This window comes from Empidonax traillii, unplaced genomic scaffold (genome assembly GCF_003031625.1).
Source record: "Empidonax traillii isolate 1590-97213 ecotype Southwest subspecies unplaced genomic scaffold, ASM303162v1 scaffold10:size5872457, whole genome shotgun sequence".
Lineage (NCBI taxonomy): Eukaryota > Metazoa > Chordata > Aves > Passeriformes > Tyrannidae > Empidonax > Empidonax traillii.
Window position 1 is genome coordinate 5,092,455 of NW_020955203.1, and position 60,975 is coordinate 5,153,429.

At 42.9% G+C, this 60,975-nt stretch overlaps 2 protein-coding genes across 5 annotated transcripts in view; both read left to right on the plus strand.

Annotated features, from left to right (window-relative positions):
• Positions 1–8,465, plus strand: part of HAUS1 (HAUS augmin like complex subunit 1) — a 9,229-nt gene extending 764 nt beyond the window's left edge. Inside the window, exons 2-9 of the mRNA XM_027885816.1 lie at positions 401–575; positions 1,554–1,686; positions 2,687–2,821; positions 3,798–3,921; positions 4,691–4,756; positions 6,052–6,123; positions 7,183–7,230; positions 8,199–8,465. Coding sequence (XP_027741617.1) covers positions 401–575; positions 1,554–1,686; positions 2,687–2,821; positions 3,798–3,921; positions 4,691–4,756; positions 6,052–6,123; positions 7,183–7,230; positions 8,199–8,258 — 813 coding nt within the window. The 3' untranslated portion in view covers positions 8,259–8,465. The remainder of the gene's footprint in view (positions 1–400; positions 576–1,553; positions 1,687–2,686; positions 2,822–3,797; positions 3,922–4,690; positions 4,757–6,051; positions 6,124–7,182; positions 7,231–8,198) is intronic.
• A 7,301-nt stretch (positions 8,466–15,766) lies between these two features.
• CUNH18orf25 (chromosome unknown C18orf25 homolog) lies at positions 15,767–59,826 on the plus strand. 4 transcript variants are annotated; one of them, XM_027885545.1, is made up of 6 exons: positions 15,767–15,880; positions 17,411–17,552; positions 31,445–32,261; positions 50,672–50,857; positions 55,111–55,234; positions 58,861–59,826. In XM_027885545.1, exons 3-6 carry the CDS (start codon positions 31,538–31,540, stop codon positions 59,042–59,044), a joined length of 1,218 nt encoding a protein of 405 aa, XP_027741346.1. In that variant the 5' UTR covers positions 15,767–15,880; positions 17,411–17,552; positions 31,445–31,537; the 3' UTR covers positions 59,045–59,826. The 4 variants fall into 4 exon arrangements, with proteins under 4 accessions (XP_027741346.1, XP_027741337.1, XP_027741322.1 ...); XM_027885536.1 differs by lacking the exon at positions 55,111–55,234 and having other exon boundaries at positions 50,672–50,854; positions 58,861–59,000; XM_027885521.1 differs by lacking the exons at positions 50,672–50,857; positions 55,111–55,234; positions 58,861–59,826 and adding an exon at positions 38,588–40,739.
• Positions 59,827–60,975: the final 1,149 nt, after the last annotated feature.

Genomic DNA, 60,975 nt, shown 5'->3' on the forward strand with positions numbered 1-60,975 from the left:
TCCTAGTGATCATGGGTTGGGCAGTTTTATTCCCCATGCTTTAACGCGGTTTTCACCAGCTTCCCAAACATACATTTAACACCTCTTGGATCATTAGTGTGTCCATAGCCAAGAGGTCATGTGAATAAAAAGGTAAGATTTTATCATGTGGAGATAACCAAGTGCCCAGAGAACTGAGGCAGATTAAAAGGGAATTTGTTTTCTAAACCACACAGGTTTAAAGAAGAGACAAAGGAATTTTTCTCCCCTTTTCTCCCCTTTTTCCATGCCTGGACTGATGAAGTAGGAGTTATTCTTCAGGAATGCATAGTTCACACAGCAGTTCACACTTCTCACATATATCAGCTATTTTCTGTCATTTCACATGATTGCTTGCTTTTTTGTTTCTCTTCTCTGGCAGGTATCTTCAGGGCTAAAGAAAATACTTGGGGAACAGCATATTCCATTCTACGAGGTGATTGAATGGACAGTGGATATCTTTCACAATCTTATGGAACGCTATGAAGACAGAGAAAGGGATGTTTCTTTGCTGCTAGAGGACATGAAGCATCAGGAAGCAGGGTATGAAGCAGCAAGTGAGTTTGAAGCTCCATTTTTCTGTTCCATCCAGGTTAGGATTTTCTTAGGGATCTTGAAGATTGTACTGTATTTACTAGAATCTGAGAAATATATATATATATGTAGGTGAAGCAAACTCAGCTTTTGTTCTGTTTCTTGTTTTTACTGCAGTGAACCCTTTCAGCAAAATTTACGTAGTGACATCAGGTTGGTCAAGACCTGATGTAGTTGCTAAAACCTCTTAACCTACTGGGCTGGATAGCACAGCATGGAAATACTGGCTGGATAGACAGGGAAACAACTCTGCAGCCGGTGCTAAGCCACTGTTAAGGAAAGCACTGGAGGAATCTGAAAGAATAGTGAGGTGATTAAGTTGTACTCAAGCAGTTTAGACTATTTGGTAGCGTCTTGGTTTTTTGGAGAAAGGGAGTGGTTCAGGGAACCGTAATACACTTTTAACTCCATTACTAAAGGGTTGTCCCTTCACTGGCTTTTTTCAGCAAGGAGTTTTAATTTTTTTGCGAGAAGATTGTACACACCAAGACGTTTTTGTTGGGGAAAAAAAAAAAGAAGAAAGAGTTTGTTTTTGTTACTTCGGCTCCTCTAGTGCCTTGCCATCAGACAAACAATGATGGAAACAGACCTTGACAAGCATGTGGATGTTTAGGAACAGGGTTAGGCCGAACTCTGCGGGGAGAAGACCCCTGTGTGGTCATTGCCGTAACATGAGGGTGAACTCCTGTTTGTCTGAGTTCAGACAGATTGGTCAGGGAGGGAGTGGAGCAGTGCTTTCTCCCTCAATACACTGAACTTATTTAACAAACGGGGCCGTGGCAGAAGTTTGGCGTGTTTAAGCCTTCTTTTAGTGTCTGTCTCACTGGCAGCAGAAAGGTAGGCAAGTTCCTGGTGTGGGGCTGGGTTCTAGCTTTGGAGAGTTCTTTAAAAGAACACAAGTATTAAAAAATTACTGGGTTTGGGTTGTATGTGTTTTCCAGCTAAGGAAATACAGGACATTTTCAAAGACTTGGGTCTTTCCCCAACCAGACTGTCCAGAAAAGCCTATACATGCCTCTCTAGTCTGGCAAGAAGTGCAATGATACTCGAAACAAAGGACTCGTCTCTTACCAGGTAATTCTTCACATTCTGCATCTGGGCTGATGGTCTGTGCTCTTTTCCTCTGCTTTTTCACAGCAGCAGCTTAAAACTTTACTTTGACCCCAGGAGTCTTATTTTCCAGCTTATTTTGCACCACTAGGCAGCTTTGGAGCACACAGGAACTGAGCACAAAGTGCTGACTCTAGGTTATCCCAGCAAAGGAAGGCTCTGAAGCCTGAGAAGGGTCTCAGACAGAGTTAAATCCCTCTTTTATGCTCTTTTTTTTGTGGCCGGTGGCTTCAGGGTGCTGCCACTTGGACTATTGTGCCAGGCTGCACAAGGTAGGACAGTGTTCACACTGCTTAGGCAAGGACTGGGGAACTGTGACTGGTCTTCCATTCTCAGCTCCTCATTCTTCTCTCTCATCTGGCCTTGGTTCACGTGAGGAGATTCCCTCAGCCACAGAGAAATGGCATCTGTTAGTCTGGTCTTCCTGGGCCCCTCTCCCTACCCTGGCTTTGGCCCCTGACACAGCACCACTGCAATAAGGAAAGGCCCCAAAATCTGCCTTGGAATCCAATTCTTCTGTGATGTTCAGGATCTTGGTTCTTGGAGCTCTTCCCCTGAGCTGGAGGGCAAAGCAGCTTTGAAGCATTTAGGGAGAGACTCAGATGCTGCTGGGCACGTCTCGGGGCCACGCATTGTCAGGCACCGAATACAGTTTCTCTCAAAGGCAATTTGGCAAAGCCTGGGGGTGGTTTCAAACCCAGTGGTTTTATTCACCAGGGTGCCAGGTGTTTTTCACTTGCTCCTACTCAGATTGCTGTGCCATTTTCCCTTCCATTTGGAATCTGTGTTAGTTAAGGAAAGCAAATTCCCCCAGTGACTTACTTTAATTTCCTCCTGTCATAATATCAGGAGAAAACTAAGTCATTTGTGTAAAGCGTGGAGAAAATAATAATAATAATAATGATAATTCTGACTTTTAGAAGAGCTGACTCTTGAGCGTTCCCTCTGATTCTCTCTTCACCAGCCTCCTCTGTGCCATCAATAATATGACTTTGGAGAAGTTTGAAACAAAGCGAAGAAACAGAGAACTGCAGCGGAAGTTGAACGTCACCAAGAAAAAACTGGCTTCAGCTCTGATGTTGAAAAATCAGTTACTGGAGTGAGTAGTGGATGAGGAAGAGGGAAAGGTGCAAGCAGTACTGCTGATCTCTGCCGTGGGCAACACTGGTTGTGGTAACTGACAAGGAAAACTAAATTTTCAGGGGTTTGACACATGTCCGATTCAAAATATTTGGAGGTATCTATCAAAAGCCATGAACCATGGGCATATTCAGTGATCGGAAGAGATTTAGGATACCATCAAACCCATTGTTTTAAAGCAAAAATGGTCTGCAGGCAGTTTTCAGCTATAAGCTTGCATCTTCCACCAGTTGCCTTTGTCTGAGGCAGAGGGCAAACCTGATTCTCCCGGCACATTTAGCATGGGCTCTGTAGTACGAGCGAAGGAGAAAGGCAAAACAAAAAACCGTTCCCAGGTAAGAATTTCCCTTAACCAGTGTGTAGGGATAACTTAATAATTATATACACATAAAAAAATCAGTATCAAGTCAATTCCCCTGTAGGATGTAATCTGAAATGCTTTGCCAAGCACAGCAGGATCAACCCCAGCCATGAGTGGGCTTTGGCCTGGATGGTCTCCACAGCTCCCTTCCAGTTTCATTATTTTGGAGGGGGGTTTTTGTCTTTTAAAGTGGTAGCTGTGCTGCTGCCTGTGGCAGAGATACCAAACCTGTGTGCGTTTTGCAGGTTTGCTGTGGTCCCTCTCTGTGATCTGAAGTTTATCTTGTGTAACAGGTCTCTACCTGAGTGAGGGAATTATGCACAAGACTATTGCCCTTTGCTTTTAGGCAGATGGCTTTCCCCTTAGCCATTATTTTCCCTGGGCCTTGAAATTCTGAAGGTAACAGCTGTACATGTTTCCGCTGGGAAATCACACAGGAAAGTGCAAGTTTTTTCTCTGTTTTCTCCCTTCTTGAGTTGGTTGTATTATGGGGTTTAGCTTGAGCATAGATAAGTAACAGTGCTGGTATCTCTTTGAATGTAAAAGTTTCTTTTCTTTTTGTATTATTTTTAAGTGATATTGAGAGAGTAGAGGATAGTCAGGCGAAAGAATGTTTCAGAAGAGACCATCGAGTAAACACCCTGAAGTACATAAGAGATAAAAGCTTGGAATTAAGAATCAGGATCAGGAATGCTGAGGTAGGTGGAAAGGATTTTGTGACAAGGTACTGTGATGGGATGACACAGCCGTGGTTGGTCAGGCCCAAATTTGTAGTTACAGAGATATTCCAGGAGCCTCCTAGACTCGGACCGAGAACTCCTGGGCTGACAGAACAGTATGTTCCTACAGTTCAGTTGTTCCTGCTGGTCTCTCAGAACATCCTATAATCAGTGCAACCCCTTCTCCTCTTTCCCTGACAACTGTGTTAGCTGTGATGACCTTGTGGTTATTGTGAGGTACTGTCATATGAGAGAATACAGGCAGCCACCAGTAGAACAGCTGATTCTGTGAGCTTAAGCTGTGTCTCAGAATACTGAATACAGCCATTTTTTGAAATTGATGGATGATTAAATGCATAAAGCAGTTGCTGCACTGCCTGCTCCTTCAGCTTTCCTAAATGATGAAGGACATGTGAATGGTCTGTTTAACACTTAGATGCTGTCTGACAGCTTGACAAATATGAGATGGAAAACATTGCCTTACAGTTGGTGACATTTTACTAAGAAGCCTCTTTCCAGCCTGGCCAAGTACTCCTCTCCCTCTGGTTTTCTGGAAAGGCTTGTTATTCTTGACACAAATTGTAGCAGCAACTGCTTTCGTACAGCAGCTCCAGCTGTGGCTCAAATTGCACATTTCTGTTGCTTTCTTCATTGCCTGTTTAGATAAAAACACAAGGAAATGGTGACATCTTTCTCCTCCTTGTTACGCTTTGTGTTCAGTTGCGAATGCACTCTCTCCTGTTTGCAGAGCGAGCTTATTGGCCGTGGGTTGGACAGATCCCTGACACACGATGCACTTGTGAAATCCTCTGAGGTAGGTCTTTGGGTTCAGGATGGGTGTTTCTGCAAGGGTACGCACTGGGCTTGTTTGTTGTGCCCTTTCAGGAAATGCAGTTTGCTTTTTGGTCACCCGAACAAAAAACGTGGTCAGAAAAAGCACAAATAAAAATCCCCACGGGTGGACAGATGGATGGATACCCATGAACTGGGGTCTCTTGGGTGGGTTTGTCTCTCCTAGGAAATGAGAAGCATCTACTGGAGAATTTCCACGGGATAAATTTCCTGCCACTGAAAGCAAATTGGCAACCTGTGCTCTGCCTCCTTGATCCATGTTATAAACAGAGTGGATACTCTGTGGACTGTATCCCGTTGCGTGGCTACCTGTGCATTGCAGTTTCTGGGTAGAATGACCCGAATGGTTCCTTCTACTGCATGTGAAATAAACCTGCTTTCGGGCACTTTAAAGCAAGGGGACAAGGTCAAGTGAAACCCAGATTCCCAAGAACTGTGTGCTATTTTTTTTTCTTGTGTCCTTAAGTGTAACATTTTTCAGCTGTACTGAAAGCCCAGTGAGATATACATGAAAGAAAAAACGTGTTTCTTGAGTTAGTACCTAAAGATTCTCCAGCTTTGGGCTGAAACGTTTGTACATGCGACATTTGTGTTGGTCTGTCTGCGCTCACCACATCTTAATATTTTTTGCTGTCACTGTAGTAAGAACTTAGTCTTTCTCCAGATTTCTTTTGCTGTCTTTTCCTGCACGTTTCTGAGCGGAACAATGGAAGCAGGTTTCCCGATTTCCCTGCTGTCGTTCTCCTGAGCCAGCACTGGGTGGCAATGCTTACATTGCACAGGGTTTAGGAGAGTGCTGACCAGAACTAAATGTTGCTGAAATTTTACAACCAAAAAGCTACAGGAAATTTTCTGGTCTTTTTGTCTTCTAGAAACCAAGCATAAGGTAAGGTTTGACTCCTTGACATTCCTAGATCTGCTTTGTCAAGAGGTCTGTGAAACAGGCAGCACAAATGACTTTGTCTTTTTTTTTACCTTGGTTATTTGAAAAGAGTTGAGGACTGTGGAAGGTTCTCAGTTTGCAGGCCCAAAGAGAAATTATTTCCCCTTTTTAACAAAATAAGCAACGCAGTGCAAGTGTAAGGGAGGGTCTTTTTGCTGCCGCAAAACTTTAGTTTTTCATGTGTGTTAAGGAGGATGAAAGCTCTTGACAATGTCTGTGAATTCTGAAATGCTCTAGGTGATTGTGGATCTATTTCACTGATTTAATCACTTCTTCAAGACTCTGGAATATAATCTGCCTCGCTCTCTTCACAGGAACTGGCTGAACTGCAGGAAAAAGTTACATCTCTGAAGAAGGAACTGCAGATCTACTTAGATTTACCTCTTGTAATTATTCATTCTACTATTCTATTGTATTTGCAATCAGATTAATTTTAATGACCTTCAGAATTTGAAGGATATTGTGATGGCTTTGGTGGACAGGTGGATGACCTACAGGTCTGTAAATGATACTAACCAAAGACTTGACTTAAACAAAAGAGTATTTATTAATAAAACCCAGGAAATTAAGTATGCTTGCCAGGTAAACTTTACTCTAACAAAGTGGACAGATTTGCCAGGTGAATTAGCTAGAAATTAGACAAAGAAATATGTGAAGAAAATGTAATATATATACCAGTATTTTAGCTAAATGTGTCATCAGGTGGTCAGTATGGTGGACATAGCACATGGTGCAGAGGTTGGAGCTCTGAACAAGATTTTAAGAGTGATGAAGAAACAGCCTAATGTAGGCCTTGTCCCCTAAAATGGCTGCTCCATCATTTTCTTTGATTTCTCTTGAGGGTGCTGGGTACTCAGCTCTCTCAAAACACAGTTTTTCCATCTCCCTCACACAACCACTGCTGTCTTGCTCCTACAAAAAAAGGCTGAAGGATGGGACTGTTCCCCTGTTTAATCCATCTTCCTCCCAAGCCGGCTGCCTCGTTTCCTCAGGTGGAACAGGAAATTCAAACTGAATTAGGTTCTCCATGTCTGGCTCCTCATGTCTGGCTGTCAGTGGGGACAGGGAGAGCCCAACACCTCATTTCTGGTGCAGGCAGCAGTAGCCAGGGAAGTTTATCCTTGCAAGCTTATTGTGTTTTGGAAAATTCATGCACAAATACATTTAAAATCAGGTCCCTTGATGGGTAGGTTTGGAAAATTGCATAAATTTAGGGGTTGTTTCTTAGACTTCAGTCCATGTCAGACTTTTGTAAAACAGATGGTTGCCCAAACCAAAGCAATACTAGGCTTTTAATGTCAGTACCTTCTACATGTGAAGGGTGTACACAAAACTAGTTTTACTATCATTGAATTCACCTGTGGCTAGAATCACTAGACCTTTGCAAAAGGGCAGGGACTCTTTCCTGCTGAAATACTGATTTTTATGCCATCTTCTCTCATTAGAGTATTCCCCTGGCAAAAGTGAAGGTTGAAGAAGCAAAACGAGAACTGGTAAGGGTTTTTTTTTTTTTTTTTTTTTTTATCTTTCAGAAGCTACATGTATTCATTGATTACAGATTTACCCACCTCGGACTTTAGTCTTAATGATCTCAAGGGGAAGTTTACTCTGGTAGGGTAAAAACCGTGCATATTGCTCAGGGGAACTGGTGGAGGAATGGTGTCCGAGCTGCAAAGGCATTTGGGCATAGTGGTGTCAGTGGGGATTAGGTAGCTGTATCCCTGTGGAGTTTGCCTGCTTCACCTGTCGGAGTGTTTATTCTCTCAGCTGTGTTGGTCTCACAGCCTTCCCGGCTGCTGCTGAACTCTAGGGGATCTCTGGGGCCCGTGTTTTATTCAACAAGTTGCCTCGTAGACTGCAGCGGGGACCTTCCCCTGCAAAACATAGCGCCCGTTTCCACCGTGCTTGTGTCGTCTGCAGGTGTGGCTGTTGGGAAACATTCCATAAAGCTGCTTAGGAAGCTCATACATGGCTTTACTGGGTGAGCTGGGCCCTGTGTGAACCCCATAAAACCTGTTGTTGTTTCTTCGGGCTGCTGCCTCACAAAGCACAGGTTACTCAGTGGCAGGCCTTAAAGCTAACTGAGAGCATTTTGTACATTTTCAGGTGAGCCTGCCCATGTTGGTGAGCCACTTGTTCTTGGTTCAGGAATACAAGCTCCCCTTAACCAGCCTGAGGCTGTTCTCAGGTCAGAATACCCACCCCCTGGGAGCTGGATGGTGTCCAATATCACACTGGGGCACAGAATAAAGGCAACTGAGCTCATTTAGCCCTTCATTTGGAGATTTCTCTGTAGCTGCCTGCAATTTGCAGTAGGGAGTCCTTCCAACTCAACACCGGGGTTAATCAGTCAGTGCTAATAACCTCCCAGGGTCTGATCATTGTAGATATGTTTGTTTGCCAGCAATGTATGAAAACTCTTCCATGGTCACTGATTCCACTTGGTTTTCCCTCCCTCTAGAAGGCCTTGGAGGACGAACTCTCAAAGGAGCTCGAGAAAGTGGCTTTTGAGGTGATGTAGCCCAGCAGACTGCAGTTCACCTGAAGTGGCCTGTGTGGAAGATTATTTTCCTTCCATTGCCTACTTATTTACACTAGTAATAAATTTCAGAATTGTTACTGTACTTCCGCAGCTTCCTGCCTTGTTCTTCTTGTCTGTTGGCTGGTACACTTGGGAGCTTCTAGCAAGTACAGCCATTTTTAGGGGCTCATGTAGCCTTGTATTTGTTTTGTCACAGTGCCTTCCCCATACGTCCCTGCTGACAGGATTTGGGTAACCATTTACTGCTTAGAATTGAACTGATCAGGGAATCTGGTTTTCTTCATTTTCCATATTCAGTCTCTGGGTTATGCTTTTTCCTGGGGTTCTCTCTTTGGTGGTCTGTCTGAGGACAGACTCTACATCTACTGATCACTGGCGTTTACTCCCTTGTTTTGTTTTTTTTCTTGCCATTCCAGGGCTGGGGACATACAGTTTTCTTTTCTGAGTTACTCACAGTGTGTCTGGTGTTTGCCAAGTTTGTGAACAGGAGCTGCATGCTCATACCTGGAGCGCTTCTCATTTTAAGCATTTTCTTTAAACAGAAGTGAGCAGTCAACATTTCTCCTTAATGTCTTCAGCAGGGATTTGACGTGTTAATCAAAGTGAACAGAGCCATTAAGAAATCATTCAGGCCACTTCCTACTTAGTCTCCTAAATAATGGTGAATTTCTCCACAGAAAGGGTTGTCCTGCCCTGGAGAAGAGCTGAGACCTAGCAGCATCAACCTCTTCATTTTCTATGGTTTTATTGCCATCGGAGAAAATGGAAGCTCATGGCACTGAACTGTAAGGTTTGCCCGTTTTCAGGGCTTTGAGAGGTACCAGTCTACTGCTGACAACTTGCTGTTTCTCTTTCCATTATAAATAGGACTTGGCAAAAGAAAGCAAATGAAAGTATCCACAGATAAATAGCTGTGGATACTGCAGGCACAGCTTTGAAACAAACAGAAAAAAAAAATCTTCATAGTAAGACATTTCTAGGCCTGAAAGTGCGTTGGTATTTTTGCAGAACCACTGCAGGATGTGATGAGTTTTCAGATAGATTTCTTCGCCAGTTCTACCTCAGATGCCATCTTCCAAAAGGGTCTCCTGAGCCCTCCTCTTATTTCCATGCTGTCACCGCAGCAGCCGTCAAACACTTTTAGAAGTGTTTTGTACATTTCAGCTTTTGGAAGCTGTTTGGTACTAAAGCCAAAAACCTGAAGATCTCCTGTGGATGGGGAAAAAGCAAAATCTAGAAAGGGTGGCCTGAGGACATCAGGCATGGACCTTTCTGCGCTGGGCAATGTCCAGACAAATAGTGGTGCTCTCAGTAACGAGTTGTAGCTCCATCTGTTTGCAATTAAGAGTTGCAGAAAATCGTGGCCACGGCTTAGCACGGTGTGCATGTCTCCAGGACTTGTTCCTTCACTGCAGAAATCGATGTCACTGATCTGCAGGAAGGGAGATTCTGTTGCTTCATGTCCTCCCTAAAGGCAACAGCATCGTGACCTCTGAGTCTGATCATGTTTAGGGTGTAGCTCTCACTTCTGAAAAGCTGCAAGCTTGAAATTACACTGGTGTCAATAAAATACAAGTGTGACCTTCGTCACCTCCTTTTTTTTGCCATGAGGGGGAGGAATTGAAGGATGTTCGGAGAGCCGCTGCCTGTGGGAATCTCCAGCCTCATCTACCATACGCTGGAGGGAGTTGCTGTTTAGTTTCAGGTTTTTAAACTGAGCTGTTAGGAAAGGGCTAGTTGCCTTAGGTTTGTGGCTGATTATCTTTGGCTTCTTCTGGCCTAGAAAACAAGAGGGTAAAAGCAACTGGAAAATTCATGTCCTGAACTGGCTGAAGTGAAATTACCTCAGAGGTAACTGGTGTGAAATCTGGTGTGGTAGTGCAGGGATGGCTACAGGTACAGCTAATGCTTACAAGCAAAAAACCACCCTAAAGCCTTGGGAGCGATTTCTGAACATGGAAGGAGCAAGAGCATAATCTGATTTTCCTGTTGTGGAAGGGGAAAGAAGTCTTGGAAGACATCAGAACATGGCTGGGTAGACACCAGAAACAAAAAAGCCAGTGTAAAGCACTGGAGGTCATGGCCTGACAATTAAGGAATCTTAATCACTGGAGGCTTTTAAGAGCAGATTAGAAATGCTTTACTTAAGTGTTTAAGATGTGAGGGAGTGTTGATCACATTGTGGGATACAAAGACGCATTAAATGAGGGCTTGAGGGTGCTACCAGCCCTGCTTTTTAATGAGAGCCTCAAGACTTCCTCGGCTAACACCAGAGGCAGGCTTTTTATATCACACATGTAACCATGACTCCAGGCCTGGGAGGATTTCCCAGGACCGTGGCACTTCCTTAGCACCAGTTGTGAAGCCTGGGGGGAGGTGTTTATTCTCCCCCTCCCCGTGCCCACAGAGCAGCTGCACCACTCCCTGGCTGCTGCTGTTTCACAGCACGTGAAGAGCCTAAACATAGAGAGCAGCAGGGCCAGACCGGCTGGAGAGCTGCCCGAAGACAGACATGTGTTGCTTCCCTAGCAGTGGAAACTCCAGGAGGAAAGAAATCCCCAGCAGCTGCATTCGGGCCGTGTGTCACAGCTGAGCGTAAAACCTCAGCGCAGTCTGGGGAGCTGTCACGTCCGACGGTCCAGCCTCTGATGGAAACGGGAAAAGTCAAGTAAATGAGATTCACGGAGCGTGCCGGGAAGGTCTCTCAGCTCTTCGGTTTGGCGTGGGCAGGGCGCCTTGCAGGGCAAAGCAGAAATCCTTCCTCGCTGCTGGCGTTTTGGGATGGACCAGCTTTTCCAGCGTGGGAGTGGGATGCCGGCAAAGGGACGCCTCACAGAGGTCCTGCTGAGGCAGGAGCGCGGCAGCCTGAGTGCTTGGCTGAGAAAGCATTTGATTCTGGGCTCCCCCCTCTGCCCAGGCAGCTGTTGAGTGTTTCCATGGAGGTCACAGCGGGCGTCTGCCAGCTGGACCCTTGGCTGTTGGACATTATGGAATAATCGCCCAAGTGAGAGTGACAGGAACGCCTGGAGAGGCCTCCGCTGCTCCAGCCTCCCTTCAGATTACAGCAGCTGCTCCTCTCCGAGCTCCCAGATGGAGTTCTGAAGGCATCTGTCTGTTAACACCTGCAAGATGACAGCTGGTGTGGGGCCTGAGCCGGCTGCAGAGCCCTCAGTTTCCCCAACAAAGTGCAAAAGGTGTTTGTGTTTTATTGCCGTGCAACTCAATTCCTCCTCCTGGAAAATGCGAGGATGCGAATTCCACCCAAAAAAAACCTCCCAAAACAAACAATGAAAGGGAGGAATTAAAATGATGCACCAGATATGAGGTGGTCAACCTCAAGAAAAAAAACTCATACACATTTTACCATGAAGTGACATACTGTTCTCGCCAGGCCAATATGCAAAATAATGACTGCTTTCAGAAAAAAAAAAAAAAAAAAGTTGAAATTCATCTGCAAACTAGCAAAGCAATAGGGATTTATTTAAAAGAAAACATTTAGGTACCAAAACTAGACTAACAAAAATAAAAGTGCTAGAGAAATGCAAAATACACCATGCAAAGTTAAGGCTTCTGAGCTGAAATATGTATCTATTTACCACAAATGCACTGCATCAAAAGATGTGGATGGAATCTCTTTTGGCTGTATCTTTTGCTTAGTACTATAAAAACACCCTCTTTGTTGCAAACATTTCATTGTGGCTGCTTTTCAGGCTTCCTTTGACTGAAGGTATTCACTTCCCCCACCCCAGCCCCCCCAATTCATATAAATCCTTTAGTGGATATATTGCATTAATATGGGACTTTATTATAATTTTAAAAACCATTAAATGTTTCAAAATGTATTTTAAAAGTGAGTTGGTTGCATTTTGTGCTGCCTCTGTTGGAACTCTCCAAATATCTTGATACTCAATGCTGTTTTGGGTACTAACAGGCAAAAAAATTTGATGTGTCAAATGCTAATCGTACTTAAGATTTCTTTAAATTACACTTTCTATTGAATAGGTCTTAGAAGTCTGGCAAAGGTTTTGTATTTCTAAGCTGTTCTTTGACTTTTTAAATGACAAGGTCTGGAGTGAAACAATAATAGTCCTGGTCGGTGTGACCTTACAGGAAATCCTTTACTTTGTATCCGAGAACACAGTCACTGTTGGTAACTTCAAGCAGCTTTAGAAACATTTCTAATTTTCTTACACACTTACATCACTTGAAAAAAACTTCAGTACTAGGCTGGAAGTATTTCTTCTTCTCAAATTCAGAAATATTTCTCCTAAAAAAAACCAACAAAACCAACCAACCAAACAAAACCAAACAACAACAACAAACAACCCACAAGAGAGTAAGCAGAGGCTTTACCAAAGAGAATGTGTTTAAATAAGTCTCATGGCTCCTTCTCTCTTCCCCAGGTACCACCTGCGTGGGAGGACACAGCACTGCCTCCATCTGCCTTGAAGTCCTTCAGCACTGAGCTGTGTAAGCCCCAGTAAAAAAAAAAAAACCAAAAAAACCAACAACTACAAAATTAATCTAATAAATGCTTCCTCTAGTCCCTTGATAAATAGGCCTCTAATGCTAATTAAGCAGCTGTGCTGATTAATTAGATGATGTTGGCTGATAAAGCACAGCAGCAAGGAAAGGTTTTATTTCTTTTCTTTCCCCAGGAGGGTTGGGCTGTAGCTCAGGGGTGAGTGAACCCCTCAGTATCCCGGACACCTAGGTCTCTGTTTTGCAGAAGAGCCTGGGTGACCTCACGAAGGAGCAGGGAGGTGACTTGGCCAGGTTTCAGCAGCACATCTGGGATTTCAGATGCTTGGCAGCCCACAGCCCAGCTTGGGAAATGGGTGTTGTTTACATGTTACATGTTGTTAGGGTGAAGTTTCTCTTTATTCCTTCACAGACGATGCTTAGCAATGTCCCTATGGATGCTGCCATCAGATGCATGGAGAAGGAGCATCGTTCTCCAGTCTGGAGCTGGAGGAAAACATATATCCTGGTGCTGGGGGAGAGATGGCAGCAGGGATGGAGGAGCTCCACTCCCCTGCCAAGAGCCCGGTGATGGAAGCCAGCCTGGAAGCCCCTGTGAGCCAAAGTGCTCTCACAACCAGCTTTTGGTTTGGCAGGGGAGTGTGGCTCGGGGTTGTGCTGCAGTGCTGAGTGAATTTCCTCCCATTGTCCTTGGGGAAGTGCAAATGCCACAGAGGGAGGTCATTATGACCATCCCCTGGAAGTTCAGGCTGGGGCTGCACCTCCAGGCCCTCCACAGCTGCTCCCATCCCCCATGATCCTTTCTAGGGGTGTCCCACTGAGATTCCCTCTGCTCTTTTCTTTGTGGCAGAGGAGTTCTTATCCCTTCCTCATAGGGTAACTAATGCTGAGATCATTTCAGTCTTGGCAGAGGCGGCCAAAGAATGATAAAACGGAGTCAAACGACTCTAGAAGAAGCACTGGGCTGTGTTCCCAGAATTCCATGAGCCAGTACCACCTCGGGCCTTTCCCCTTCCCTTTCTAATCTTTCAGCCCTGTCTCCCTGAAAATTCAGAATGAGTCCCTTGGTATCCCTCTTAATCTGGTGTTTAAAATCTCAGGCAATAAAGCTTTCACCACTTCCCTTACGGAGACAGTTTTCCAGCCCGTGGTTCTCCATTCAAAAGCTTCCCACACGGATTCTCGGCTTAGACATGCCCTTCTGTAATTTCACCCCGTTAAAACCATCCATGTATCACCAGTCTTCTCCCTCCGTGCCACTTGCTTCATTCAAACATTTACAGATCACTAGTGTGTCCCTGCTTAGTTTACTAATTCCACAGTACCTATGACAGTTGGAATTTTTTAATTTTTTTTTCCCCCTTTTGTAAAGCCTCCAGCCTGCTGATTCCTTCAGCTGGGTCTCTTGGAGCTGCTTCCCTCTTGCAAATCCGAGGCAGATGCTCACTGCTCTTGCCTGTGTCCTTCTGCTCCTCTGTACTCCACCCAAACCCGTGCTGCCTGTTCCTGACTGCCGTGTCCTAACGCCTGTGAGCAGCGTGATGTCCTGCGGGTGATGCGTCCTGAGCACATCCTCCCCTGGAAATACAGATTCTGGATTTTTTTTTTTTTTTTCCTCCCCCAGAAGCAGGCAGCTGGGTTGTGGAGGTTGGTGTTAGCTCATGGCACCGCATGGGAAATGGGAGCAGGCTCTGGATCCGAGCTTCCAGCAGCCCAACGCAGAGAAGGTTTTATTTTTCCTTAGGTATGGATCTTACTAGTGTGTCCCCTCACGCTGACACCCCAAATAGTGCATTCACCTTCCTTGCAAAGAAAGTCTTTTACATAATTGGTGAGGAGTATCTTTAAAATACTGTTATAAAAAAGAACTACGAATTCCCAAACGCGCGGCTCTAGTTCTACCTGAACCCGTCTCTATTTCTCCCAACACAATGAATCCTTGTGAGGTAGCACGTGCTGTCTGTGTTTCCCAGCATGGTTCGGGTGGTGGTGTGGGTAGTAGATGCATACATGTTTCTCTGCTATCTGTGACTGGTTCTGTGCCACGAGCAGCTGCACGGTGAATGTTCAGCTCCCGAAACTTCCCAGGTGTTTGCAGCCCTGCTCAGGACTCGGGGAGTGTGCCGAAACGATTGCTGCGCCGTTTCCCAACCGCAGGGCGCTACCTGCAATGCACCGTGGGGTTGTGCAGCACACACGCCCCGGGGGTGCGAACCCATATGCTCCGATTAGGAAACACCAGGACGATGTTTAACGAGGGCGTTACAAACGCGGCACCGACTGCACACCCACGGCTCCCCCACCCAGCCCCCGGGGCTCGGATCTGAGTCCGGTCTCAGGCTCAGGCTGGAAGATCTCCGGAGGTCCCTTCCAACCCTGACGATCCTGTGATTCTGCGATATCGGGGAGCGCAGAAGCAGGATCGCCGGGGTCAGGGTTGGAGGCGATCAGTGGGAGATCAGAGTCAGAGAGTGCCTCTCCCGGGAGCGTGTGAGGGGCGCTGGGGCGTGCGGGTGACAGGGATAGTGACAGGGATAACGACCGGGACAGGGATAGAGACAGTGACAGTGATAGAGATAGTGACAGTGATAGTGATAGTGACACAGGGTCAGGGAGACGGTCACGGACAGTGACTGCCACAGTGACAGTGACACGGTGACAAGGACAGTGACAGTGTGAGTGACACGGTGACACAGTGGCAGTGATAGAGGGACGGGGACGCTGACACAGGGAGGGGGACACGGGGGCAGGGACAGTGACTGTCACAGTAACAGTGACTTACAGTGACCCAGGGACAGTGGCAAATGACACAGCGATGATGGCGCGGGCGCGGAGACACAGAGGCAGAGACACAGTGACAATGACACAGACATTCCCGTCCCCATTCCCGTCCCCATTCCCATTCCCGCTCCCGTTCCCGCTCCGGCCGCGCGGGGTCGCTGTGTCCCGGCCCGGCCCCGCGCGGCGCTCCGGGCCCGGCGGGCGGAAGTGACGGCGCGGCGGCCCCGGTGACATTCCCGGCGCTTCCCGGCGCTTCCCGCAGCTCCCGCCGCTCCGCCTGCCCATGCCCCGGCCGCTGCCCCCGCCAGGGAGCCCTGGGGGGGCCCTGCCTCCAGCGGGTGAGTGCGGCCGGGGGGGCGGGGGGGCGGCCGGAGCCCGCGGGGATGGGGTGGGATGGGATGGAATGGGATGGGATGGGCGGTACCGGCGGGAGTGGCCCCGCATCCCCCGGGACGAGGGTGGGTGCCCGGGGGGTGATGGGTGTTGCGGGGATGCTCCTGCTTCTCCTCCTAGTCCCGCCCCTTGTCCCGGCCCCATCCCTGGTCCTGGTGCCGCCGTGACCCGGCGGGTGGAGATTCCCGGTGGAAGGAAAGCTCCCGGACCGCTTTGTCTTTCACCGGGACTTTTATCAAAAAGTGCCCTTTTTAAATATATATTTTTAATATTTTTTTAAATTTTTTTTTTTTTTTTTTTTTTTGTGGTAACGGCTTTTCAAGTCGTGTGGGCTGTTGGGGGAGAGAAGCCCCCTTGGAATAACGGCGGGTGTAACTGCTCCGGGGCTGGCCTCTCTAAGGTCTTTTTGTTTGTTTGTTTGTTTGCTTGGGGTTTTTTTTGTTTTGTTTTGTTTTGTTTTGTTTTGTTTTGTTTTGTTTTGTTTTTGGTGGTGTATTCCATTGGTGGGAACCCCGGTTTTTATACGGAAAGAAAGTTCAAGTTGCTCGCCGTGCATCTGTCCCGGGTTCCCCTTGAGCTCCTGACGTCTAATGGGTTGCAGATGTGGCTCTGAGCCACACAGCATCCGAGGGGAATATAAAACTTAACTGTGCTACTTGTTCCTTTTTAAAAACGGGAAAAAAGGCAGCCTGGGCAGACTTGTAATATTTTAACTATTTCCTCAGTTCCACTACTGTAACTTTCTTTGCCTTGAGGTTATTGGGCAGCCACTTAAAAGGCTGCTTTTTAAAGACTTGGGGCTTTTTTTTTTTTTTTTAAGTTTACCTTGCTTCCACCTTTGTTAAGCAGCATCCAGTTGTCCTTGTTAACAGTGGGACAGGGCAACTTGCCTTAAAGTTTGTAGATACCTTGGTGAAACCATACTTTAAGTAACTTAAGTCAAACAGGGTCTTGGTTACGACTGGTTGTGCCCTTTAAACCAGCCCAAAGTACTGAACACCACTTCAAAGGCTGAAAAAAAACTTGTGTGTCAGGATGCTGTGGCATAAGACAGTCCTGTTTGGTTTATTTATTTTTTTCTTTTTGCACTGTCAGGTAATTCTAGCTTTTAAAAATGAATAAGTAAATCTTTGAACGCATGAACATCGCTTTAAAAAGGTAAAGTTTCTTTTAATTCCTCCCTCCTGGAGATGCTGTTTGGTTTTACATCTCCTCTGGTACTTGTCAAGCATCAGACAAAGTAATAGCTTTCCTTTTGGGCAAGGACTACCCCATTTCCACTTTTCAAGCTAAAAGTTTGAGTGCAAACAGTAATAGCTCTCCCCTTGGAACAGCAAACAAATGCTAAATTTAAAATCTCTCTCTTAAAAGTGTCTTAATGTTGCATAAGCCTATTGAAAACATGTTTGACCTTGAGATGAAAACTGAGTATGGTGCTCTTCTGAGGTCTCCATGGTGTGGTTCTCCTGCCCTAGTTAACACCTGTAATTGCTGTTCCTGTGGTACCAGAGCTGGAAGTCAGGCAGTCACAACAGCACAGCTTTCCCTGCTGCCCTGGAGGAGGGAAACGTGGCCTTTGAGGAGGGAAAAGGTTCTTAACAAGCTCTGAGGAGAACAGTAAGTTGCTTGTTGTGTGTTTGCTGAACCCAGACATCCCCTCCTGTGTATGTGGTACAGTACCAAAGCAGTGAGGTGAAGTGTGGAGAGCTCATCTGTCTGGCAGCAGTGACTTTTGAGCATTCTGAGTGCTTCTCACCTCTGCTGACTTAGGGCAGGCCTGGTGCTGGCAAAAGAAGCTCCAGAAGGTTGGGGCGGGGGGGGGGGGATGGTTATGTGGCCACTGAAAGCCAATAAAACACAGCTTTCTGTAGTTCTGGTGACACTGATGTTTTGTCTGGGGAAACAGCGGGGAGGGACCCTGTGGGTGATGGAAGGCAGTACGTGAGCCTGAGCAGCTGCTTTTCACCCTCCAGTGCGGGGATAGCAGTTCTGACTCATTTTCGAGCACTTGAATTTGTAATTACACCGTGTCGACTGTTTCTGTTTGCTCTTCAGCCTAATTGCTGGTCGGCATCGTGAAGAGGTGGGATGAGAAATTCCTGAGAAATCAGGAGGAGGAGAGGGCTGTGGCCTTAACACACTCAGGTGTGTGGTGTGTGCGGTGGGGCAGCAGCCCTCGGTGGGAATCACGGCGCACAAACCAGTCGGGGAGGGCGTGGATGCTTTAAACCCGGTCCTGCAGAGGGAGGGGAAAAGGGAAGGAACCTGAAGCCAACCACAAGGCAGTTGAGAATGGCCTTGACACACACGGAGGGCAAGCCCTGCTCTGACTGATAAAGGAGAGGTAGGAAGGATGTGTGGGTGCCTTGGACAAACGGGCGCTGTGGAGGAGGTGGGAATTGATGAGGTAAGGTGAGACTGAACCAACAAAAAGTAGATACAGATTGTCTTGAGGGGCTTTGAACACTAAACATCAAGGACATAAGTTGGTGCAAGCTGATCAGAGCAACAAGAAATAATTGCCTTGGCTGTCCTGACACTCCCCTCTGCTTCCCTCCTCTCCTTGATGTGTATTTTCCTTTGAAATGCAGGCTTCTTTGCGTGGATTCTGTTCACTTTTCTTCACTTTCTCTTGTATGTTCTCACATCAATTGCCTCCTGCACCAAGGATGTATGTGCCACCCATGACCCACCTGAATATCAGCATCTCACTTAAACAGCTGTTAATGAGATGGGAGTCTCTACGTACCACACAGTGAAGGTGGCTGCAGAGCAAGTAATCCACCTGGCTGGTTACCCTCTGACCAGAATACCACCATTACCTGGTGATATTGAAAGCTTTGCAGACTTCTTTAAATAAGTTGTTTCAAGCAACCTTCATGTTATTGTCTGTGACATTTCAGAGTTAGTGTGCTGATGGTACGCTTCGACAGAATTGGATTTGTGATCAATCTCAGCTTCTCGTTTTTTATCTGCAGTTGACTGACTTAAAAAACTCTAAACACTGGCAGAGGCTGAGCAGCAGAGTTAAAACACATTTACTAGACCGCAGTGAAAGATTTAAACACCCTAGCTAGCAGTGTGTAACTTGCACCTCAGAGCGAGCACTCTGGAAAAGAAGTGCTAAAACTTGAAATCCGTCTTTGCCCGCTTGAACCTTGCTAGTGGCAACGGGCAGCTGAAAATGAAACAGCACTGGGAGAGGGGAACAGGCACAGTGCTGGGAAAGAGCTCTGGGTTAAAGCACACTGGTTACAGTGTGTGCTGATGCTCTGAGGTGACCTGAGGCTTATGTGGAAAGGAAGCAGCTTTTGGTTTTCCAGAACCAAAATAAGTGTTCAGCACGTAAGTGGGAGTTAAGCCTTTAACTTTAGCACAGAACTGTTACCGATCTGTGGCAGTAGATATTATTGCAGGGAACTTGAACAACACAAATCAGCACAAAAGTCATAACTTTCTTCCACATCTTTGTTCCACGTTTTTAATGCATACTGCAGTCCTGAGCCTGTAAATCCAGTGTGTACAAATGTGGAATTCTAAGCAGAAAGAGAACTGGATGAAAGGGATTGTATGTGAAAATGTGCACACAGTGTAAATGATAGCCTCTGCAGTTGCTTTCTCTGAGCATGTCTGAGCTAAGCTGAGGGACTGATACCTTGTCACTTGCACGGCGTTACTGCTTAAGGGTTAGAATCTAAATGTGTGGTTGTCTGTTCCCACTCGTTAGCGTTGCCTCTTCCCGTGTCTGATCGGCCTGAATGGAGCCTGCAGCAGTTTCTCCGTGGCTGTGAGTGGCTCCCTGCAGTTGGGGCACACGTGGATTACTCATTCAGGACTGGAAATGAGATGTGGCTCCGTGGCGCAGGTGTTGCTGTTACACCGTGTACTGTAACAGCATTACTGAACTGCTCAGGGAGGTCAAGTAACTTGGCAGTGGTCACGAGGTGAGTCAGCTTTAGGTTCAGAGTGATCCATCCTAATATTCCTTTTTATTTAACAAGGTATTTAGGGGTTTTGTGTCGCTTTGACCATGTGGTCTGTCTGTCCAGCGCTCAGGAATGGATTGAAGTAGCACAATAGAGTACAGGCTTCAGTCTTATCACACCTTACGCTCTCTAAGACAGCTTAAAAGCTGTTAGTACTCAATCTGACAACTTTTGAATCATAAACAGAACATGTGGTCACTTCTTAATTAAACTCCAGTGTTTAGAGACAGACTCTTTCAAGCCAGCATTTTTGTTGCAATGTATGTGATTCATGGATTCGACATTATAGTGAGGCTTCTGTAGTGTCCTGCACAATGCTCTTCTGCTTTGATGCTTCAGAATTTCCTGGAAATGAGCAGGAAGAGCCAGACCTCGACTGGATAAGTGTTCCTCTTGCTGCCTTTCTGCTCTAATGTCTTGTTCTGTGGTGCTTGATCATTAGCATTTCACGACTTATTTTGAGAAGGCAGATCCAACATGGGTAGAGGCCAAGTGACTCACAGTAGCAGAGCTGGGAATAAGTAAGAGCCAGGCTTTATAATACCAGTTGTCTGCATGATGAAGCAATTACCGTTTCAGTAATTTGTTTTTCATTGGGAATATTGCATTTCCATGGCAGCGATGTGAGGTCAGTGCTGTGTGCTCCGATGGTACTGTCAAAATTCCTGAGGCAAAAAGGAATGGTGTGATAGCCAGGTAAGGTTGAGACGGCGTTGTTCTCTTGCACTGAGGCTTTCCCATCAGCTGGTAATTCTCCTGAATCCTCAGCTAGCTCCCCTGGTTCATGCTCTCTTGGAATGCCATCTCTTGCCAGAAGGGCAGTTCTAAATAATCAGGCAGTTTAGGGAAAAATGTTCCTGAAAAGTAGCTCAGGGAGGCTGTCTGCTAATTCGCAATTTGTGGTTGGAAATACAATGGTTTGGAGGCTGTCTCAACTAATTAAGCAAGTTGGATGAAGTGCTGGTAGTCTGGAGCCTCATTGTGTTTGATTAGAGGTCTTTTGGAAATTAAGTTGTCGTTGTGGGAAAGAATGGGCTCGTGGGTAGCAGTGCCCATGAGCCCATTGCTGATAAATACAACTTGAGTTGTCAGGGGCTGGGGTTCCTCCAGGGCTGGTAACACCTATTGATGAGCACTGTGCAGAATCCGTGAGGAGTCATAAAACTCCCCCCCACACATTTCTTTGGGCATTTTCTTTCTATTTTTTAGAAAGCCTTTAAGGCAAAATTTCATTTTTCGTGGCTCCACTTACTGTTATTAAGTAAGTCATCTTAAAAGGCAATTCATGGGCTTTTGATCTGCTCACTGTAAGAAACTGCTGAATACCATGAAACTAAGCTAAGGGAAATCCACTGAATATCTTGCCAGAGTTAACTTCATAAGCCCTCAATAATTAGCTGTAGACCTCACCTCAATTTCCCTTGTTTGTTTTACAGGAGGAAAGTGGTTTTTTCTACTTTTTAACATCTGTAGTGGATTTCACTGTTTGTCTGTGTGGAACTTGCCACCTTGCAGCAACAATAAGACTATGCTGAATGAATGGAATGGGGTTGAATTAATACTCCAGACTTGATGCTCTTTTTTTTCTTCTATCTATCCCTTTTGCCGGGAAAGCTGTTTATATAGTTTATGTCTGCTGCTGCTAAGGATTAGTTTTATGCTGAAGAAAGTTCTGCCAGCTGAGCCACTTTCTCCTAAACAGGAATAATAGTGCAACAAATAATTTTGGGGTAAATGGTGCTTTATTTATGGATAAGTAAGTCATGGGGGCTTTAGAGGGGGGAAGGGAGAGGAGGCGGTTGTGTGATGTTCTTTTTGCTCCTGTCAGTACTTGCAGGGCAGTGCTGAAAACTACCTTTTAATTTTCTTGGTATCCTGTTACATACTGTTGTTTAATTTCTGTAGTCAAATACATGCAAAGTTCTTCTGTGTGTTGTGGGAAAGAAATGTCTGTTTCCTGGTCTGTCTGTTGCCCTCTTGAAGGCAAGCTCAGATTTTTCCTTCTCTACTGCCAGATGGGAGCAAATACTGTAGAAGGTGTCTGATAGTAAAACCCATGTTAGAGGCATTATTCATAACACACATTGTTGTTTTGAAATACCCCAAGCAGTTTCTGTTCGTTTGTAGAACCATCCTGTGTTTGCTTCACACTGAGACCTGTGTCACAAGTGCTTTCTTCTTTGAGGAGCCCTTTGGGCACATGAGGACTGTGGTATCAGTTATTAGCAATCAGGGGGGTGGGAAAATCAATCAGCACCTCTTGTTACTGGCCAAAAACAGGTCAAGGGGTTTGGTGCCAAGAAAAGCCCAACAGGAGTTGGTATCTTCTTGTCGAATTTCATCCTTTGAATGCCTCGTGGCTTTGCCTCTAGTGTAGTGATACCATTTATTTTTCAGTGGTATTCCTGCTGAGGATTCATTTTGCAATATTTAGATGACACTGCTAGCTTAATAATTAAAGAAATTAATAATACTAGTGGATTTGTGGATGAGAAAATTACTTGGGGTCAGGGTTTGTCGGGCTTGCAGCTCTTGCCTGTAGAATTTGGGCGCGTCACCTGATCTTCAGTTGGCCAGACCATAAAATGGGTATGTTACTGCCCTGTGCCAGGAAGATACTGCTTTAAGGCAAAGACATTCATTAGTGCTGAATTAAAGTATTTGAAGCTTTAAAATTCCCGAGGGTTGGTTTTGTTTATTTCCCGTGGCAAAGACGCGTAAAAAGGTCTGATCATAAAATATTTATAAACTGTAGAGTTACTTAGTATCTCATAACTCATCTTTGTTTAAATGGCTGTTGTAAATCCAGAGCAAGTCTAGTTCAGGGTTTTGAGCTCTTGAATGGCTCTGAGAGGTGGGGAAATGCCAGAGAGTGACTGGGAAGTGCCCAGGAGACAGACCTGAAGGTGGTAGTGTCGGTTGGGTGGGGTTGGGTGGGCACCACAACGGGTCCTGGAAAGGAACTTTACCCAGAACTTGGCAAAACAAGACAAACTTATCTCCTGAGAGCATCTCTTGTCCTGATGTCAAGGGTTGTGCAATTCTGGAGCCCTGTTTGGAAAGAGCTGGTGAATCCCCAGTGCTCTGCCTTGCTCCAGGCCCCTGGCTGCTGCCTGCTGTGTAAGATGTCTTGCTTGCCCCTCTGGGTCCTGGCTCTGATTTCAGCCCAGGTGCACAGCTTTCCTCTGGGAGGTGGAGTTACAGGAGTTGGTGGGTGCTCACAGTCTCTTTTCAGTGTCAGTGGTCTGTGGGATGGATTAAAGGCTCCCTGCAGCCCCTGTCCCGTGGCACTCATTGCTGCCTTGAGATTTCCAAACAGCACAAAAAAGCGAGGGACATTTGTGCCTGCCCATGATGGGCTGGCCTTGATTTTTTGTGGGAGACAGCACAAGCCCTTCTAGAATGAATCTCAGGGAAACGGAGAGGTGAAGATGGTGAAGTGGTGGAGTCACCACCCCTGGAAGTGTTCAAAAAATGTGTGGGTCTGGCACTGGAGGACATGGTTTAGTGGTGAATATGGTGGTGGTTTTGGGTTGAAGGTTGAACTGGATGATTTTAGAGGTATTTTCCAATCCTTGTGATCCTGGGAATACTGCACTGCTGAGATGGATTTACTGCTTTGAAGTTACAGTGCAGTTGTCCTGGCCTGCCAATTGGAGCTATTAGTGAATAACACAATGTTTATTATTTCCAGGGTATCTCAGATAAACGTTCTTAAGCTGTGCTCTGAAAATTAGGCTTGATTTGCTGCTGTTTTGCTCAGGCAATTTGAGATGCGGCTTTCCTTGTGAGCATTTTCTGTGAGCATTCTTGACCAAGGCAGAACAACAGACCAACATTTCTTGAGAAGAAGAGGTCTGTTTATACAGAATGAGGAAGCACAGAACACATTTCCTTCGAGTAACGGGAATGGAGAGGTAAAGTGGAAAGATTTGTTGAACTCAGTATCTGAGAAAAAGGGGCTCCAGCTGTGTGATGATCCTCAGTAGGGTGATCTTCTGCAAGCTAATACATCGCAGAGAGAAAAAGAAACAAAGCATGGCTGTCCTAGCATTGATTTCTGCCACTAGTTTTGTTGATAGAAGAAAATTAAAAGTGAGCCACCTTGAACAGGTAGTAGTAAAGATATGCCCCCTCTAATTCTTGGGGTAGAGAGCTTTGCAGACTTTGAATTGCTGTGCCCTTGAGAAAAACGGGTTTGCTTTGCTAAAGAAGTGAGATTTTTAGAAGGTTAAGTGCAGCTGGCTGGGGGTGCTTTTATCTGTGTGCAAGGACTGTTTTCTTTTTTTGTTGTGGGATTCCAGTGCAACTGGTGAATGTTTTGGGAAGCCAGTGTGCAGACTTGTGAAACTAAACCATAGCTGATAGTTACCTTTCCTCTGAAGGAGACGTAATATGTGCATTAAGTGTTACAATGCAAAAACCTATATTTAAATGTGAAGTCTTGCTTCTTATTTAGGATGAAAAGTGTTTCTTTTCAAGATTACAAAGGATGCTCCGCAAAGCTTTGTATTAACACACAAACTTGTAATTTGTATTCAGTCTTGGATAATTTGTATATGCAGCCTGTTGATCACCCAGTAGGTGCAGCCTATTTTTAACCTTTGTTTATTTATGCAAAACCAGTTGAAACAGAGCATTAGTTTAATCCTTTCTTCTTTTGTTTTCCACTGCAATTCTCTTACCATGTCGGTTCCTATTATTTGGGATTGCTACCAGGCCTGATTTATGAATCATCTGATAAAGAGCCAGCTCCACTCCCAGAAATGTGCCTTAGGTAGAATTGTATGCCAGTGAGTCAGCTTTAGGGCAGCATTTTCAAAGGAACGCTATATAAATTACACAGTATCCCCATGGGGGTGGCTCAGTGTTATGAAAAATCTGCTGTGGAGCATCGTGCACACACATCCACACAGAGCTGAGTCAACTGTCTTGAGCTAAATTGAGTGAGTGCTGGTCTCACTCCTCTTGTTTTAAGTGCACGGGTACGTGTGACACTTAAAAAAGAAAATAATAATAAAAAAAAAAAAAAAAAAAAAAAGAATGTGTGGTATCTAGGGGAGGAACTGAACGAGCTGGGAGGTCCAGAAAGCGTTGGTGCTTCTACATTTGTCTGGATGCAGATCACTCTTTTCTGATGGAGGCCTAATTATTTGGATTGATGCTGTTTCAGTTAATTAGAAATGTTGCTGCCTGGTGCGGGGTAATGGTTGTAAGCTGACAGAGGGCAGGTTTACATGAGATGTTAGGAAGAAATTATCGCCTGTGATAGTTGGTGGTGCCTTGTGGCACAATTTGCCCTGAGAAGTTGTGGCTGCCCCATTCCTTGGAATGTGCAAGGCCAGGTTGGACAAGGCTTGGAGCAGCCTGGTCTTGTAGCTGTCCCTGCCCAAGGCAAGGGGTGGAACAAGATATTCTTTAAGGTCCCTTCCAACCCAGACCACTCTGTGCTTCTCTGATATTTGTATGAGTTGTTTGTACTGGGATGTTGCTGGTGAGTACATTGATTATTTCAGTGTCAGCTTTTAGTGGAAAACAAGGCGATTCAGGAAGGGGGAAAAAAAGCATGACCAACAAACAGCTGCACCTACATGGTTTTTTTTTTTTGGTGAAGCTTTGCAAGTGGACAGGTTCATTAGCACTTCTCACCTTCTGGGTTATGTGTCCTTCTGTCAGAAGACGGAATAACTTTGTTTTTTGCCAGAAGTTTTTCCTGCATTAGGAAGCTGACATGAACTGTGCTTTACAGTCAGCCCGGGCTGTGTGCTGCTTCTGTCCTTTCCTAACCCACCATCCCCAGATACACAGTCTGTCAAGTTACATTCAGTGTTCTTGATGAGCTTGCCTGTGTGTTTGCATTTTTAAAAATAGTCAGTTGTTTTACATAATTTTATTAGCCTCTGTTGTATGCATTTGTCATTACCTCTTTCACATCTCTGATTTATTCCATCTGTGCTCATCTGCGTGAGGTAATGTAATCCACTGGTGATGGAAATGATTGTTTGTGTAAGAATGAGCCATTGTAGTATTTAATTTCATATAAATAGCAAACATATATTCAGATTTAGATGAAAATACTGACTTCCGTGGCATTGGAACTGTGAGCAGGAAAGATCTGGAAGGATCTCTAGTTAGCTATGGACTCTCAACAAGAAACTTGTATGCAGCAGTACAGTTTAACTTTTCATTTATGTAGTCACAAAAGCACGGAGAACATACATGATGTTATTTCCTGCAATAATATAGGTACAGGTTCTCATTTAAAAAAAAAATACAGCTGCAAATAAATGGCAAGTAGTGAGAGGAGGTGGGTTGTTCAAATTGTTTTCTTTCAGCACTAACTAAAATGGCACTAAAAGGCAGTGTTCTGCTGGATAACTTTTTCCATTTAAACAATTGCTAGAGTCTGCAGAAGAAGGTGATAAGCAGGGGTCTTTTGGACTCTGATTAAGAGGGAATGTGTTAGTAATAAACTAAAGTGATTTTAACAGCAGGCTGCTGTGAAAAAGGAAGTACCTGCAAAGTAAGAATCCATCCTGTCCACGGCTTCTGAAAAAAAAAGGAGCTGTCTCACTTTGTACAAAATGGGCATTCTTTACCATTAATCTGTTCAGTAGCACCTAAAATAGCAATGTACAACTAAGGTTAAGATGTCATGGTGTTTGTTAAGCATTTAAGACTTTTGAGAGATATTCCTTGTTCAGCTTAAATAAGCTGTAACTAGAATGAGGAGCATTCTAACTGCTAATATACAGTGCTGTATGATTCAGTTTGCTGTTTGCTTGGCCTGGGTAGCTGGATTTGATGAAACCTTCAACCTCAGAGTTCACAGCAAGCTGCGAACTTAACACCTTGAGATGTTTTCTGGAATGGAGTTTATTTCCTTGGTAATCCTCCTAGCAGTGATACAGAGCTGTGTTTTGTCTTTAGTACATTTGGAACACTGATAACACACTGATGTTTTAGTTGTTGCTCAGAGCTGATTACCTTGAGCCAAGGGCTTTTTTAGTTATATTTGCCCTGCCAGTGAGCACCAGAAGCTCAGACCAGATCAGGTCTGACCACCAGCAACAGCTGCAGCTCCACAGAGGTTAAACAGCCTGACTGCATGGACATGGACATGGACATGGATGTGGACACGATAGGAGACTCCACAGATCTGGAAGACCCCAAACCAAAGAGGAGCAGAGGCAAGGATGATGAGCCTGAGGGGCTGGTGCGTAAGTTGTGTAATTGCCTGGGGATTTCTTTGCTCAGGGTCCCTCTCCAGAGGCACCCACCTGCAGCTGATCTGCTGCTCTGCAAATCTATTTAATTATTTATTTTTATGATCTGATGCCTCTCTGCTGTGGGGAAACCTGCCATCTTCAGTATAGCTCTTTGTGCAGTGGTGTATATTATGTGGGTTTTTTTCTGCTTTTAATCATGTTTTTATCTACTTGCCCTCCCTTCCCTTCTTCCTGACTGGTCTGGCAGAAAATGTCATTTTGGTTTCTACTGTCTTAGTTAAAGGAACCTGCCCATGAAAGGGTTCTGGTGAAAAGGAGGGAATATGACTGTGCAGTCACAATTAGGTGGGAAAAGAGTAGTAAGGGACAAAACTCATCCTTGTTAGTGGCAGCCACCTATTGGAGAGGCAGGGCTGTCTCTGCTAACCTGACCTTCAAAATCCTTCTGGATTTCTTCACTGAACTGCACATTTCCTTGTGTACAAATGATGTGCTTTTAGAAATGAGTCCACCATTTCAAAATGTTTCTCAGGTGTTGGTACAGTTAGATGATTTAATAATTTTCTGCACACTGTGTGTGCCTGGAAAATAATGTATTTTCTGTTGGAGAAATTTTAGCACAGAAGTTTTTACAGAATTGGCTTTTAAAATCATCATTGCAGTATCTGTTGATTAGTGAAAGAATGACATTTCCAATCAGTGTCTAATTAGGTATCCATCTGTGTCTGCAAGTGTCACAACTTACTCTTCAGTGCTGCGTTCTCGTTGCAGTAAAAAAAATGGTCTCTCTCTAGCACCACCTTGAGACTACCTTTTCTAGTAATGCTGCTGGAAAAGTAAGTGGCAAGAAGGGAATGGGAGTTTTTAAATATAGTCTCTTCTTGCTGATCTGTACATTTCTCAAGTAGAACTAAATAAGTACATTTTTTTTTCCCTCTTTGGGATGAGGCTTTCCTTGGCACCGATATTTTCCCCTGAACTGTCTGTGTTCCTCCCTGCAGCAAAGTCTGTTTGAGTCATGCTGGATTTTCTTTTTCCAGTGAAAGAAAGACAAAGTTCTGATTTATATACATACTAATACAGGAATTGGTGATGTCTAAATAACCAGTTCAAGGGGCCTGGAGAGTACAGGCCTCACCAGCGAAGGTATTTTTTCCATGGACACGGAAACACAAGCCAGTGTTGTTGCCCTGTGCTGCAAACTCACTGAAAATATAATTCACTGATTTCTGTGTGATGGATTAAACCAGTGTGGCTGGAGTAGTTAAAGTAAGATCCGACTTAATAATTTAAAAAATCCTATAAAATCATTGTAATTAGGCTGTTAACAAGGTGGCAACGTGTGGGTGAAATGTTTGGCTTGTTTTTTTTCTGGCTCTTAGGGTGGAGACATGGAAAGGCAGGTACAGGTGTTGTACTCCCCCTTTGGGAGCTGCAAGGTGAATGATGTTCCTGAGTAGGACAATGGTGTAAAAAAGCCTGTAGTTCACTTTGGCTGCCCTTTAGCTTCCTGTCAAGCTCCCTTTGTTGTGCTCCCCGGGCTAAAAGGCTGAATAGGGCAGAAGCTGTTCTGCAGTTATTAGTGTGATTATTTAAATATATTTTCATTTGGCCAGGCTAATGCGCTTCTGGTTTCTCTCTGAGCAGCCTTTTCTTCTCCCTCTCTGTACATTTCAGAACTCTTAGAGAAGGTATTTTTCATTTCAAACTGCATGACCAGAGCAAAGCTGGGATTTGCACTACCGGGTGCAATACAAATCCCACTGCACAGAAGTCTTGGCCAGTCGTTCAGTTGTCACCTGTGTTGTAGGAGAATTATTGGATAATGTAGATTTCTGAATGGATTATGGTAGAAATCCTGATTTTGTTACAGTATTGAGATGCATTTATGCCTCAGAACGTGTGTATTCATCATTTGGGTTTGCTGATGCTTTTCTGTGGCCTTGGAAAGAAGTTGTTCCTACGTGATATTTACTGCTTATATTAAGTTGCTATCTCCAGAAATTCTTCTTTCAAGTTGCTTTTGTGAGAGTTTTACTCAGTGCAAGTATTCACAAATATATTTCTTCATATGTATGTTCCTGTATTTTGCAGTGTGCATTTTATTCTGCTTTTTGGAAGGAAAAAGCTGCGTTTACTGCTTGGGGTTTTGGGCTTTTCTTCCCCTTATATTTAGCAGACCTAGTCTTGTCATCTCCATCTTTCTTCCCTGTGTTGTCTGATATAAACCAACCCCTCTTTCCTTAACTGGTGTTCCTGTCCTTTGAGTATTTTCATGGTTCCCTTGCACCACACAGCATTCTGTTCATTAGCCTGGAGGAAGCACGAACTCTATTTTAGTATTCTTTAAAAATGGGGTTTCAAAGTGGGTTAGGGCGGGCAGGACAAAGCTGAGCTTGGCAAAGCACCTTTTAGAAGCAGGGAGGTACCTTTATATCGTACTGGAGATTGCCTACATATAATTACATATGGACAATAACAGGCATCCTGGGATGGATCAGGACACTGAAGAAGGATTGTCAAGGTGCAGAAAAAATATACCTCCAAAACATCCAAGTTTCCTCAGGATGCTCAATTACTGATTGCCCTTCTCTGCAGAAGTGCTTTTTTTTTTTTTTTTTTTTTTTAGATTAAATCTTACTGCCGTTTTTTCTTGTTCACACTTTGTTTTCTGAAGTGCCATAAATTTATTGTTTGCTATACCTTTGAACCTATAAAGGGTTTGTTCCATACCACTGATCTGCAAGCGAATGTGGTAGTTGAAAGCTCTTTATTGTGTGTTGAATTCCAAGTGAAAATTTAGGTGAAAGTGTGAATAATGAAGGTAGAATGATAACTATTGATCTCTCAAACAAAATTTCCTTGAGGCTGCTTCAGGTATTTTTTTTTGGTAGATAACATTCAAGTTATCAATCAGATAAGCAGCTTGGGCTTTGTATTTGCACTGAAGCAATGCCATTTATTAAACTATAACTTGTAGAAAAATGCAGGATACCGGTGTGGGTGGATAATGTTTCTTGCCTGCCGTCCCTACTACTTGATGCTGCATTCCTGACGGATCTGAGAGCAACTAGGTCAGCCTTCAGGTTCTCATATAACCAGGACTTGTTTGGGAGACGCTCAAGGAGCTCTCAGGTGGTGTGTTAGATACTCCTAAGACATCTTTAGGAGGCTCACCAAGGTGGTGGTTCTTGCCTGAGAGCAAATCTGTGTTCCATGTAGCTAATGCCTCCAAAGACAGGTGCCTATAGCCTTGTCTCTGATGATTTAGTAGCACTTCATGCCAGTTCTTTTTTAAATAAGTCTTTGGGTACTTAAAGGTCAACTGGCAGAGCAGTTCCACTGGAAAAGGAGGGTGTCTGAAGTCTTGCTCTGTGATGTTCAGCAGCTTCTTCAGTTTCTATGCAATGAAACTTCACCCATGTCACGCTGGTACAGTTCGAAAAATCACCAGAAAAGCTTTGTAGTTTTATGAGGTCGAGGTCCTGTTCAGCTGAAAGTAGATTTCCCATAGATATGGAAACTGAACTATATGCTGGTCTGTCTAGGGGGATGCTGCCAAGTCTGGGAATTTTCAAGCTGGTGTTGTTAGAAGGACTAAAATTCTCTGTTAAAATATGTTTAAATGTCTAGGTGAAGAAGTTCAACATATGTTGGTTATAACATACTGATTGCATTTTATAATGTAGGAGTTCAGAAATATTTTTATTATTTTCTGATCTGTTTTGATTATTCCAGTGAAGTGAACCATGTTTAATGTGTCTCCAGTACCATCTTTCATGGGTGTGTAAAAACAAAGGAAGAATTTGGTGCCAGGCTGGGAGAGCTGGGGGTGGTCAGGCTGGAGAAGACTCCAGGGAGACCTCAAAGTCCCTTCCAGTGCCTCGAGGGGCTCCAAGAGAGCTGGAGAGGAACTTGGGACAAGGGATGGAGGGACAGGACACAGGGAATGGCTTCCCACTGCCAGAGGGCAGGCTGAGACGGGATACTGGGAAGGAATTGTTTGCTGTGAGGGTGGGCAGGCCCTGGCACAGGTTGCCCAGAGAAGCTGTGGCTGTCCCTGGATCCCTGGAAGTGTTCAAGGCCAGGATGGACGGGGTTTGGAGCAACCTGGGCTAGTGGAAAGTGTCCCTGCCCATGGCAGGGGGGGTGGCACTGGATGAGCTTTAATGTCCCTTCCAACTCAAACCATTCTGGGATTCTGTGAACCAGTGGGTTGTTTAGGTAATGCTGTGAGAGCAGGGATGAGTGAGCCATTTGTTTAAATTATTCTTACTTTTCTGTCCCTTTGCAGGGTGCTGTATTCCCGGAGACCACATCTAGTTTGCCCACTCTTCCAGATCCTGTGCCCAATGCTCTGAGACCAGGAGGACCTTTTTTCTCTGCAATGAAGATGGAGGCAGTGGGAAAAGCTGAAGAACTTGCTGATTCAGAAGTTCCACCAAAGGCCTCCGAGAAGCAAGAGACTGCTCCTGATGAAGACCGACCTATAGAGCTTGAGGCGCAAACCCAGAAGGACAGCATGCCCTCTGCAGCTGACTCTGCAGTGCTCTCTTCCATGCCTTGCTTGCTGATGGAACTGCGGCGAGACTCCTCGGAGTCCCAGCTGGCATCCACGGAGAGCGACAAGCCAGCGGGCGGCCGAGTGTATGAGAGTGACTCTTCCAATCACTGCATGCTCTCCCCTTCTTCCAGCGGGCATTTGGCTGACTCGGACACGTTGTCTTCCACGGAAGAGAACGAGCCCTGTCAAACTGAAGCTATTGCAGAGGGAGACCCTTCTGCGGCGTCCGGGTCCGCGGCTGGGAGGAAATCCAGGAGATCCAGGTCCGAGAGCGAAACGTCAATGATGGCTGCCAAGAAAAACCGACAGTCCAGCGACAAGCAGAATGGTCGAGTTACCAAGGCCAAGGGCCACCGGAGCCAAAAGCACAAGGAGAGGATCCGGCTCCTGAGGCAGAAGCGGGAGGCGGCTGCTCGCAAGAAGTACAACCTGCTGCAGGACAGCAGTACCAGCGACAGCGACCTGACCTGCGACTCCAGCACCAGCTCGTCCGACGACGACGAAGAGGTTTCAGGGAGCAGCAAGACAATCACTGCAGAGATACCAGGTAGAGGATGTTTTTTAAACTGAACTGTAAAAAAAAAAAAAAAAAAAACCGCGCCTGACACCGTTTCTCAGCTGTCATGCTATAAGTTAGATGAGTGACGCTTGAGACAACAAAACAAAAAACAAAACAAAACAGGAGAACTGCAGCTCTGTGTAAATTTGAAGACTGCAGTGTGTAAACGAGACGTGGGCAAATTTTAGGATCTGTTCTGAGGTTTTGGTGCACTTTTGCACACCAGGAAAGCATAGTGATGGTAAATGGGAGGAAGGACTACCTTTGAATTCTGGAATTTTCAGATCTTTTTCCTTTGTAAGCCTATATGAACTCCTGTCAGTGCTGTCAAATCCCATTAGATGGCGATAATCTAATTCTTAAGACAAGTGGCCAGCTTTGCTTTAGTGTAAGAAGACCACAGCTTGGCAGTTGTGTTAGAAATGGCACAGCAACTCCTGCCTGTGTTACAGCAAGGCCCTGGCCATTACTGCACTTCTTCTGTGCTTTCAGCTCGACATGTCAGTGCATGACAAGCCTGCTTAGCCTTATTTTAAGTTCTTGCAGGTTGCAGCTGGTCACCTATTTTAGGATATAAACATGATTACACAGGTGCCCAAGCTACATTCACACCTGAATTTTCAGTATCCTAGACAGAGCTGCTACAGTTTTGCTATGTCCTAAGGTTCAGTAATTTCTACACTTTTAGCTTTCTGACACATATGGGTTAAGATGGGAGGTAGCAAATTATAGAGGCCTTCCTGTAATTTTATTAGCAAAAGAAAGTTGAATTCTTCAAGGTTCTTGTTTGCTGAGTCTTTGTTATTTTATTACCTCAAGTGCCGTGGACAGGATTTTATGTGAATTATTCTTGCAGCATATTATACCACAGAACCATCATCATATGGCAATCTTCATATGGCAATCAGAAATAAAATCACATAAAAATAAACCCTTTGGCTTGCCAATTTTTACTGGGTTACATGCCTTTTTGCCTCTTGTGCTAGAAGGTTTTTTTTGGTTTTTTAGTTTGTTTTTGTGTTTTTTTTTTTTTTTTTTGAGAGAAATCTTACAAAGGGCAAGAACATTTAAAGGAAAACTGCAATATTAAGTTGCTGAACTAATGTTTGCTAGATTAATTATTTAAAATATTTGCAGCAGATTTTACAAATGACTGTTTTGACTGAGTTGATTATGGTGGATGATGCTGTCCCCATGAAAACTGGCGTTTTTCCCACACCTGCTAGGAAGCAGGTTGCACAAAGGAAGTAAGTGTTTATTTTTAGAAAGTCTGGGAAAGGCATAATCTCCTCCTATAATTACTGTGTAGTAAACTTTTAATAGAGATCTAAAATTATTTTTACCAATTTAGTACTTAGGCTGCTAGCTTTCATGGTCTTGTACCTTTTTATTCATTATATTTAAACATTGGGCAATTAAAGCCTGATTGAAAGCCTTTTGAAGAAGACTGTTGCATTGAGTTTTGGGATCAGTTCCTCCCCACCTCTCAAAAAAATCCAAACCTCACAGAATAAATCCTTCAGGTCATACACGTTTTTTTAAGTCATAAAAGTACCTCGTGAACCGGAAGGCACCACATGGTATTTTCTGGTTTGCTTGGATTTCTGACTGCCTTTGCAGAGACATGAAACCATTCCAGGGCACTTTTGAGTGTCTCACTGGGCTCTTGGTCTTAACCATGAGGTGCTTGTGGTGCAAAGATCCCATCGCACGGACGGACTTAATTTAGTGGTGATGACACCAGAGCCCAGTTCAACCTGCAGTACGAGGTGTTGCAGCGCACAAACCATCCCAGGGCACACTAACATTTGCTCTCACTCCATGGCATGTGTCATCTGCTTGATGCTAAGCTCCATTTTCGACATGGAAGCCCTTGAGCTGCCCTTTTGGTGCCACCTGGCGCGACGTGAACCCGCCGCGCTGAGGTTTCTCCTTTAAGTAGGAACGGCTTTGGTTTGCGGGAAACAGTTCATGAGTCCAGGAGAAAATTGTTCTCTGTAGAGATGAGGGCAAAGCCTGGCCCTCCAAAAAATGCATTCTGTGCTGCCTGTGGGTTGTAAGAGGTGCAGTGGAGCTGCGAGCCGGAGTCGGACTCGCAGAGCTCCGTCCCAGTGGTGGGTTCACGTGCCATCTGTGACCTCTCCTCCTGGAGCTGGCAAAATACTGAAATCCTTCTTGTGACTAGAAAGCCATTTTAGTGCACTTTAAGCATAACACTGTCCTCAAAATTCAGGGAACGGACATGTAGGTAGAAGATAATTCAGGGTATTAAAAAAGCATTCCCAGAAATTCAGGCCCTGTGTGTCCTCTGCACACAGAGGAAAGCTGAGAGAGAGGTTTCAACTCCAGTGTCAGGACGTGAAGAAACTTTTGCCTTTACTTTTAAAAGAAGTCTGTACACCTTGATGCAGAAGAGTTTTCCAGGTAGCCTCCCTTCCCCTCAGTCTGCCTGCATTTGGGCAGTTCAGCCGCAGTGTTGGTTACTGACTCAACACCACTTTACAGTCGGGGCTCATTTTCGACCATCTGTTGTCTGAAAAATAGCTCTGCCAACAGAGATGCTCTTAAAATTTTTAGTGACAGTTAATGTGGCCTTCATGACAAAGGTTACGCATACTCTGGCTCTTAAATTACCGGCACAGGGAGTGGTACAGCAGCCAGTTTGGTTGTGTGTGGTCTGAGAATTAAGCTGCCACATTTGAGAATACAGTGCTCTTTCATGGCGTGTCACTAAACCTCTTCCATTTAAATAGTGCAGTTACCTTTTTTTGAACCGTCCAACATCACTGGCTCTGAAATACATTTGGCTGAATTTGTAAGGTGAGGGAAACGTGGAGTGAAAATAATGCCATGGAGATGCTAAGGAGAGCATTTGTGCGACAGAGAGTCAGTTCTCTCTGCTGAACTCAACTGTACCGCGGATTAAAATAGTGGCAGGCTTGGTTTCCTGCTCAGGAAAGATTGAGGAGTTGAGATTTTGCTGGTGGTACTTCAGTACAAGTGCTGTGAGCTGCCCAGGAGATAAGCGCAATGTAAGTTGTGTTACTCTGAATGCATCCTGTGGTGTTATTTCACACCTGAAAATACAGGCTCGGTCTAAACTTCATGTGTGCTCATGGGGATTGTTTCGCTGACCTGAGCAGTCGTAAACTTGGGCTCTTCATTTCAGGGAATGCCATGATCTTTGGATTATTGCAGATGAGAAGCAATTTTTTACCTTTTAGGGACTGAGCCTCTCTGTTGGCATTTGGGATTTTACCATTCTTAAACACCGTGCAAAGATGGCATAAAAGTCCCAAATAGGTTCTGCTAGACTTGCTGCTGCTGGAAGTTATTCCTTTAAACAGTCTCACTTTTGATGTTGCAAATTAACTCTGAATGCAGTTGGCATTAGAGCAAGTCTGGGAATTAATATTTATTTCTCTGTAAACACTTCATTCTTGGAAGAAGGAAGGGGTTTTTAAAAATGCAAAAATATTGGCATTCCACCACCATTGTGCTTTCTACAACTCGGAAAAATATGAATTGAAGTGGGGGTGACTCATGTTCCAGGCTTTCAGAAAAATCTGTTAGAAAGTTTGAGTGTTGATGTTGAAAAAATTGCAGCTCACTTTGCTAAAAAAAAACAAAACAAAACCAAACCCAAGAGTTTTTTGGTATTTAGAAACCCAAAGAGGGGGGGGCACACTGTGTCCACGTTTCCTTCCTCCCAAGAACTGTGCACAGACCCTCGAAGAAGCATCTTGCAAGGGATGAATTTGGTTCAAGCAACTCAGAATGACAATTACATTTAAAAGATAGGAAAAAAAAATAGTCTGTTAAAAGTGATTTGCAGTAAGATGTTAATTTTGGAAATCTGTAGCGTAAATGACACAGAGGAGTCAACCATTGCTGGTTAGAATGACGGGGGAAGCATGTCTTAAATTTTTAAGTTGTCGGACTTCCTAAATTAATTAACTTTGGATTTGGTTAATACTTGGTCAGTACCTAATAGATCTCATAAAGAGACAGTGTTGGGGCCTTTCTTAGGTGCTGCTTTGCAGGAGGAATTGCCTTGAAAATAGGATATGAATCTTGGATTCTGACCCCTTTGTGACTGCAAATTTCTTCACCTGTAAATGTGGCATAACGTAAAAAACATATTAGAGAGTTTTAAGTTTATAGACAGAGGAGGGACCAATTAAATAAATGCTAGCATTTTTTTAGAATATAAAAATGCTTTTTTGGCTTAATTTTTTTTTTTTTTAACCCTGAAATAAAGAAAAGATTGAATAAGGCTTGTAATAATAATTGCAACGGAAGCATTTGAAACATTGATGCTACTATAAATTATAGATGCACTATGACTGGTGCCTTTTAAAAATAGTATTGCAGGCTTATATATATTTTAATACATAGTTTCTTCAGTTTACAAAACAATTTTGTCAGTTTTGACCATTCTAGTTCATTCTTAACTTTAAAAACCCCGATAGGTTGTCTCACGTATCACCATCAATAGTTTTTACTTAAATTGTAATAAATTAAATATAAATTAAAACTTAACATTACCTATTAATAAGTCTATGGAAATAAGACTGTCATTTGTTCCTTGATTTTAGGATAAGATCCCTGACTAATGAAAAATAAACTGCATTATATTGGATGTTTGCTACTAGGAGTAATTGAACAGGAGAAAAAAACCATTGAATACACAAAAATAACCAACCCATCTTTTAGGAATAAGGTACCATATTGCATAATTATTTTTACTTAAAATGCTGTTGGAGGGATGTAAATTAGTTGCTATAAAGTAATTATTTTTGAGCAGAGGACCTGAATGCTGAATTTCCAGCCTGTTTGACAGGTAAACAGATGGGGGAGAAAGACTTGAAAATTAGGGGGTTTTGTAACTGCTCAGAAATAAGAAAATAATCCTGGTCTTTCTTTAGCTGTTACTGAAGGACCTGTGTGTACCTCATTTGAATAGCTCCTAAAAAGAATGTGGTGTTTAAGTAATACTGCAATTTCAGGTACACAGTGAAATCCCAGTAAAGATTTAGTGCCTTATGTTTTTATTAGTAAATATTTGCTTAGGCTGTGCAATAATTTCTCTCATTCTTAGGTTATTTTCTATTACTGTTAAAGCGAGAGGATGCCACAAGTTTCACATTTACATATTAAATTGTCGGGTTCTGTGGCTGCTTCGTTGTGCTTAATGTGGTGCTTGTCTTGCTTTGGAATTACCTGAGGTAACGTTTGGTGTGTTTGGACGGCACGCATTTGTTGTTTATGACTCCTCAAACAGGTACAGAGCTCTGTTTTCTTGAAGGTTTTATTTGCTTCCTGGATAATTCCCGAGTGAACTCTTAAGCTTAAAAATACAGATACCACTGCCTTTTGTTACTGATACGAAGAGTGAGGTAATGAGGGTGGCCCTTTTGCCGCTAAACTTCTTCCTGATAATCGCAAAGCGACTAATTTCCCACATCTTTTTGATGGATAGCAGGAGGGAGGACTCCGTTCCAAACATTCCCTGTTTTCTGGGAATGCCGGCGGAGGGCGTGGTCCTAGCTGGAGTGAGGCTGGAGTGAGGACAATCCAGACTGCTGCTGTGTGGATCATCCTTGTGATGGAGCTGTGTCCATCACACCGGGCAGAGGCTGCTCTCACCTCTCGTGTGTTAGCACAGCTCTCACAAATTACCCCATGTTGATGTTGTGTGTTCTCCTCATCCTCACTGGCTGTGCTTTCCGAAACCGGACCAAGAGCTTTGGGCTGCTTGGCTGCTTTGGGTGCTGCAGCCACTATCATGCCAGCCTTTATCTCTGTTATCTCGTGTACAATTTTGTCTGTGTTTAACAGTCCCGTCATAAAAGGGTTCAAGTGTGTAAGTGAAACGCACACAATTAATTATTCAGGTTTATCAGTTGAACAGTAGCACTTTGGATCGCAGCTTGACAGGACTGAACATGTATTAATTTTTTTTTTTTTTTTTTTTTGCTCCTTCACTTGAATTCAAAACAGAAATTGCAAGGGAATTGGAGTAGTTTGGTTTATTTATTGGAAAAAAAAAAAAACCCAGACCTTTGTGACAGAATTGCCTGAGACTTCTAGAATCAAAATAATTTCGAAGCCAAAATTTCTATTATAACCTCAGTGAGTGTAAAACGTTACCTTTTTCTGACCGTTGCTTAATATTTGCTAATTCCTCTCATGTTGTCGTATCCCGGGCGCAGAATTAGCAAAGCTGTTTTCCTGAGTTAACATGCCTTAATAAAACAGTGTTTTGTTCTTACTTAACGATGACTTATCAAATGGCCTCAATGTCTTTAAAGCTGGCTTCAGTCGTGCTGGGGGATCTGGAGAAGCGACCAGGGAAATTCCAGGATTGCTTGACAGGGGCACCGTGTGGGATAGGAACTGCATAGGCAATGTCCTGGAAGAGGCCATGAACTGCTTTGCCGAGATGCAGAGGCAGACAGAGGAGAAATTCCGCATGTGGATAGAAAAGCTAACCCGTCTTGACACGGACGAAGAGAGCAAGCAGCAACTGGAGCCCAGGGAACCTAAAATCCAACTAGTTGGCCAAAGAATCCCCCCTACCACACAGTCAGGGGCTTTCATACAGATGCCTGATAGCCAAGTACTTCCTCAGCAGTCGTTTAATTCTTACGTGGGCTATCAGAATGTGGATGCTACTCTGGAGTTTCCAGCGACTTTTAATAACAATTTTCCACCTGTCTTTCCAGAGAATGGGAATATTGCAGAGCCTGATGTGAATCAATCATAAACTTAAGGGGGGGGGGGGGGCGGAGGGGAAGAAAATCAGATCTTTGCAACCTTGATGTTATTTTTGGATTATGCTGAAAAAATGAGGTTTGCTTTTCTCTTTGTATATGTTTGTTTTGTTTTCTCTTTTGGGTTTTACTGCCATGGTATCGTTTGGTCACTTCTAATTTATAGAGAGTATGTGTAGTTTAAAAAAAAATAAAAAAAAAATCACAGTATGCCCACATGCATGTGCCAGCACACACATATAAACACCTTTAAAGGTGTTGGGGAGGGGAACCACCCTAAGCTTTCGTCACCAGACTTGGGAAAGTATAACTTAGGATCCTTGTTTAGATACCCCAAAAGCAGTAGAGCTATGTTTGCTACAATAGGAGCATTCAGGGTATTCACCCAGATGCCCTTTTTTTGCATGTTAAAACATTTATATAAGGAAATAAGTTTTATATTTAAGGAGGTAAAGTACCTTAGAGACCCAGACTAGATGCAGACCCGTGACATTTCCTTAACTCTGCTTGCTCACAAGTTTTGCAGCTTGAACACGTCACACATCAGTTTTTTCTTCTTCCTTTTTGGGCCGAAGCAGGAAATAAGCTTACCTTAAATATTTAGCTATATATATATATAACAACTGTACACAGTGGATTTTTACTTTTTTTTTTTCTCCCACGTAGTAGTTAATTTTCTGTCCAGAGTTTTTGTTTTTATATCAATGTCACTGCTGTGTTGCACATGGCATGCTTACAGATGCAGCTGTCTTGAACTGTGTGCACAAATAGGCACACGTGTATATATATTTATATTTATATATATATATGTGTGTGTGTGTGTGTGTGTGGTTTGGGTGGAAGTCATCTCCACTAATTCCAGGTGTCCAGTTTGCTGTTCCCTGCCTCTCCTCCTGAGTCAGTGGGAAGAGATAAGCCCCTACTGAGGATATCTCCCAGCAGGGCCTTTCTCTTCCATTAGTTGTCCAGACCTCCCCTTATCAGCAGTTTATAAGAGATAACTCCTGGCTGGACTGAGGTGAGATAAGTCCCACCCAACCTGTGCACACAAAGCACTGCTGCTTCCCTCCTGTATATAAGGACAAACCACATCCTTCATGCTGGAGTAAAAATAGTCCTGTCTGCCCCAAGATAAGCACCAGTCAAGGGGGATGGATTGATTCTTGGCACAGGAATTTGAAGGGAGGCTTGACAGCCAGATAAGTAAACACCATGGTGGTCTGAAGGGCTGCTGGTCTGGGTCAGACTGAACCATGCTTGAATGCCACTGAAATCATTATTTACTTGTGATGGGGAATGCCAGAGCATTAGTTTCATTTAAATAATGCAAGCATTTGCTGTTGTGTGGATTGTTTTTGTTTTGTTTTGTCTTAATATACTAATAGTTATCCTGAATAGGCAGGCTTAAAGCTGTGATGTTTAAAGTAGGATTAATTTAAAGTGTATATTAGAAGTCTCTGTTTAATTCTTACTGTTGTTACACACAGGGATTTTTTTTTTGGTCACCTCTGCATTAAGGCCTTTCTTCATGGGAAGTAACTTCTCTGTAGCTACCAAAAAATGTATATTTATCATCAGGTAGAACTTGATAAAAGTTTTGAATGCAAATGAAAATCGAAATTCTTACAGTGGAAATTGAAGGTGTGCGTAGACATAGTTTAAGTAAAGAGAACCCTGTAGGTCTCCTTTAGCTCTGCTTTTCCCCCCCCCCCTCCCTGAAGTCAGTGGGAGTTTTTCCATCAATTTATGTGTCGGTTTGGATCAAACCCGTAACAGGAACTCAAGAAATGCTTTTTGTTATCAGCATAGTAGTATCGCGGGTGTTTTAATGTTGTTCTTGTCATAGACTTACTTTTTTTGTTTTTAAATATGTGATGCCTTCATTAAAAGAAAATTGGGTTAGAGAGCTGTTGTTATTTTCAGAGTAACAGTTTGAAAGACTATGCAGGAGATAATTTTTAAGTACTGGGATAGAATTCTTTCGAGATCACCTTCATGCATAATTTTTTATACAAAGATTTTGATATGGACTTGTTAGGAAACTCTCTTGTCTGAAATTGTGTGCATTTCAGGTAAAAGTTAAATGAGTTGTTCTGTGCTTGATTGCAGTTTGATCAACTTGTCCTCATCTGTTTAAAATACCAGGTCTTTCAGGGAAGAGTATTTGCTGATATTAAAAAAATCACCAAAACGGATCCTTCTGGTGTTCATAGATTTCCTATCTATCTATCTATATATATTTAAATACCTTTATGATGACAGTAAGAGCAGCATATTTTAAAGCATGACAGCTTTATAAATCTTCCCCTGCATGCAGAAGCAGCTTTTTGCAGTGACTGGTTTCTTTTAATGTGTATGTCTGTAAGCATGCCCTTAACTTTTTTTTGTAAAATAATATATAGAGAGCAATTAGGTATTTCAGAGCAAACTGTGTAAGGAGTTCAGCTGAACTTATCACTTAGACTGAAACAACTTTATATATGAATCTCATAAATGGATAATAAGTTAATTAGGGACATAGCCAGTGAAATTTCTGCCAATCTTCAATGTGTTGGTCAGGTAGTCTTTAAAAAAGAAAAAAAAAAAAAGAAATAATTCAGTGTATTAATAGATAAAAATTTGGATTTGGTTACTGCAGGCAACAAATTAAAACCTTCTATTTTTATCCATCACTGTTAGTTGTTATTTTCAATGCAAGCAGCTGTGAATGAGAAAAACAAGCAGAGGATGACAGAAGTTGAGCATACAGACCTATGAGCTGTACTCTTTCCAGGATAAAATTATTTCAAGGCACCCAGAAGACTGAGAGAATAACTCATATAAGGTGTAATTTTAACTTAGTTTCCCCACAAAAGCTACCTAGTGTTAAAAACACCCGTGGTTGTAAATGGTAAATATTCTTTGGTCACTCTTTCCACTGGGCTCAAAACCGGAGCTGAATCTTCGGCTTTGTCATAAATCACCTCCTTTGAAATGGAAAGTGTTTTGTTGAACGTTCACAGAGCTGGATATCTGCTCCATGAGCCGGGTTTCCATGTGAGGAATTATGTTTTGCCTGGAAACTGAGAGGGGAGCCCCTCCTTTCTCCTGTTCAGGTGTAGCATCACCTACCTGGTGAAGGATTTGGCAGCCTGTGCCGTTAAACAGGAGCATCTCTCTCCTACCTTTGTGTTCTGGATCTGAGATTCAGAAACCAACCTTCAGATTCCAATACTAGTGATGAGTCTCTGTTTTAAGTGTGTGTGGCAGCCTTTGGCATCTCTTTGAGAAAACAGGTTACCAGTATAGAGTTTCAGATATTTCCTTTTTTTCTCCTGGGGATATTTCTACTATAGTACATGGCTGCAGTTAAGTCTGTCGTGATTTCCATTACAAGCTCTTATTTCCAAAGGGCTTCGACTAGAAACTTTCAGGGAGTTAAAATTTCTTCAGCTGAAATTTTGACAAAAAGATTTTAATCTTACCCATTCCGTGTTTCATGAGAGCTGTCTGACTTATCTAAGACTTATTTTAGGATTATCAGAAGGAAACTCTTTTGCTTTCCAACCCAGAGTTGCATTTTGAATGCGTGTTTAAGCTCACGTCTCATCAAATTACTTCAAAACCACCAAATGTGACAAGTAGAGGAAAAATCAGTAGGAGTTTTGCACAGACGTGGAGAACCACAGATGATAACTTAGAATTTCCCTAATTGCCCTGGGTTTTATACTTCAGAGTGGTGTAAAGAAACACCCTAGTTCCTTTAAGGAATTTTACTTATGGTTTGAATGCACTGAGTCAGATCAGCTGGCGTAGACTGGTGTAATTCCAGGGATGATGGGGCCAGTTTAAACCCACCTGGCCTGTTCAGAGAATCATGGAATGGTTTGGGTTGGAAAGGACCTTAAAGCTCATCCAGTTCCACCCTCCTGCCATGGGCAGGGACACCTTCCACTACCCCAGGTTGCTCCAAGCCCCGTCCAACCTGGCCTTGGACACTTCCAGGGATGGGGCAGCCACAGCTTCTCTGGTCCAAGCTCCTGTATTGTAATTTTAAACACTGAATTACGTGTTTTCAGTGTGGGGGCTGTTTCAGCAAGGGAGCAGTGTATGACCTGTATGACCCCAGAGCTGGAATTTAGCAGCAGGTAAAGGAAGTAAGTCTTTATATAGATGCTTGGTTTAAATTCTACTAAATGTCAAACTGACACTTCAGTAAATAAAAATTTAAAGGGTCTCTTCCTAGAATTGTTCCCTTTTTAGGAGTCCTTAGATGTTCAGGGGCTTCAGTGTGCAGTGGTTTTGCAGCCTTGGCTGCAATTTCTTCCCCAGGTGTTCATGCTGCTTCCCTCCCCTCCAGTGGGGTTTGGTATGGAAGGTCTTTAGGAATTTCCACCCTTCACACACTGATTTTTCGGAGGATTTGGGGTTTTGCTTCAGATAAAACATCTGAATGGTCAGGTTTTATTTAGGAAAAAAAAAAAATTAACATACAACATAAACCAAATTCAAGTTAAGGCGGTGAAACTTTTTGCAGCTTTTCTATTGCAAAAATTACTGAGCAGGGAAAAAAAAAAAAAAAAGACAAAGTGTAGAACCTTCAGCGTCGTTTTTTTTCACAGTTTTAGGACAAAATAATTCAGGCAGAAATACACATCTCTATTTTTTTAAGTTCACAGTGTCTTCCAGTGTTTGTGCAAGATTGTTAGGTTATTTTATCTGAGCTGCTAGAGTAGAGACTGGAAAACTAATCTTAACTGCAATAAAACGGGATTACATTTGACAGTTATGTTACAAATTGAAACACATTTATTATCACTGGTTTCTCATGTTAATGTATTTTATCTCTTCCTGTGTCCACATACTGTAAATCTCTTTTTAAAATAGTATTTCAAGGGCATTAAGAAATTAAATCCTAGCCCCGCTGATATTTGTAGAAATTTTCTGCTGGTTTTAATGGGGCTGGCATTTCATCTCATCATTTAAAAAACTGAATTTACTCTGCAGTTTTTTTGGCCAGAGCACCCTTCAGCTGGACCTTAAGGGGAGTCTACGCCCCATGAGGGTGTGTAAATTCAGGCCAGTTGAGTAGATGATTTCAGAGTAATCAGGGTGTGCAGCGTGGCTGCTGCGGCCGCACGCGGGACAGACGCGCTGCGTGGTCTGCCAAAAAGTTCGGGCTGGTTGATAGAGGTGGACAGTTCCCGGCAAAACAGGGAGCTGGAAACGGGTCTTTCTCAGAGATGCTGTTGGTCTCGTGGTGCTGGATCAGGAAAGCGAAGGCACATGGAAAACAGGCTTTGCCGAGCTGGGAGGGATTTCAAGCGGGGGGGTTGTTCTGGACTGCCAAAAAGCTGCGTCGGTCCTTCCAAGGGAAGATGCTCCTTGCAAAAAAATGTGGTGGTTTCAGGAGGGGGTGTGTGTTCGCTGCCCTTTCCTAATTGCAAGTTGTGTTTACACAGGGAGTTATTTATTTGTTTATTTATTTTTACCTGTCCTGGCGTTTTTAAGGGTGGGATGGTTTCCCAAACCCTCCTGAGACACTTTTGCAAGTGAAACTGGGGGGAAGGGATCTGGCTAATATATCTGTTACCATAATTAACGCATTGTTAGGCAGCATCACAGAAAATAGATCCTATATGGGGATATGAAGTGGATGCCACTTCCCAAAGTTTTCAATCCACAGCCATATTCCATGTGCCTTTGCTTGACGCACAATGAAAAATTCTTTACTATCTTTATTTATAATTTGGTAAAAAGAATCCGAGATATTTTCCATCTAGTCATCAAAAAGCCTGAAAGAATCAATGTTGTTCAGCAAGACTTTAATTTTTGAGATCCCTTTTCATGTGATACATTAAAAATTGCACAGTCTGAGAACGGATAATAATTTGATCGTGTTGTTTTGATTTTATTTTATTATCGTGGTTAAAAAAAACCCAAACACAAAAGCTTTACTGTGTGAAATGAAGGAAAATGTGAGGAAAGTGGATTCACTGATAAAGTTCACTTTATAATTTCAGAGAGAATGTTGTTACTCTACTATTGATTTTATTGTATTTACAATGTATTATTTGCTTAACCTTGTAAATTTAGAAATGTAACTACTGTAACCTGGAATAAATAAATAAATATAAACAGCAATGAAATGTTTCATGTTGCTAAACAACATAGAAAAGCAGAGATGATCTGCCCCCATCCCCCTCTGGGAATTGTTTCAGGGTTGAGCTAGTTTGTGCCATTTGAACTTCACATACTTTTGAAATGGCAGCTCTGGGTCATGCTTTAATTAATACCAGGTTTATATTGCTTATCTAGAACAAAAAAAACCTGTCACTTATAGTCTTAATATATCAATACTTTTGGTTTAGATCAGTTACTGATGTGTCTACTGTAAAGCTATTTTGACAAGTCACTTAAATCTTTTAGCTTTTGGCACACAAAATATGATTGTTTCTATTACAGCAATGATCAGCTGATCTTAAAATTTATATGGGTATTAAAGTCCACTCTGTGTTTTGTGTAATCTTGCAGGAAATGAGGGTATCTCTTAAATTAAAGCACCAATTGTAAATGAGGACATTCTTAGGTATGTTATTACCTTAACATGTCTCAGTACTCTCTTTTGTTATATAGAAATAAATGCAATTTAAATTACTGAGATTGAGACCATCAGTGCCCACATTCACAACAAAGTTGTTGAGGTGAGTCTTGCAATTACCTCTTGTGGAGCCTCTCCAGCAGTTGAACCTTTAGCAAAAGCATTCCTAGGCACTATTTTTAAACTCCCCCCAAAAAATCCACCACTTAAAAGTAGCTCAGTAATTGTAGGGGGGAGCGCTGCATTCAGCAAAGCCCAGCTCCTCTGCCTGTTAGCCCTGAGCAAGCTGCAGATGTCTGCCTGCCTCAGTTTCCCCCGTGGGCAAATGGAGGTTAACAACCACCTTGGAGCTCTTCCAGGTCCACTAATGGAAAGCTTTTTGTAAGAACAAGGGGCTGTAATTATTGCTGCTGTTATTACTGTACCTGTTCTGTGTGTCTTAAAGCTTGGGGTGATACTCACACCTAAATACGGCTCCGTGTCTCTCCCTTCCAGAGCCACTGATGAACTCCAGAAGGGCAATTCAGACCACAGAAATTAGGCTTTTAATTTCGAAACTTATTTTAACCAGGATAGTCCTCTGGAGATTTCAGTCTTTTTCCACTACTTGTTGAGGAAACACAGCGAAGTTTATATTCTGTTCCTAAGGCAGAAGTTCCTCTTGCCAAACCTGAGCACTGTAAAAGTCGGGTGTCTTGGGTAAGGGCAGTGTCTAAGCTCTTTGTGTTTGCTGGGGAAGGAGGGGAGATGGAGATGCTCCAGGCTGCAGTTTCCAGGATGAGATTACCTGGCTGAACCTCCTCTCTCTGGCTAGGGTGGGAGAGAGTTTAGGGGATAAGCTCAGCACTGCATGACTAAATAAGAAAGCTAAAGAGAAACTGGCTTATAAGCACAGAGTAGTGCTCTCCAGCTCTCCAGTCCCTCTCCATCTCTCCTGGAGCCCCTTTAGGCCCTGCAAGGAACTCTCAGGTCTCCCTGGAGCCTTCCCTTCTCCACATGAACGCCCCCAGCTCTCCCAGCCTGGCTGCATAGATTTCAAGGGCTAAATTCCCCCTTCAGTTTCTGCCAGCTAATACCTTGCGTTTCCTGTGCAGTTGATACTGAGGCTGAAATTTTGTGGTTGATTCCTCTCGTTTTGCCTGTGCTGCCATTGCAATGAAGTAAAGGGTGACAGGAGTGTGGATCTTACGAGCTTGTTTAGATTGCTGAGTGCTGAGATGTGTCTCTGTGACAAGCACGGGAGCAGGTAGCAGATGAGAACTTATTGAATTTTCTCTGTTGCAAGCTTAAAATGAAAGCTGATATGTGTAGACATGGATTTTTGTGCATGTGAATTCTGATTCGGTTGTTCTGAGCGCAATTGGCTTTGATGAGCTGTGTAAATTAAGGGAGACTTAGACACTTGGAAATGCTGTCCCCGTGATGACCTCTCCCTCTGAATTCTTTAAAAATAAAGAGAAAGAGCAGACCTTCCCTCCCCCTCTTAGCATTAAATGTCATCAGCTGTATTTTGCTGCTGGTACTTATTAACTTTCAGGCTTGCCTTTTTCAAGCATTTATTGCTTTAGAAATGAATTAATGCTTGTCAGCAGGGAAATGTATGTCTTCCAGCTATCTTGGGTTCTCAAAAGATGCAATTTTTCTTTAAGTAGATTGTTTAAATTACTGACCAGGGAACCTCCTAATTGTTCTACATTAAGTTTTGGTTCTGGCATGGTTTGTCTTGATGTCTGTTTTTTAATCTGTTGAAATCCTGTTACAGTCAGTAATTATTTGGATTGTCTCTGTTGTAAAGAAAAGATGATGAATTACACCTCTGGTTGTAGTTAATCCTTTTACTTTTTCAACCTGAAAGCATTTTTTTCACTTTATTTCCTAGCTGAAGCCAGTTGTCCTTATTTTTTGCTACCACACATTCACTTTGCATCACATCACTGGAGGATCATGTAGTTGGTTAGGAAAGTATTATTTATTTCCACATTTAACCACTCCCGTCCCATCCATGTAGCACTCAAAAAAGAAACAAGTTTTTGGGAACAGAGGAGTTTCAGAAGATATATTTTTTTTTTTAAATGCTTTCACTGCAACTTTCATCTGGTTGTAGTTGTCTGCAACTTATTTTAGTGGGGGTTTTTGTTGATTTTGTTTTGTTGGGGGGTTTTTTTGTGGTTTTTTTTTTTTTTTTTTTTGGTTGGTTGGTTTTTTTTTAACACATGTAAGCATTTATGACTTATTTCTTCTTTTATAAATGTTGGGAATCGCAGGATTTGTTGCAGCATCATGGCCGTTATCTTCACTTTGTAGGTCACTTACTAGTGATAGGTATGGACAAACCTGGAGTCGGGTGCCTTTCATTTCCAAATCTGATCCTGAAAGGCAAGGCTGAGAAAAGCAAAAAAAAGTAGATCTCTCTTGTGACTGCTTCGTAAATAGGCAGCTTGTTTGGTTTTTTTCCCCCCCACAGATTGTAAAATTGGTGGCTGTTGTGCTGAAAAATATAATTGCAGTATGTAAATCATATTGAAAAATATTTTTGTCTGTTTGATGTATACTGAATTTAAGCTAAGTTATAAGGTGTGCTGTTTGGAAGTGTGGAAGATACAAGAGTGGAGCTACAGATAACAAGTTTATGCTTGTATTTCCTACTGATGAAGACTTTCACACAAGTTATTTCTATGGGTAGGTGATGAGAATATCACTCTGCATGTATATACATTTATTATACATTTTTGCATGATTATACATGTAGGAGTGGTACAATTTTGACTTGAGACTATCGTGCCTTTTGTCTAAATACAAATTTTACTCGTTTAGACATGTCTATCTAAAAATCAAATTTCGCTTCTGCTTTTTGGAGATCTGAGTTTAAGAAGCGAGAGAAAACAAAGGCCTGAAGGAACAACCCCGGAGCTCCTGAAATTTTAGATAACCCATTGAAAAAAAAAAAAAAATGGTCAAATAGTCAATATTGTACTTGACCCTCGTATCTTCTGCACTCGACTGTTTATTTTTACGGCTCACATTATATATGTTCATGCTGAACTCTGATGATAAGACTGAAGGAAAACATGCCTCTCATGGCTCGGTCCGGTCGTAACTTCTGCATGTAATTTAATCATCAGCTGTCACAAATAATTAACTGAACATCAGCCAGCTTAATTCCTAACTCGGTATTCCATTATTTTGTAATTGCCTTTTAAAAAAGACAAAGATTGCCTTTTCAGTTAATTATCAGGGCTTCTGTTCCAGTCACGATCATCAGCGTTTCACGTTGCGAACAGTTTGGTCTTTAAATACATTGGCATTTAACTACTCATCTATTTTTGTCGGGTCTGTTTTCACGTTTGTTAAGGTATCATCGTTTCATGAGATTGTTGTTTTGGAGGCAGGTCTGATCGGAAACATTTTGTGAATTTCTTCGTGTCTCGCTGCCAAACTGATCTTTAGTGCGACTTAAGCAGTGTCTCACTCTTTAATGAAATGTTGTTGCTAACCACAAAATAGGCTTTTTCTGAAGATAGTGAATTGAATTATAGTTCAGGCATCGAGCTTCTAAAACACCCCCTCCCAAAAAAAAAACCCAAACAAAACCAAAACTCACCAAACTAAAAAAACCTCAGAGGAACAGCTTTTCAGAGAATTAAATTCGAGACTTTTATTTCATCGTGTTCTTTCTGTCTTCAGCAGCCACTTAACTCTCCTAAAAGAAACCAGTTTTTTTTCCTGAGGAGGCTTTTCATTTTATTCTTTGTGACTTCTAAGGATTTCTTTAGTTGCTTTGTAACTCTGAGGGTCCTGTCTTCCTGAACACATTCTTAGTTTATGATTATTTTGTATCATCCCTTACAAGTTACACCCTCCTGTGTATCACACGAAAAAGTCCTGTGGACGCTCAACTTCCAGAACCTCCCTGGGGTTGAAGAATTGCAGCAGCAAAGCTGCTGAGCTCTGGCCCAGCCTGGGCTTCTGTTTCATCCTTGTTTTTGCAGATGAAGCCCTTGGCCCAAAGAAAGTTTTGATCCTCTCATTTGGGGATGGGGAAGTCCAGGCACTTTTCATCCACTCTGACTCAATAAGCCGTAGCTGGGGCAAGGCATTTGAGCTAAAACACCCACATCCTTCCAAAATTGCATTATTTATCCATTCTCTCTGCTTTCACATTAATCTTTGTCTTGAACTTGCCTGTTTTTTGTTGTTTTTTTTTTTTTTTTCTGAGCCTCTTTTGTTTCTAGCATGCTTTCCAATTGTGATTTTCATTCATCACAAAGAATTTAGTCGGTGCTAACAAAATAGATAAAAAATAGCTTTTTGTTATTCCTCAAGAACAGATTTCAGAATCACGTAAGCAATTTTATCTCCCTCTTTCCTCCTTTATTATGGTGGCCAAAAATGCATATGGTAATCCTATTGGATGAAAAGCATATTTATCATTGTACATATATTTTTGTTTCTTGTTATTCTTAAAAACCAAAACAAACTACCAAAAAACACTGCAATTTTGAAAAATTCCCCTGCCCTTGACAGGGTAATGTTATGAAAGGAAAGTTGCCTAATGTTAAATTTATTGTTACTGGATCAGTTATGTGAAAAAGTTAGTTTTTATTCCATCAGCCCTACAGTAATGTAACCTGTCACTTGACTTCTGTAAAATTCTCTAGATAAATACCTCTTCTGCCAAATTTAATATCCTGTAACTTACTATTTTTTATTTTAAACTGGAGATTTTATCATTTAAAGATTGTAAATGTAATGTTGTCCGATATGGAGATGTTTATGGGTTAATGTAAAAGACAGTACATAAATAACTGATACTTTGATAAACGTGTTTTTCTTACACTCGTGTTTTCTGTGTATGCAAAGGTTAAAATGTCTCTGTAATCTCAGACTGTGTTCATTAACTGAAGTTTAATGATTCATGTAATTCATCACTATAAAACTATAAGAGCTCCACATAGGATGTTGCATTAATCCTTAAACAAATTGTTTGTACTTTCAGAGGTGCCTTTCACACTTCTAATCCCTGTGGCTTTTCTCTCCTGCAGAGGGACCCCCCATTGTGGCTCACTATGATATGTCAGATACAACCTCGGACCCAGAAGTGGTAAATGTGGACAATCTCTTGGCAGCTGCAGTAGTTCAAGAGCACAGTAGTTCACTGGGAAATCAAGAGTCGGGATCTGCCTGGAGAACCAGAGGGCTACTGGATGAAATGAGTGCTAATACAGGTTTGTTTAAATTCTCTTCCTCTGACATTTGTTCCAGCATCGCATTTGGTGTCTCTCCCTTTCTTGCTCTCGGTATTTTTATAGTTTATACAGCTGTAAAAGCTCCCCTGTGTGGGTTTTGTGAGAGGACAGGGCAGGCGCTCATTGAAAAGGTGTGACATTTATTCCAAAATAAAACCTGCAAAAATTGACAAAGATTCCTGCAATGTATTTTTGACACTAATTTTTAAAATTATTTTTTTCCTCCTCCTTCTCCCTGTAATTACTACTGGGAGCTTCCACGTGGGGTTTTGTTGTTGGGAGTTTTTTTAAGTGAAAGTGAACTCAACTTGTTCCTCAATGGTTGATTGTGGTGGCCCATGCCACCAGCCAGTCAATGGTCATAATCTCATTTTACATATTGGAAATGTCTGTGTATGTTTTTTTTATTTTTGTAGGTGTCTTTATATCTTTAAAATACAAGCATTAATTGTTCCCATGTTCCATCTGCATTTCCAGCATTCCTTAGAGAACTGGACAGCCCAGCACCAGGTAAAGATGAAGGGTGAAAAACATGCTGCTAGGTGAGACAAAAAAGAAATTCCCTTCAGGAAAAGCAAGAGCAGGAACACTGTGGAAGAATCCAGAGAACTTCACGTAGCTCATAAAAATTGTTCAGCTTCACTTAAGTTCCCCTAACTCTTCGCTAACAAAAGAGTTAGGGAATATTTCCTATCAGCTTCATCCCACAGCCTGGTGTGCCAGCACACTGCCTTCCTTTCCACTTGGTATTTGAATACCCACCTTAGGATTTTTGGCTGCACGGGACACAGCCTCTCCTGCTGTGGTGGACCACAACAGGTTTGTGTTTTATGCTGTGTCTCCCAAACGTGCCCTGCCACAGGGCACCCACACTGGGGGAGTGTCGTGGTGGCTCTGAGATACTTCTCATTCTCTGTAAGGCTGAAAGAAGGGAGATGCTCCATCACTGTGGAGTTGACAAGTCCATAATTTAAATACCAGAATCATTGTGCATTATTTTCCACTGTTGCCCCTTGGCTGGATGTTGTTCCAGCCTTTTTGAAGCTCACCTATGTTTTCCACGCTCATTGGTATTTTTTGCAGGATAGCAACTGGCTGGCAGCTGTTTGTCCACCAACAAGCCCAGTCCTTTATGAAGTGATTTTTAAGACAATTAGAATAGCTGAAATCACTTGTATTATATAGTACTAATAGACTGGTACTGCAAAGGAGCGTAAGGAAATAAAAAGTAACGTTTCTTACCCAGGTTTCTTCCACTTTCCACCTAAAATGCTGCAGTGCTGGTACAAATTTTAGTTCCTTCCTCCATCTGTATTGAGGGGAACTTGGCAAGGAAGGGGCTGGTAAAAGAAAACTAGAAAACTTCAGGAGAATTCTTCATTCCTGGCCGTGTTCATACGGGTTTGGTCCTGGTGCCTTGGCCATGTCAGCAGCTGAGAGGATGAATCTCGTTTTCCTCCTTGCCCCAGAGCCCTGCAGCCTTGGTACACATCTGACTGCACCTTTGTCAGTCCTGGCCTTTTCCTGCCCCGTCTAGGGTGGCACGCTGGGAAAGCAGAACTTCCAGATCTTGCACCTTGTTCACAAAGTTAATCTTCAGCCAGCATCTGGTTTAGCAGACAAGAAAGAATGTGCTCCCATGGGAAAACAACAACATAACCTCTATCTCAGTGAAAAATCTTAACTGTTCTTGTCACATCTTTGTGCATGGGCAAATATTTGGGGCTGTTTTGCAAGCCCTGGTGTTGTAGGGCAAACAAAGCATCACTTTGGGCATCATCACAGCACTCCTGCAAAGAAATGAACAGCGTGGGCATGTTATAAGGCATGAAATCTGTATGGCCAGAGGCTGTAAATCTGTCTGTGTGCCGTAATCCTGATTTACATCTGCTAATCTTGCAGTATTTACTCTGCTAATCGTGGTTTCACTACTGCTGATTATCCTTTTGTTCTTGGAACTTTAAAATATGGTAATGTATGGAAGCTCTTTTGGGACTCCAGTTTTATACCTCTGGGGGTTCTTCTTGGGGCTGTTTAAGAGCTGCTCTTCTTTACCCCTCTGTCAGAAATTAGACTGTCTAGAATAAGGTGCGGAAGGGTGGTGTGGCATTAATACAAGATATTACAGCCATCCAGTTCCATCCCCTGCCATGGGCAGGGACACTTTCCACCAGCCCAGGTTGCTCCAAGCCCTGTCCAACCCGGCCTTGGACACTTCCAGGGATCCAAGGGCAGCCACAGCTTCTCTGGGCAACCTGTACCAGGGCCTCCCCACCCTCACAGCCAAGAATTTCTTCCCAATGTCTTATCTAACCCTGCCCTCTGACAGTTTGGAGGCACCAGCGCGTGAATCAAAGTCTCTGAGCACTCCCATTTCATGTTTCACTGTCTACCCAGCCACTTCTAACAGAGAAATACCCATGACCCATTTTTGGGCTTTCTGGCAGTCAGTGATATTTGCCAAGAAGCTTTCAGCTAAACTGTAATATCAGGAAAAGTCTGTCTGGGCTATTAATTCGTTTTAGGTTTAGCAGACAAACATTTTTTGTCTTGTGAGGTGGAAATTACTCCTTCAGGTACCTGGCAGCACATGGGTTTCCTTCCCTTGCTAATCCGGATCAGATGTTGCACGAGGTGTCTTGGCTTTCCAAAAACTGAACTTGCAGCATCTCTGCCCCTACAAGAAAGGTGGAGAGAGACTATTTGCATGGAGTGACAGGACAATAGGGAGTGGCTTCCCACTACCACAGGGCAGGGTGAGATGGGATATTGGGAAGGAATTCTTCCCTGTGAGGGTAGTGAGGCCCTGGCACAGGTTGCCCAGAGAAGCTGTGGCTGCCCCTGGATCTCTGGAAGTGTCCAAGGCCAGGTTGGACGGGGCTTGGAGCAACCTGGGCTAGTGGAAGGTGTCCCTGCCCGTGGCAGGGAGGTGGAATGAGATGAGCTTTAATGTCCCTTCCAAGCCAAAGCATTCTGTGATTAAACTGGCAGTCTTTTCCAGGTGCTTAAAGCAGTCATTAGAAGGTTTCCCTGGCACTTGTTTCAAGTTCAATTTCTTCTCTCTTTGTCCTCTTGATCTGCCTGGGGGTGTAATCAGTTCTGCATGTTCTCGCACCTTTGAAATCCTGCGGATCGTTATTGCTCCCTCCTCCTCTCATCTTCTGAGGATGTGTCCACTCAGACTAGAGACACATAAAATATTCACCTCCTCTCAAATTGCCTGCTCAACAAATGATTGTTCCCCTGTGTAATACAGCTGAGCAAGTGGTTTCCAAGAAGTTGGTGGTGTCACCTACTTCAGGGCTGCCCAGCACCCCCCAGGCTAATGACAGACAGTAGAATTAATTGTCTTCTCTTTTTCCTAAAAAAAAACCCACAAAACCAACAAAAAAGAGTAGAAGTTACATCTTTTCATTAACAGAGCTTTAAAAAAATCTATTTCATGTGAAAGAAATAATAATTTTGTTCTGCCTTGTGTTTTCACTGCAAGTTTTATTTAATATGACTCAACACAGCTTCACTAATTGGGGCTCAGAACCTTCTTGGTGGTACTTGGAAGGAAAGATAAAAACCTGCCACGCTTGCTGTATTTAGATAGGGCTTGTTGTTTGACTGATGAACTGGATAGCGTGGAGGAACTGTAATTAAAAAGACCCTGTTGTATATGGGACTTACAAAAACCAGATTTTTTTTTTTTCAAGTCTTTTTAATAATGTTAGAGCAGATGTGGGAAGCAGCACAGCCAGAAACTGATGGGTTTGCTGTGTTTTTTTTCATTGACCAGCCTCCCCTAGTTTTCTAGTTAAAGAAAATAAATTAATTTTACTTTGTGTGTGTGATGTTTCTGTCCAGCGCGTAGGCTTGCTTTACCACGGTATCATTGAGCTTGATTAGATTGCTTTGTATCTTTAAGTCAGAGGGGTTTAGGCACAGTCTAACTCTTAGCATTGTTACAAAATTGCGTCTGGAAGTTCCAACTGCATCAAGAACGGTCGGTCTTTGTTCGCATTTGTGTCATAACACCATCACCAGGGCTGTTGACACCGGTTAAATTTAGTGCATCAGGTGGTGATGAACTGGAAGTTGAATTATTTGGTCTAATAAGATTTTCCAATCTCGGTGTTTCTTTTTGTTTGTTTGTTTGTTTGTTTGTTTGTTTTTGTTGTTAGGTTGAGAAACTCCTTTTCCAGTGGTTTCTGAGTTGTGTAAAGCTGTTTAAACACAGGCTGTATTTCCATTTTCCCCAGGCTTCCTTGCAGGTGACATAACCTCTACTGGTAACGCCCAGGCCAATGAAGAAATTCATATTGCCTCTTCTGATAGCGAAGTAGAGATTGTTGGAGTTCAGCAGCATGCCAGGTAGGAATTGTTTTTTCTTGCTCTAATATTTATTTCGATGCCCCAAAAGGTGGAAAACATTGTAGTTGTTTCTTCTGTTCTGCTGGTCACGGTGGTGTCAGAATGTGTTTCTCTTTAGAACGTGACCAGCTTGATAAGTATTCAGATTAAACTTCGATACATTGATATATCTCTGATACTTGGTAATGTTTGATATCAAACATTAACTAGCTAAAGGTATATAGTATTTAAATCCCAAATATTGAGATACCAAATGTACATACATCAGGAATTCAGATTTTAAGGGAATATGTGAACGTGCAAAAAAAAAAATATTTATGTGGGTTCTTGTTTCCTTTCAAAATATGAAGTTTTTTATCAACTTCTACTTCGCTTAATTAATCAGCAGTTGTAAAAACAATAAGAATTTTTTTCAATGGCTGGTGTCATAAAATAGCCCCTTTAGATTAAAAATCGGATGATTATGAGTCTTGCTTTTATTTACAGATACAAGAGAGTTCAAATCCCCAAAGCAGATGAGGGTAAGGGTGCCAGAGGTTTCTCTCAAACTCAGGTAGAAACCTGTCCATCTGGGCTCCAGCTGTTATTCTTGATTGGCATTTTTTGCCCTTGCTCTTCATCTTTAGTCTTTGATCATTCCTTGGCTTCAGATACTATGAAGTAGTTGAACAAGACTGGCCTTTTCCTATAATGTAGACTGTGAATTTGGCAGACTAAAAGCAAGATAAAAGAGTATACAAACTAGTCTGCTGCCTGGTGGGTGCTTGGAGGCAGAAGAGGGACAAGGAACAGAGCTGGGACAAGAAACAGAGCTGTTCCTTGATGTCCCTTCCCTGCATCTTCCTTGAGGAAAGAAGAAGGAAGGTGTGCAGGACCCAGTTTCCCATGCAGAAAATGTAAAGATGGTGTGGGCACAGCCTGGTGCTGTTGGATGTGAAAAAAGGGAAAATTTCAAGTCCTGGAACTGAGAGAGAGGTTTAATCTTTGCTTTTAGAACAGTGAAAGTCCTCGCAAGGCCAACTCTTTTGGAAGATACTAATTCCTTGGGCTGTTTATCCAGCAGACCCAGGGCTTGGCGGATCTCTGTGCTAATGATAAAGGGGTGTGGACTTGCCCTCCAGCACTAGCTGGTGTGAATCTGTCTGGCACTGTGCACACACAGGCCATCAGCTGCAGTTCCCTGTTGGGAGAGCTTCCCATGCTGCTGCCTTGATAACACTCACCACGTACAGGAATGGGAACAACTAAACACAGAGTTGCTGTTAAAAATGAGTTCCAGTAGATAGAGACTGAAATAGTTTCAGCAAATTGGACTAAAAGGACACTTCTCTGCTTTTCTTTGTTCCCGTAACCCTCTCCCACCTCCCGTCTCTCGCACAGTAGTGTGTACCAGCTCTGCTGAATTCTCACACGTTCCGGTTGTTCGAATCCTATTTAGAGTTTTATTTCTCTTGCAGGTCTAGGCTTGCACTTATGAAGTATTGATGGGCTTCTGGCAGGGTTGTCGTTTGGACAAGGTTTAGGCTTTTGATCAGTATTTTTTGCATGCTTAGCTAGTGTGGTGTTTGGGTTCTGTTCTTTTGCTGTTTTTTTTTTTTTTTATCGTGCTCCGTTCTCCGTGTCATCCTCGGGCTGGTGTGAGTCGTGGCACCCTGGGGTTTGTCCATCATCTGTAGTTTTTTTCAGATTGTCAGTGAATTGGTGCTTTTTCTCATCACTGGAATATTACTTGGCATCTACTTAGGACACCAAGCCGTGTTTTTCGGTTTGTTGGATTTTTTTTCTCCAGTAGATTTTAATTTTTAATCGTGCATGTGTATAAAACAGTTTTCCTCTGTTTTGTTTGTTTTTTTTTTCCCTAGGTTGGTTTTTTTTTTTTTACCCCCTTTTGTTTGGTTTTTTTTTGGTTGCCTTTACTTGGTATCCCCCCCGCTTAGCTGGAGATTGGAAGCTCCCTGAGCTTGTGTCTGACTGAACGTTTTGCTGTTGGCTGCTTGAGTGACTTAAGGAAAAAACACTTTTATTTTCACGAGACATCATTCCTACGAGATAATTTATGGCTTGGTTTTTGTCATCTTCAGGAGAAAAAGTTAGTCTTAGCTTTGCCTAAGCATTGAGGACTGTTCTCAGAGTGATAGACCGCAGTCCCTGACACCAAACATCATATTTAATTCGCTTTGTCTACAACCTTTTCTTGTCAGTTATGCCTAAAAGTATTTCTTCTTAAGAAAGCTCTAAAAGAAAGAAATCCCATACATTTCTCAGAGTTCCAATCTCTTGTTGCTAGCTCTTTGTAGATGTATACTTTAGGTATGTATTTTTAAGACTGAAGAAGCCATAAAGGAGCCACTCTGAACACCACATCTAAAACTAAACAGCGCATCTGAGAAGACAACGAGACATTTATATTCAGAGAAGTTACAGCTCAGAGAATGAGATTTTTTTATTCTATTTCACGAAACTCCAACCAGAACCAAGAAAGCTGAGCATCACCTGAGTAGTTTTGGAGAGAATAAATAATGTAATCTTAAATTAGAATAAATAAAATGTCAGTGTCAGGGATATTTGATCAGTACGGAAAGTTAGAGTTCCTGAAGTGCAAAAAGAAACGGGAAAAGGTTACCCCAGCATCCAGAACACCTCATATTTATCTGTGCAGACAGGAGCAAACCAATTTTTGGAGCACTAGGTATCGAGTTTTACTAGTGCCTGCGTAAGACTTACAGCTGGAAATGGAGGGATCATCCTAGAGCCTCCTGTAAATTCTTGTAATCACTTCACTGTGCAACAAAATTAGTTTATCTTTCATTTTGCTTTTCCTTTTTTTCCTAATTGCTGTTAACTTTTGCTTCATTGGTCACATATCTACTATGAATATAATAGGTAAAAGTGCTGTGTAAATAAGTACCTATGTATCTTGCTTCAGTGAGGCACTTGAGCCTGTGCTTATCTTTAAATACATGATTTAATCACTGAAAGCTTAAATGTTTTGCTGAAGAGGGGCTGTAGTGGGAAGTGTGAGCATTTCCCAGCGTGCTGGTAATTTCTAGTTAAAAAGACCAAAACAAAAATCGAACCGAACGCAATTAACATCATCTCGTTTGCAATTACTGTAGTGAAAGTATCATTACCTCCTTTTTTTTTTTTTTTTTAACATGGCTTCGATTTAATATGGCAAGATGGATTTTCTTTTTGTCTCGTGCAGCCTCACTTCAAATATTTCTGTTTTTTAAAAGTCTGGTGGGTAAAGCTTGCCAGCAGGACACTGTGCTTCTGAGTTATGGTACTACACGCGGTGGGGCAGGCTTCTTCAAGATCCTTGGGATCCATGCACGTACTTTTTAAGGATTATCACTCTACACTCACTGTCAGAAACCATTTCTTATAAATAATTTAATCCCTCCCCACAGTTTAAATATACTCTCAGCCTTGTTTACTGGGTATTTAAGATTTCATGGACTCCCCAAACGGCAAACCCATGAAGGCAGTTCGGAGAGGGACGTGTTAACCAGATAGCCTAAGTGATAAAACCCTTCAGCTGAGACCCTGGTGCCTGAATTCAGTGGTGGTGGCATTAATCAATCCTCTGTGGGTTGTTTTTTTTTTTTTTTTTTGCCTTGCTGCAGGTGTGTGCACCCCAGGGGAGGTGTGATCCAGAGCGCGTCCTCCTGGAAGCGCGGCTCCCAGTTCATCAGCACCCAGCAAACGCAGCCATGGACAGCAGTGGCTCCCCAGCAGAACTGGTCCTCGCCCCCAGAAGTCGTGGACCTCACCCTGGATGAGGACACCAGGCGCAAATTCCTGCTGTAATTCCGTGTCACTGTGTCCCTGTCCCCTTCCCCCCTCCTCCCCTCTGTGGCACAGAAGTTCAGGATTAAACCTTCAGTTTCAGAGCCCTCCCCTTCTCCTCTCCCTGCCCCCCAACCCCGTTCTTGGCACTATGAAATCCAAACTCACAACGTTTTTTTTTGTTCCTCATGTCCACAAAGAATGTAGTACGATTTCAGTTATGACTTTAAAAAGGGGTGTTTTTTTGCCTTCTCAAAAGGGGGATTCCTCCCCAGTTAACAGCACCAAATTATAAAACACATCTACAGTTTACTAACGTGTGTGTGTTCATCTGAAGAAGTAACTGTGTGCAAACTTCTACATCCTCCCCGCCCTTCCCCGCCTCCCAACTCCAGAACGTTTTCTAACTTATCAGTATACTGAGTTTGTTAGTAGAAGTTAGCGTGTTGCTGTGTGAGCATCAGTGATCTCAAGAAGTGGTGTGTCCTCACTGATTTCAGTGGAACTGGGGTTATTCAACGCTTCCGAAATTTGGGCCAAGAGTGTTTATACCCAAGCTGGTTTGGTCACGTTACCAGCAGGAGGGACCGTCTTTAATGCAAATGGCCCATAACACATGCACTGAGCAGCTTTTGGTTCAAGCATTTTTATTTTCAATATTATTTATGGTTTCATTCAGTGCTGAATCTTCCGTCTACTTGACTACTGTGTTTCACTGATCATTTCCCATGGCTTGATAAGGCTAAAATAGTAATAGTAGTGACTTAGTAGCAGCTGATTATTGCAAAAGCACAGGAAAAGGTCCAGCATCCCTCTCCTCTTTAATCTTAGCTGAATTTTTTACCTTTATCCAAGAATTGCCTGGAGGAGATGGAGAAACGAAATGTTTTTATCGTAGTCCTCCTTCCTCCTGTTGCTTATTTGCTTCACTAACCATTTCAAAAAAATTAAAAAAAAAACCAAAACAACAAAGAAGCAAATTCCAAAGCCCCAGCCTGACAAAGCATTGGCAGCTGCTCACGTTCAGCTGGGACTATTCCCAGAAACTCATAGGGCCACTTAAGTGCTTAAAACTCTGTCCCAAAAGATGTCGCAGGATCAGGAGATCAGAACCTAAGGTTGTAATTTTTTTTTTTTTTTTTTTTTGTGTTTTGTTAGTAATCTGCAGCCTGCAGGGTTGTAGCCTAAATGACTTTAAGTCATGCCTCTTATGCTAGTTTTAGAACTGTTTTTGGCGCATGAATTAGATTCTTTCTACCAGAATATTTGCAGAAATCAGTGGAACTACTCAGTTTAGTGGGCTGTGGTTTCTGTGGTGTATATGGAAATTCCTGCCCCTCATCTGTCATTTTGAGCCTTTCTCAAGGCAAAAACCAAAGATTAGACTTTTAACGGGATGATATGATTCACTTGTGCAATTAAAATGTTCCTTCATATTCTGGATGTTTCTAGTGGGAATTTTGTACAGCTCTGTCTTCAGATTTTTTTACCATTTAAGGCTGAAAAGGGGGGTGGTCAGGACATGGGAAGTTCGGCCTTCCCTTTGTTCTGGCCACTTTCGAAATTTATTTGGCTTCCAACAGTTTTACCTGTGGGCAGAAAAAAAAAAAATTAAAAATGGAATTGCCTGTGTTGTCACGTAAAGGAGAAACAGCCCAGTATAGCCAGTAACAAAACATCTCTTTTTTTCCCCGTAAGCAGAACAGTTTGGACTGCACTTTACAAGACAAGTAGGTGAGGGATCGATACTCCCAATTTCCAGCTTTCTAAAACACTGAACATAAGCGTACTCTTGCATGGCCAGAAAAATGTATGTGGTGCTTCTAGTGACCGATTCCTTTCTCTGGGAGGGGGTGGGAGGGAGGGAGGGAGGGAGGGGAGCGTGGATGGAGCCCCTTGGCACTGCAGTAGGGGAAAAAAAAGCTCTGTCGGTCCCTCCTCCGGGTGGTTTC

Coding starts and splice junctions, on each gene's coding strand:
- CUNH18orf25 (XM_027885545.1), top strand. CDS start 31,538: ATGAAGATGGAGGCAGTGGGAAAAGCTGAAGAACTTGCTGATTCAGAA. Junction 50,858..55,110: donor AATGAGTGCTAATACAGGTT/TGTTTAAATTCT, acceptor AGGCTGTATTTC/CATTTTCCCCAGGCTTCCTT. Junction 55,235..58,860: donor GGAGTTCAGCAGCATGCCAG/GTAGGAATTGTT, acceptor GCCTTGCTGCAG/GTGTGTGCACCCCAGGGGAG.